This window comes from Falco cherrug, chromosome 6, assembly GCF_023634085.1.
Source record: "Falco cherrug isolate bFalChe1 chromosome 6, bFalChe1.pri, whole genome shotgun sequence".
In the NCBI taxonomy this organism is placed as follows: domain Eukaryota; kingdom Metazoa; phylum Chordata; class Aves; order Falconiformes; family Falconidae; genus Falco; species Falco cherrug.
Genome location: NC_073702.1, coordinates 130970 through 202160, shown reverse-complemented (window position 1 = coordinate 202160; position 71191 = coordinate 130970). Strand labels below are relative to the sequence as shown.

Sequence of the window (71191 nt, the reverse complement as noted above, 5' to 3'; positions counted from 1 at the left end):
TACCATTCCCAGCAGCGCTCTAATCACTAGGATGCAGAGCTGTACACACTCTGCCCCCACCGCTCACAGGCTGCCCTCCTTACTGTTGCTAAGTCCAGCCTCAACACAAAGAGGTGAGAATGCCCTCACTCAGCCTAGATAATAGCACAGTAATTATGGCATTCTGCTGAAAATGTAAATGTTAGACCTTCATGGACATCATTCTAAAATTGGAGTGGGAAAAAAAACAAGGCAGCATAATGTGTATTTCATAGTACAAAATTCACAATATTATTCATCAGTAAAAAGTAAACTGAGGCAACAGTATTTAAAAAAAAAAGGGTAAACCACAAAAAAACCCACCACCTACCATTAATTCTAAGAGATAGAATTCACATTCTAGTATCTGCAAAGAAGTAAAATCACAGTTAAAAAGCAGCATGTTTCAGACAGTAGAAACAATTAACTGGCATTCAGTTTAACATCATGAATGCACAGGAATTCTCAACACATTTCCAACAGTGATAAATGCATTTCATCTGAAACTACAAGACCAAAGAAAAATCAAACTATTATTAGCCATTGCCTTACCACGATTATAACTTAACTCTAGTCATAGTAACAATGCATTTAAACATTTTGGATCAAGTTTACTATGAAAGACTACTTCACAGACAGTACTTCTCTGATTTATTTCAACACCTGGCAGCAGCAAATCGTTCCTAGTGTATAAACATTTAACATCAATAGAGAAGTTCTTTTGTAGCATTAGAGCCTCTTTATCAGGCCAAATGGCCTTTTGAAATATTTTCAGATTTAATTTCATATGAAATATTCTGTTCAATTGTAACAACTAAATCAGCTCTCATTTTCCATAGAGCTAGTGATGTACTAGTGATATCAAGGAAAAGACAGGACCGCTTTGGCTACAGGAAAGCAGTACTCTGAAATATATTTCCATTTGCCTTTATCTATAAAATAGCAGCAGCCCAGTTTTATTGCAAGGTCTTAAGATATTTTATATTCTGATGTATCATTTGGCTTTCTAGATTGGGTGAAAAGCAAATCAACAAAAAAGTAGTATTTGTCACAGTCAATCTAAAAATAATGAGATCTGTTTAACTTTCAAACACTACAGCACAGGTCAAAACTGGTTTCAAGAAAAATTACATTTCTCAGCATTGTGACTGAGAATGCCTTGCAAACCACTGGTAAATCTAAATTTTAAATAACAAATAAAAATTATTTTTAAAAGGCCATTACATTTTACAGGCAAAATAAAACTGCTCATGTGTGCAAGGGCTATTTACCTTCCCTGGAGCAATGTATTTGTAAACAAGAAGATTCAAAAAAAGCTAAATCTCTTTTTCTATCATACCATATAAAAATTATTATTTCAGTCACCCAGTCACGTCACTTCTCTTTATAGCATTCCTGTCAATGATTTAAGGAAAGGAGATTATGTAAGATTTATTACTTTAAAACTAACTTTCCCAATAATCTATCCAAACTAATTATCAGCAACCTGACATATGAGTATGAAAAATATTTTTTATCTTAATTTCCCGCTAACAATTACTTGTCTTTTAATTTCTTTGATCAAGTTGTATTTCAAACGGCATACTTACATGGTTCATCCTATAAGGAAACTCCTTCGGAAAGGCATATGAAAACCTAGTTTTCACTACAGTAAAGAGAAATCAGTATGTTAAAAATTATGTAATTAATACTTTTTACTTCTTTCCATTTCTATTAATTCATCTGTATATAGCTCTTAAAATCCACTTCGTTGCACAACCGCTTGCAGTACAAAAGGTTTGTATTTGAAAAAGAAAAGTTATAAAATTCAAGATCCTGAAAGGAAAATACACCTGAAATCCAGATTTGCACAGATACTCTGCCAGAGTCATCTGTCTGCTGCTTTGGGCACTATTAAATCTTCTGGTTAACAAGCAACTAGCTTATGGGTACCTAACTTCCCACAAGTTATCATTCACAGAGCTATCAAGCTACTGATGTCACCCCAAATGTGGTGATCTCTTCAGGATCTCAGTTCCAATGCTAAATCTAACTGGATTTTTCAAGTGGGATTTTTTACATATGCTTGATCCTTCAATATGCAAGAGTTTAAACCACTAATGCAGTCTTCAAAAAGCAAGATCAATGGCAGGGTGAGGGAGCTCAGCCAAGAGATCTTGCATGTCCACCATGTAAAGATTTTGGATATGCAAAAAACAGGCTCAAATGCAAAGCAAGAAGTCAGCTCACCACAGTGCAGATCAATAATGTCCTAGGCACTGGTTATCAGACATTTCAAGGGTGTTTCTCTCTTTGAGACAGCTAAGCATATCATACGATTCAAGACACTTGCCTCCAAAAGAATGTTAAATACATCCTCTGTTTTCTAGCTTGTGATGATCACTGATTTAGATACCTAGTTATCTTCATCCATTTTACACAGAAAACAGGTACCAATAGCGCACTGATAAGAATTACATTAAATTGCAAAAATCAGAATGATCTCATACTAGAATGCTGAGCAAAGAAAAACTTAAGTACACTTGAGATACAAATTTGAGATTTGTACAAATGAAACTTTTAAAAAATCTATTTTAAGTCCTTTTCCCCCAAGGAAAACAGGTAATATTTAACACCCTGGAAGTCGACAATATTCCTTGTATTAATGACAGAAAGCATACTATGAACTGATACTACCTCCAGAAAGTCAGCCGTTTGCTTTGATGAAAAGATAGCATCGGCCCTCTGGACTAAAGACTTCAACAGTTAGACCTATGGTGGACTTTGCTAGAAAATTTCCTGTAGGACAGTAAGACTAGGCAATTGGCTGTAAAATTTAATTATTTCAAGAAAGAGAAGAATGAGTAAAACAGGTTTCCTAAGAAGCACACAAACTGAAAAGATACACAGTAAAAAAATAAACCACTTTGAGGGGGAAGATATGGAAACAAAATATTTTTCCCACAAAACAAGCTGCAGACACAACCATATGGAGCTGTCCTTTTAGTAAGCTGTGGAAACAGAGCAAAAAGCTTTTGAAGAGGTTGCCAGAAACCAATCTGAGATTATTTTCCTTACAAAAGAAGCATGTGTTACTAATTTCATGTTTCTACCTAACAAAAAGCAAACAAATCTTTTCAACTGGCCACTATTTTGCTATTACCCCTTTTGTTAGCTTTCTTTTACTTGCCTTGCCTCTTTTTTTTTTTTTCCTTTTGTATGAAGACCTCCAGAAAAACCTGCTGTGTGCTACTGTAACAACCCTGGTAAAGTAAAGCCAAGTAGAATAAAAGACCCAAAAGCTACAAAAAAGCCTGTTGTCTTTTTGTCCCCACTTCCATGAAATCCAGGGTACTTATCAGGTTAAGCAGGGCTTCTAGGTCTGAAGGAAGAATTGTGCAGGAAATCTTCTGTGGGATTCCAAGATTCATGATTTTCAGAAACAGCACAGCTCAGGACTAGAAGCCCAAGTAAAATCAGCTACTGCATATTTACCAAAATCCATCTAACTTTTTCATTGAGGCATCAAAACTGCCACATTTATCTGTGCTTTGAGATGCTACTGATGTAAAAATAGCAACTGTTATTGTTAAATCCAGTACTGGTATTGGTCATGCTGGCACTGAATATGTGTTTCAGTTCCTGGTGGTGGAACTGTCATACAGCCAGCCCATGGACTGATACACTTACTGCATGTGGAGGCTACAGATGCAGCCAGTCACCTGTCCCCTCAACGGCTAAGAGGGATTTTGAAAGCGCTGACCTATATTTTGAAAAGCACAGCCAGGAATTGCTTATTGAGAGCAGCTGGACCTTCTGGGTCAAATTATAGCATTCAGTTAAGGAAGCTATCACTTTAAGACCATGATGGGTGAGATGCAAGTTACAGGAACTGGGAAATGTAAGGCAAGTGGGATTGAGAATAAAGTAACTACAGTGTGATTTTATTGCATTTATTTGTGAACAATATATAGGTTATTAAATGTATTTTTAGAAATAAGTACCATGTGCAAAGACTGATTTTATGATGGCAGAAAAAAGGATTAAAAAAATAAGAAGTTATATAGCCTAGCAAAAATTCTGAGAACATGTACTTCCATGGAGCCATACCTTTTATAAAACAGACAAATAAACCCCTAAGTTTCCAGTTCCACCTTTGAGTAGTTCAGAATTCAATTTACTACTAGAGACTGTTTATAAACCTCAGTAGTTTAATTCTATTACTTTGTTTTTATTTATGCTTGGCCTAAGTTCCAACCAGGATAAACCAATACTAATACAGAAAGGACCCTTCTGTTTCAGTATTTAGAAAGGGAAGTTACTTATTCTAGATGGCTTTAACTGGCCCCTAGCAGTCAACATGCAAACCTCCCCATGACTTGATAAAAAGCTACCTTCTAAGAACAAGCAAATAAAAAAACTCACAAAGAAAATGTCTGATCTCCTTATAGAGATACCTAACTAAGTATAGTGAAAATCACTGATACTTACATACAGAAGTAGCAGCAGAAATCAACCTTGTATTTGAAACAACACCAAATTCCTGAAGAAAAAGAATGGTAAATAAGGTGAACCACCTGAAATACCATATATTCGCACTGTTATCCCATTAAAATAATGGCTTCTTACTAACTGGGCTTATTTATGCAGCATTTCTTTTCTTTTTTCCCCCACCCCTTTTTCTTTCCTTTTTTTTTTTTTCGTTAAATAGGGTAAACTCTTCAGTAAATAGTTTTTCATTGATTAGTTACTTTGTTGTTTGAGTTGTGAGGAATAGTTAACACTTATGAGAGCTACTAAAGCCACAAAAGCTCAGTTAGCTAACAAGCTACATATAAAATAGACAAGAGGGCTTCAAGAAGGCATGTTGTTACTACTTTACCCACTTGGAGAGAAAACTGCCTTTAGAAATCTGTCATTAACTACCTTTTTTTATTAGTTTCCATGAAGCCTTAGCTCCTTTGCTGAGACAGTCAGCAAGCTGAAAACTTCCTGTATAGTGTTCTTTTAGAGAAGTGCATACCTGAATCATTATTGCTATATCTGCCCTCTAAAGTTGCAGGAGCTTTAGCATAAGGAAGGCTGCACAGACTTGTATTTGTTCTAAAATACAAGGTGCATCTGTATATATACACTCCATGTCTGTACTTTCTTAAAGGCATAATTAATAGGCTGATTAAAAAAACGACTTTCTCCAATATTCTGCATCTTTCTCCTTTCCTTCATCTCTTCCAAACACTGAAAGGTATCACAGTATTTGTACAGACAACAGCATCACATGTAGACACTGGTTTAGCAGGACTGCTTCTACCATCTACTAGGTATTTGAGTTCCTCCTGTAAAATTCATTAGTGCTGACATATCATAAATTGGCCAATTTGATTTTTTTCCATTATGCAGACACTTCTCAAACAGCTGAAAAACTTCTTGCATTACAGAGGATTAAAAGCAGCACCCAGCTGATGCTAACCCTTGTCCACAGTCAAAGTGGACTTCTAATAGTGGAGGAGTGGAGCCTTCTCACCACTATCCCTCATGGGTCAGTTCCTTCTTATAATTTCTCAAAGACAGTGTATAAGCTACAACATACTTTTAATTCAAGTAATGAAAGTGTGGTAAACTCTGAGGATCCCTCACTATATGAAAGGGAAAAGGATAATAAGGAAAAAATTTGAAATTATGTTTTAAAGTTTGAGTAAACATAGATAAGGAAAAACACACCAGAAAGGAGACACTACACAATGTAAGATATAGTGTATGTAAATATGTAAACACTATCACAGTGAAACAGCTATTTAAAATACCCTTTTCAATTTTCAGACACCCCTCAGGGTTAGCAATTCAGACAAAGTAATGAAAGATCAAATACTAAATAACATGTTTGAAGGCCTTCTCCATGTCCTTTTCTTAAATGCTATAGAAATCTATACAAAAAAAAGAGAAGGTTTCAACCCCCAAACCATGAAGAATGACAAAAAATTTAAAAGTCCTAAACGTTTTCTCTCTCTCTCATACATCACATAATTTTACATTAAAAAATTGTAATACTTCATACCTCTACTTTGGATGCCAAAAACACACACGTAGGAGCCATTAATACTGGATCTATACTTTTTAGGGAATATCTGAAATGTTATAACAAAATTATAATATGTTGTTTCATACATGTAGAACGATTAATCTATTAAGAGCACCACACTTCCTTTTGAAAACGCAAAGCTTAAGTTAACTTTATTAGCATAAAAGCTTTACACCATCCAGAAAACAAAAGTGGCACTGTTTTTAAGACAGAACTGCATTTTAAAAGGGCTACCAAAATGTGCCTAGCAAATGTTTTATTCTTGTACCGTCATAGTAAACAGTCCTACCTGGCATAGAATCTCTTGAAGTAGACTGTAGCAGTGGCAATAACTTGTTGTCTTAATTTAAGATGTTCACCTAAAGCCTGGATAACTTAAAAAAAAAAATTAACAAAAGCTTGAGTTGAGTTTTTACAACAATCTGACACCAAAAAGCAAAGGACCTCAAAGCATGACTAGTGCTGGAGATTCTAAGGAGCAGCAGCACAGTCTTCTCCCTGACTTCAGGTACATTGTTCTGGTGAGGCAACATGTTGCTGCAAACCTACAGACCTGCAAGTGAAGCAGCAGCACTGCATCCTGAAGCTCGTGGACACCTTCAAAAAGGGAAAGATAACTTGACTTCACTGTGTACGAAGTGAGTATGACCTTTAAGAAGATGACAACACAAATCTCAGAAGGGTAAAGCTTGGGTATTCCATTTTTGAGCAAAACAAATTAAACACTTAAAATATAAGCCCATGGCTTTTCAGTGCCATGCAGATCGGATGGGGGTTTTTTCAAGCAACTAAAGCTGCCAACACAAACATGGTCAGTAAATTTGGCAGAGACAGCAGGTGTTAAAAAAATGACATATTTAGTCTAGGGAGAGGGGGTGGGAGACCAGAGGATGCAGTCAGCTGCTCCATCACAGTGGTCCTCTGCCAGCTGGCCAAGAAACAACCCTGGTGTCATCTGTGCAGGTAGCTCTTGTTTGGCCTCCCAGGCAAAGGAAAGGTGCCAAGCAAATTAGATGCATCAAGCTGGGATTAAGAGCAAGGGTTGGATACAGAGAACGGCACAGTGAAACATAAGGTTGTTACTTGTTATTTTTCCCATACTTCTTCATGGCCATTACTCTGAGCAAGGCTCAGCTGTGTGAAGACTCCCTCTTCTTTTTCACATCCCTCACCAGAAATGTCCAAAGCAATAATTTAAAATACACTTAAGTATATATTTAAAATACACACAGCAAGATCAAGACAACAACCACCAATGGGAAAAGCAAACAATTCTGTTATCAAGCATCGCTAAATTCCTACTCTCTACTTAAGCAAGCAAGTCCAGATTTTTTTCCTTGTACTCTTATCCCATATCCCTTGGGAACAGTCAGGGTACACCCTACTCTCACTTTTCATTAACATCACAGCATTTTAAAACACACAAATATCAAGGACATTGTTGGCTAGGAAAGGGCTGAACACAGGAGGAGAAAACCACCCTGAACAGCACTGGTGATTGGTAACTTTTTTGTTTCCCACAGGAAAAAATAACTAATCTGTCACCCACTATGATTACCCAAAGCCACATTTAGTCCCTGTCCATGTCATACCACTCTTTTCCTGAAGAGAAGAATGGCAAACTGAGACTAGTTTGCCAGTGACAGTAGCACAAGCAATACTGCCAGAAAGGAGGTTAAGCCTGGTATGCAATGTCTGTACAAATGTTAAAACATTTATCAACATACCTTGAGAGGTTTGAAAGGATTTTTCCCTTTGATTTGACTATGGGGCTACAAAGCTGTCCTACTACTAGGGCATCAGAAAAATTCAAATATTAAGCTAAACAGAATTCTCCAAATATGTTTCTTACTCCCATGGGATTTTCAGAACAGTTAGGCCATCTGCTGTCAGAGAAAAATCAAGTGCAGTTTAGGGAAAAAAAATGGACAAGAGCCTAGAGAGACTTAATGAAATGGAAGCTTGTATATGCTGGGACAAAGTCCAATACTTGCAATTAATTTTTAAATATTTTATAATTATTAAATACAATTAAATTTATAATTATATAAATAATAAACTATATAAATATTAATAAATATAAAATATAAATATAAATAATTGCTATATAAAATATACATTTATAAATAAATATAATTAGTTATTAAAATATAACTATTGCATTATTTATTTCCTTGTGTTTACAAAAAAAAGTGGTTTCAGTGGCTTTTTTTTAAATCAAAATTGTTTCAAATCTGGTATCTTGAGTAGCCTGTAACACAAACATTACAGCTTCTGCCCTAAACTACAAAGGGAAATCAATTAATGCACTTTTTAATCAAAAACTCTATTAAGACTCGGTGATCCAAAGAGAGAAATGAACATCAATTTCCTTTTTTTGAACTATTTTAGAAGATGATAGTTTTCCTTCTCTACAGTATTCTAAGTAGTTGCACGTGGCCATACAGCCAGTTGGTGATCTACTGCACTTGTTTTCCAATGAGGAGGCAGCAGGAAACGGCCTCTCTCCAGGCAATTTTTGGGTTGCTTTAAGGAACAACCATCTCCTGGGCAGACACATGCTAAATGTGACAAGCTGTGGCTGAGACTTGTATTCCTACCCAGGTAATGCACAAGGTAGGAGCAAAGAAAGGGAGGCTCTATAAACTCAAAGCAGGGTCCCTCTTCAGAGGCAGGTGATGATACAACATGTACCAAGGGTTTGAACATGGCAAGCTCTGCCCAAGCTCCCACCAGTACAGTACACAGTCCCACCTGACTGTCCTCCCCCCATGAAGATGCCTCTCTTTGCTACAGAAGGGCTGAACGCCCAGCAGCACTCTCTCCTCCAGGGTAGGCCACGTCCTTACACACACAAGGGTGATACTGGCAGAGCTGTTCTCCAGCTGCCACATGTCACACACTGTACCTTCAGGGGAGACAAGGAGTGCCAAGGAAAAGAAGCCTGAGAACCACAAACTGAAACCACCCTGTCTACTTTATAAATCCTTATTTACTCAAGAAAAATACTGAAGTGGAACATTTATTAAAAAAGCCTATTTCATAATTCAAATTAACACTAGCGAAAATTAGCATACAAATACAGATTTAGAAATATCAGAATCCCATCTTCTCTTTTTGCATTATGAACTATGACACTTTGTTTTAAACTCAAGGAATTTCAGGAATTGATCAAATAGGTAAATCATTGCTAGCTTGATTTCCTGGTGCCAAATAAGCAATAACACAGGTGTATCCACAGCAATCACATGTGTAGCATATCCAGTTATTACAAAAACAGCTAAGCTAAGGGAGACGCTGGGATAAAGATCTTCCACAGATATCATTCCAGCACTGACATAAATTCTTCCAGGGACCTTGGGAAAGTCATTTAACTTCTCTGTCTGGCCAGACAGCTGAAAAAATAAGCATTCTGTACTTTAAAGGACTGCTGTGAAAACTGTTTAAAGAGCTGCCTGCAAACAAATTACTACTCTAACAATACTTTTTGCTTAGGGAGATTTTTTTAAAATGCTGAACAATTACACAGAAAAGAGTTTAAGTGCCTGCGTAAACTGATACTCTCCAATGCAACTATTCATATGGTTAAATGCTTTGCAGGATCAAGTAAGTCTTGGATAACTTCACAGACAAGCCCCAAACTCTTTGGGAGAACAGGCTGCCTGCCAACAGCTATTAAAAACTTGTAGACAATCTGAGAGCCACCCGGTGCTGAGGAATCAGTCACGAGGCAAGACACAGGCTGTGGCGCAGGTCTTAAAGAATGTAACTGAACACAGATAAGTTTCCAAGCTTTGCAGTTTAATGGGCCTGCACAGGTCAGCTCCAATACTTACCACAGCCTAAGAGCCCACCTAGTCTGAGTATCAGTGCTTGACACTGAGCCTTTAATATGCTAGCTTAGCAGTTTCTGCTCACTTCTCCTCCTTTTGGTAAGAACTTCTTGAAGATAAGAAAATGTACTACGTTTTGTTCCATCACAGGTTAAAACGTTGTATCTACTGCTAACGTGTCTGTAAGTTCTCCTGAAATTGCGTTAACACAACTAATAGATGACAATGTTATTGATATTGCAGCTCATTGTTAAAACAGGTTGTGAAAGTATATGTAATACCATCGTGAAAACATTACATTCTCTAAGCAATTCAACCTTGCATTTAAACATGGCAGATACTGTACAGATTCTGTGGCAGAAATAAAAATAAAACAGTTTTACCATTAGTAAAAAATATCTGTAGTTTCCAATATTCTTCTTCAGTCAGAAATTTCAAGTCTTTCTGGCGTTCCTTCAATAGATCTTGTTTATCCAAAATCCACTGTAAACTGAAGGGAAAAAAATTTCAACAGCTTTGCCAACATGAGACAAAGTCGCCTGTACAAACAGGCCACCGACTAAGGCTGGGGGCTAAAGGGCTAATGACCGTTAACCAAGCCACATAACAAGCTTCACAAGCAGCGCTCACTAGGGCTTTCGAAGTTAAGACATCTGAAAAACCAGCACCCGGCAGAGGCTGCGGCCGGCCTGTGCTGGCAGGAACCGCGGCAGCTGCGCAGGCCCGCGGCACCGCCGCACGCCAGCAGGGCCTCCGCTGCACCGAGCCCGCCGCCGGCACCCCCGTGCGCCTCGACGCCCTCAGCACCAAGGCTCTTAACGCAGCACAGCCTCGGCTGCCACCGCTGGGGATAGGCACAGCACAGCCCTGGGACCGCCACTGCCCGCACCCGGCCGCCTGAGCCCACCGGCCCGCTCCCGGCGCGCTCGAGCACTTCCGAAGCCACGGCGGGGCGAGGCCGGCGGGCACGGCGGCAGCGGGAGAACGGCGCGGCTCCGGCTGCTCTCGCCCTCCAGCCCGGCTCCCGCCGGGGCCCCGCGGTGGGCAGGCCCCGCCGCCGCGGCGAGACGCGGCCCAGCACCGCGCCGCTGCCCTCGCCCCCGCCGGGCCTCCCACCGGAGCCTTGGCCCGCTCCCCCGGCCCGGCCCCGCCGCCCGCCCCTGCAATGAATGGACAAAGCGCGGCGGCGGCCCGTTGCCCCCTGGCCCCCCACCCCGCGGCCGCGGCACCCACTAGTGCGAGCTCTGCCAGAAGTTCCCGGCCATGGGGAGGAGAGGAGAGAGGAGGAGGCGCCCGGGCCCGCGATGCCCCGGCCCCGCCGCGCCAGCGCTGCCGCCCCCGCGCCGGCAGCAGGAAGGAGGCGGCCGCCGCCGCCCCGCGCCCGCCGCTGCCGCCGGCCGGCAACATGCGGCACTGGGAACCGTTCCCCTGCGCGCGGGTTCCGCCGGCCCTGCCAGGCCCCGCAGGTCCGGCTGGGGGCAGCTGACAGCGGCCCGGTGCCGTGGCCTAGCTGCCGCGTTCTGACGGCCCCCACAGGGGCTGCCGGAGCCCCGCCGCCGCGGGCCGTGGGAGCCGCTTGGGGTCCCGCCGCCTGAGAAGGGCGCCCTGCGCCCCGCTGCCCTCAGAGGCACGGGGCGGCCTGGGCCATGAGGGACCGCCGGAGACCGTCCAGGCCAACCGAAGGGGCACCTGCCACCAGACCAGGGACCAGACTGCTCAAAGGCACGTCCACCCTGATGGGACATCCACAGCTTCTCTGGGCAACCTCCTGCACTGTCTCACCACCCTCATCATAAACAATTTCTTGCTTATGTCCAGTCTAAACCAGCCCTCTTTCAGCGTAAAAACGCTGCTGTCTAAATTTGGTACCAGTCTGCTCACAATAAGGCCCCAATTGGCACCACTGGCTGGTGGTCCCAAAAAGACCACTTATTTGTCTCACGCTGTCTCCACCTCACCTTAAATTTATGTTACCATTCCCAAGGTGTCAGGGCTCAGCTTGCTCTGGGCTGGAATGTTCCACATTGGAGACAGCCTCTGGAGGTAATTTTTGAAGTTTCACAGTAAGAACCTGAGTCTAAATCTTTTGGAGCTTTCTATTCATGCTTTTCCCTGCAGTGGCATACAAAATGCTCACAACTCTCAGCTTCTGAGTGGGATCTGAGACGTATTAACTCGCGTACTGCTGGAAAGGGTACGTCAAGGCAGGAGCCGTGGGTCCCCGTGCCTGCCCTGCTGCTGGGATGCAGCGCTCCTGTCAGTGTGCACAAGGAGGGAGGGAGGGGGGGATGGTGCCTTCATTTCCTCAAGCAGCACTGTCACTAGGGGAAGTATGCCTGAGTTTTGCAGCGAGATCAGTAAAAAAGGATGTATTTAAAAAGTCTGAAGGGGTCTGACTGACACTAGCTGTCGCCTCCCAGGTGAGCAAACCTGCCTGGCTTTTGGCAGGGCTGGGAGTGTACGGCCACCAACAAGGGACCCTGAGCAAGGCTGCTGGAACTGAAGCAGTTAGGGGCCAAGTATCCACATTCCTATCACACTCTAGCTAAAATCCCACTCTGCATTTTGGGAGAGGGCTCATTAATGCCATTTAGCAGCATGTAGCAGTGCCCGACAGCCCTTGGGGCTGAGATGGGTCCTGGGCTGTGGGCAGGGTGAGGAGAGCCGCAGGGGGTGGGCAGGGACAGCCAGGGCTGTGGGTGCCCTCGGGACCCTGGCACATTGTGATGGTGTATGGTGCACCAGGACAGATGCACTAAAAGGGACCTCTTTGTTCCATGAGATTTAATATTTCACCCAACCATGTTTGCATTAAAGCTGCTGTCTAAATCAAGCTTTTGCCCTTTATTGCCTTTGCTTTCCTAAACAGTTTCCTAGTTTGCTAATGAACTAAAAATGTTAAAGAGATGAAACTCATGGGGTCTTGAAAGCAAGCTCTGCCTATGTTCAGTGGTGCCAGAAGTTACATTCATCTCTTCCCCTCCCCTGTCCTCCACATAGACCATACACAAAATTGTGGATTGAGTAAGTCAGTCCTGAGTGCGTTGCCCATTTCCACACCTACTCCAAAATCTACAGTCTGACTTGGTTACCTCTAATGAGGACTCTTCTGTGACAGAACCTAGATCAAGGGGTTATTTCCTTCCCCACCCAGAGACATACATGTGTTCTTACACCTGAATGTGTGTGTGTACTCATCCCTCCTGCAAGCCCAGTTTTCAGGCCTGAATGTAGGCAGGAAGGGGAAGGCTGCCTGGACACAAGACGGACAGCAGCTGGCAGCAGCAGTGGGAAAACTGCAGCTCTCATCCCTTGCCCATTCCATCATGAACCCAGGCTGGGGTTCAGACCCATCCCTGCACCCACAAAAGTCAGAAGAGTGTCCATCAGCAGTCACGGTGGAAGCAAGAAGCACTCCCACAGGGCGGATCCTCAGTGAGTTGAAGTAACTCCTGGTTTATCTTACTGGGAAGGTTGTGCTTGGTGCAAATGGTTGGCAAGACCTGTGAGCAGGAGGGCTATTTTTTGTATGGTCTGGAAAAAACTAGTTGTTCTAAAATTTAAGGATGCCTGTCCATCTGCATGCAGCATACTGTTCAAAGAGCAGCCTGCTGGCTCCCTAGGGGTTCTCCTCACAATGGGCAAATTCTCTACATCTCTGCCCACCACTTCAAACACCTCCCTCAGCTTCATCAGCCTGAGCTGAGAGGCTGTCTGCAGAGCAAGAAGTAAATATCCTGCAAGGCAGCCCACACCACCATCACCAAAAAGCAAGGAAATGACCCCATTCAGCAAAACTTAACATAGGAACTTTCTACATATTCAGTGAGCAAATTATTGAGAATCTAATTAATGTAATTCTGGGTCTCTTTTGGGATATTCTTATATTCATACATCTATATGAATATATTTGGCATTGTGTTAGGCAAAGATGAGCCTAGAGGTACAGCAGGTGTGTATACATACACATACATATTTGTGTAGAGGAACTTGAATGCTATCTTGATTTTGTCATGACAAAATCTGTAAATGTCCCTCCCTCTCCCTCCAGCATACGAGGTGTTTTATTTGGGCTTTGCTTTGAAACTGGCAGGGGCTAGGGACTGGAAACAGTAAACCAAGAATTTCTGGGTGGCAGGAGCAGTGAAAAACACCCAATGGTTGTCCTTAGACTGACCAAGTACACTTGAAAGGCATTTCAGACCCAGTCCCACAGGACTCTGCAGTGGTCTGTTGCTGATGGTGTAGCCAAGATGCTGGAGATGTTTGAGGAACTATAAAGTGGAGAGGGAAGATACACAGGAAAAGATGGTGGTTTTAAACGGTTTTGCTGGCAGAGTGAGACACCTTTCTTCGACGTGTCAGAGTCTAACACTGCTTATAAGTAGAAATTTGAGGGTGGGGATGAGGTAGGGGAGAAACAATTTGCATACCCTGGCTGTGTTTCCTTCACTTCTTCCTTCTCAGTGCAAGGAGACATGATGGAGACCACAGGTTGAGTTTCTGTGGGATTTATATGGAGGCACACTGACCTTTCTCCAAAAAGCCATCCAGACCTTGCAGAACTTGCTGAGCATGTGCCAACTCAAAGAAGAAAGCCCTTATTCCACTATTTCAATGTCAAAGCTACAAAGAGGGGAACCAGGTTGCCAGCACATGCCTTTGGACTGCAGCCACCCACAATTGCATCACACCTAGCACAGCACCCAGGAGCCAGCAGAGAGAGAAGCTGCTGTACAACCAAGAAGCCTGTCGTTCCCTCACTGAACATACTACAGCAACCAAAATAGCAGCAGGCCTCGTGTTCCTGCTTATCACATCAAGCAGGAGTCTCTTTGTTTCATCATCCTTCTCTACCTGCCCTCTTGCCTTTTTCTTCCTCTGCTTTGGTACCTGTGTTTTGTTACCTCACGTTGGCAATTTGGGCTTCTGCATGCTGCAGCGTGGCAGGAAACAATTAGTAGGGACTGGGCAGGAGGCTGCCATAGCTATGATAAATACTGCTGCTCTGCTGCACACTGGGCACAGGGGACAGCTCCGCTTGCCCTGCACGTGGCACCAAAGGGGCTGTCTAACGCTGCTGGAATGGGAGCACTTGGCACTGCAGGGTCCTGCCAGCCCCACTCCCAGACTGGCCTTTTCCCAGCAGGATAGGCCTCCTATTGCATGACCCATTTCACAGCACTGTAGCAGACCACACCAGTACTAGAGCTATGGAGGATGAATCCCTCCCTGCCCCACAGACCCAGGGACAGACAGAAGCAAAGACCCCCCTGGGACACACATTGCTCTGCTCAGCCACCCTCCTGGTGCCCTACAAAGGGACATCCTGTCATGCTGGAGATCCTTCCAGCAGCATGGCACCCAGGGGTCTCCCAGGGCCTTGGAGGGTCCTTCCCAGCACTGCAGTATCCCTGGAGCAAAGGGGCAGAGGATTCTCTTGACTGGGGCATGCTGGGGATTCCCATTGGTAGGCCAGGAGTCCTGTGGCTGGTGTGGAGCCATGGGGCAATGTTACACAGTGCAGGGGGGACTGATGGCAATGTGTGGTTTCCCACATTCCTTGGAGGATGTGGATGCACTGTGGCTCCATCTCCCTGGAGGCCCAGCTGGGAGGTGCTTTCCTGGGCAAGGGCATGGCAAGGGGCAGACAGGACAGATCTTTTTCTCCTTGACATTGCTTTGCAGGCTTTCCTTTCCAGGAGCTGTGTGGAGGATGGCTTTATTTACCATGTCCTCTCTGTGTGTTTCTGTCAAACAGGCAAACAAAGATTTCATGAAACAGATGTGCAGTGCTGCTGTGTGTGCAAATGTCTCATGCTCAGCCTCGGACCTGGCTGCTGCTCTGAGGGACATCCAGATATAGGATGAAAAAATTGCAGCCAAGAACCTGCAGGTAAAATTATCCTTTGTCATATTTGTGAGACAAAATTATCTGTCAGCTCTCACTGATCTCTTCCCCCTCTGCCCCCCTAATAAAACCCGTCACAAACATATTGAGTATACTTAGTAGTCCATCGCTACATATAAATATACACAGGATAGTTGAATAGATTCTTTTTTTCTTTTTTTTTTCAAAATAAATGCTTCTTCCAATCCATGTGTTATGAACAACATGTAAAATGATGGAAGAACAATGAACATTCAGGTTTTTGTACATGGGTTCTCCTCCACAATTCCAAATACAACATTTTCCTTTAGCCCTTTCCCTTATTTGCACACAAAAAATAGTCTCTACTAAGAATCTCAGGGTTTTCACCTGTTTACATATTCATCTAATAATTGAAAACAGTATGTATCTTCTCACAGATCTGATGATAAGCATTCCTGTTTGGCCTCTTCTGTATAATATCCCCTCAGGAAATGAATGAGTGGTACAAAACCAGATTTCCTGACTTTAATCAAGCTTCCACAAAACACGCCAAGAATGTGAGACGTTTCAGGGAAGGAACAAGGAAAAGAAGTGTAAGTGGAATTGAAAACCCCTTCTAGCTTATGTTATGTCACTTCTAATGGAAGCCTTTTTTATGATTTCACTAAGTTAGGTAATGTGACAGTTGTCTGATATTTTTCCCAGTAATGGTGGTCTTTTAGGCTATATTTTGCAATGAGGTAGGTGGATGGAATGAGTGGTGACTCTGGACATGACCCCATGTCAAACCAGTAGGAAGTATCCACAAATAATGTTTATACATACAAAATAAAAATTCAGCTGCTCAGTTATGCACGTAAGGATCCTGATGTTCTTGATTGACAATTTCAGGGGCAAAGGATTTGTATTGGAGAATTTTTTATTTGAAGCACCATTAGCCCCCTCCCAACACACACACAAAAAAAAAAACTCTTGCAAAGGCAACCATTTACATTTTACGTAGAAGACATTCAGGATAATTGCATTAGATGAGGGAAAGACTTTAAAATAATGATGATCCAGTTTACAACATGAGGATTAATAATAAGAGATGGGGGTGTTTAATAAAAGCATCAGCTCTGTTGTGAGAACTCCTTGGTGATGGTAGCTGGTTCAGAAAGATGAGCCATCTCCCTACCAACCTGCACTTAAAATAATTCTTAAAAATCGCCAGCACTCCCACACAGTAGCCTGCTATTTCAAAGGGTTTTTCTTTCTGGGTCACAGACACTCTGGCATTTAACCCCACCTCCTCTCAGTAAAACACACAGCAAGAACGGACACAGGACAGAGTATCAAATCAGTGTTCTGTTGGTTTGATTCTTTTTTTCCCTCTGGTCAGCTGGAAATGCTCAGGGTTTCCGTGCAGCGTGTGGCCGTGGCCCCGGAGTGTGGGGCCGGATCCCGAGCAGCACACGCGGTCCAGGCTGAGCCGGGGGTCAAACTGTCCTTCAGGCCCTGGGAGCCACCTGCAGTCCAGACACCGGGTGGCCCCTCGCTCACATGGGGCATATGTCCCATCAGGAAGGGCTTTACCTCCTGGAAAGACCAAGTTCCCACGGTGAAATGCAACCCCCCTGAAAGGGTGTTTTGCGCATTGCCCCTCCTCTGCCCCCTCAGATCCAGTGCCTGGGCAGAGTCACGGCTTCTCCTGTCCCTGTGTTGGTGCTGCAGTAGGACGGTGGCTCCGCTGGGGACCTCCGCCGGGACACGAGGAGGGGGCTGAAGGTTTCTGAGATAGCCTGCACCTGGCGGGGAGAGTTTGCCTCTCTTACTTCGCAAACGTTCAGTTAAACATTAAGCTGTTGTGGGCGATGAAAGGCGTCCTGAGAAGCCAGGAGGCCGCCTAAGGCTACCGCCCAGCTCAGGGCAAGAGCCCTCTCTACCTGCCTCCGCACCCCTGGGTGGCCCGGGGGACCCCCCCGCACCCTAAACGCCTTCTGAAGAAAGCGAACCTGCCCCGAGCTGTCGGGTTTTGTGCTGAGCTCTTGGCCCCTCCGGAGGAAAGGATGCTGCCGTACCATGGAAACGGCTCGCGGGCCCCAGCAGGGCATCGGGGATGCTCTGGTGCCACCCCAGGCTTGCACAGGGGCTTTCCCCACCGCCCCAGGACCTCTCCTTCCTTCCTCCTTATTCCTCCACGTTTTCACTCAAAAACCTGCGTCTGCCCCCTCAGGAGCAGCTCCTCCGCCTTCAGCCCGAGCCTCCGGCGTTTGCAGACCTGTTGTGTCGCCTTTATTAACTCGGATGAGGTTAGGAACACGTATTTTCCTGCTTGACTCGGTCCCCTGGGACCTCGGGAGCTGGGTTTTCTGCACGACTTCGCGAAGGTATTGGGTAACCTTGAGGCAACCCGGCCGGCGGGAGGGGGCTGCGGCTCCCCGGTGCGCACGGCGGAGCCTGGCCCGAGGAGAACCGCCCCCCTTCCTCGACAAGCCCCTGACATTACCGGAGAGAAATGAGCGGAAAACAGAGAAGCGAGTTAATTAGTTGCATCTTCGCCGGATCACGCTTGAGAGACGCTTTTCCGAGGGGAGGCTTTGCTGCCTCGCTCTATCTGGTAGCAAACGGTTTTTCTCCGACCCAGAAGCTCGGAGGGGGGTTCTGAAACTATGTAGGTGATGAAAATCTATATAGCCGAGGAGACAAAATATATCACAGCCGCATTATGCATTTCTGTGTCTATATTCCCCTGGACATGTTTCGTATGCGTGCATACACATGCACATCTGTACGCTCATCTTTCCCAGCCGGGTTTGCGGGCTCCCAAAGGGAGTTTGACAAACTGCCGACTTCTCGCCCCAGGTTTCAACCGCCTCCAACACAACCCGCCCCTGGGACCGGCTCGGCGGGGCAGCGGGACGGGGGTGCCGCAGCCTGCCCGCCCCCCCACCAGTCCTCAGCCGCTCCGCGCAAGCCTGCGCGGCCGCGCTGCAAGCCCCGCGGGTCCAAGCCCGCTTCTCCCTCCGGCGGGCAGGCTGCAGGGGGGCGCCGATAAGGCTGATATTCATCGGAACTGAGGGACCACAGAGAGCGGGGTTCGCTGTGACCACTGGCACAACGGAGAGGGGTGACAGCTTCAGGTGTGCCATGATGAAAACCCAGATATTTTCCCTCCTGGGAAATCATCCCAGGGGACAAGCATATTTTTCTCTCTCAGAATTAAAAGAAAAGTCGTTGGGGTATTTTTTTGTTTGTTTGGGTTGGGGTGTGTGTGTGTGGTTGTTTTTTTGTGGGTTTTGGTTTGGGTTTTTTTCCCTTTGCAAGATACAGCACTAGTGGAAAATCTCAGCACACCGGCTACGGGATGCCCAGGCTGTAGGACGGGACAGCTCTTTCTCAAATAAAAGCTGCCTAGGGTTGCAGGGGCTTTCTGTGGAGCGGGCAGGGCAGCAGCGCTCAGTCCGCAAGCCGGGGCGGGGCAGCGGGTGCGGACAGCTTGGTGCGGCTTTGGGAGCTTAGTGCCGAGGGGTGCGGGCACCTCGGGGGCTGGCCTGGGTCTCAAATTCCCGAGGAAAAGCTGCCTGGAAGGCTCATAAGGGATGTCTGAGAGTCGGTAATTCCCTCCACATGAGACTGCGTTTGTTGCGAGTCCAATTCCGCACCCATCCGAGAGCAGTTTCCGTACCCGGGGGCGAGCCCTGAAGCCCGGGGGACTGCTCTGGCTAACACGGGCTGTTGAAAACCTCTTCTCAGCGGTAGCTGAGTGTGCACACTCGGTTTTTTCTTCAAATACCTCGAGAGACGGGTTTAAACACAATGATGGCAAGTCACCATTCTCAGGCAGAAAGACCTATACGGTGGGCATCATGATTTAGCTTTAAAACCCGTGACTCAGAAGCAGGAGTCAGCTTGACTCTAATATTTTGAGCGCAGCTTAATTCAAACCCGATTTTAAGAAAGATTAATTCCACAAATAATTTAAGGAGGTCGGCTTATTAAAAAGACTCCCCGACAAATACCAAGTCGTGATATAAATATTCAAAGATAAATAGGGGGTTTCCTCCTCGTTTCGGACGAGCTAACCCTTTTGTATGTGTGCGTCCGAAGTGTGTCCTAATTTTTCTGTGTGAGAGACATAGAGTGAGACAGAAACTTTGAGGTTAATCTGTCTTCTTCTTCTAAACGCATATTTGAATATTTAGACTGAAAGATGATGACACTGGCGAAGCTGAGGGCAGCAGTCCATAGGCGATTGGGCAAAAATACTGAAAAAAAAATTTAGATTTTATTTTAATAACAGAAACAATGAATACAAAGAACAACATTAAATCTACAAGCTGTAACGGAAAATGGTTTCCGACAAATGACACCTACAAGTTTCTTTGGTTTCATAAATACAAAGCTGTCAAAACCGATGCATATGTCAGCATCAGAATATGCAACGCCGAAATAAAGAGAAGGGAAAGGGCTGTACTTCGTGGTGTACTTTAAGATAAGTCCTACATAATATGGATTTAACCTCCGTTATTCTGCATATCTAAATCACATATTTTCATGTTTCGAATATTTACACTGGGTTTAAAAATAAAAAGAAAAAATAAGCCAGCTCACAGGAACCAGAAGAAGAACTTTCAGTTTGTCAAATTCATTAATTAGAGAGCTTCACATACTAGAAGAACACGCGTTTTCTTGCCCTTCCTTCCGCCCCCACCAACAATTTCACCATGAGGGAATGTTTACCAGAGTGTAACGAACAGTTTCTGATGGCTGCATTTTTGCTCAAGTTCTTTTTTGTTGTTTGTTTTTGTTTTTGTTCTGGCTGATAGTCGTATCTTTAAAAGCATAAAATGCTGAAACCCTTTACAACATTATATGCGCTTATTAGGAAGTCAGCTCTCTTATAGCCCTTTCTCCTACTTGCTGGCAAAACCTATCTCTCCATTTACACTGTTACCAGCCAGCCAGCAAACTCTGCCCTGCTCTCTGGTGCCACTGCAGAGAGAGACCTTCCTTCCAGCAGCTACTACTTTTTCATCCCTTTCTCTCTTCCGTGCCAATGATTTTTTTCCCGGCCTCTTCTCAGACCAAGTGCCGGATTCAGAAAACCACCGCTTACACCCTCGACCCCTCACCGAGGGCAGCCGCGGCGGGAGTGGGCCGGTGCCTTCCCGCCGCCGTGCCCCCGGCTCCCCGCTCCCACCCCGGCACCGACGGCACTGGCTTCTCCCGAGGACATTGGCATCTACCTGTGAACCGCCCCCCGTCAGCCCCAGCTGTGTCCTTGCGGTTACTGTACTGTAACGCTGCCCCTCGGGGAGAAGATTCGCAGAAGATAAGTGTCCCGGTTTACAGCTGCAGCTCTTCTGTAAACACAGGGCTGATTTTAAAAGAGACGAGACCCCCTGTGAGCTCTTGAGGAAAACCGCAACAAATTTACTCTGTGTATAAAGAATTTTTTCTCCTTGAGCCGAGCTCAGCGCGGCAGAGGGGTCTGAGGAGGAGGAGGGAGCTCCGCGGGATGCGCGCTCTGCCGGCGTGCCTTGGCTTCCTCTGCCGCCGCACAATTTCATCCCTGGAAGAGATTCGGAGTCGGGCTCGGATCTATCAAGCTGTCAGGATGGATAGACATAGTCTGGGGAAATGCTCAGAGAAGGGGACTCCCACTGTATTTAAAACCCCAAACAATTAAAGCCCAGGCTGGAATAAAAAGTCAGCGCTAGCCTGCCTGCCTGCCTAGAGGTGGAAGGACCATGTGATTTAAGCGATACAGCCGCTGTCTTTACAAAGCCCGACTCAAAGGGAGCTCAGATCAGAACAGAGCTCTATGAATTGGATTCCCGGGGATATTTTTGACGCTGGGGGACAGGGAGGGAGGGGAGCACGCTCTGCTCCTCTCCAGAGCACAGGGACAGGTCCATTCCCCGGCGCCACGCAGACCTTTGTAGATGCTTCCTAGCGCATCGGTCAGTACGTGTACGGTAACTGCTGGCTCTGCACGCAGAGCACGCTTTTCCAAAAGTTATAGCCCTGTCTCTCAGGTGCGGCCAGCATGGAGAGGAAAGGCCTTCCTCCTGAGCTCCTGTCACGAAACCCATGGGAAAAACAGGACTGTACTGACTCCAGCATAGTAGCTTATAAATAAATTTCTACGTGTGTGCGTACCCGGGTGCATATGTACGGACACATAGGCAAAATCATCGCTCTTGCTTCTGAGGTGCCTGTGGGTATACGCGTGATACGTATAGATGAGATGCTATAGCTGTAGGAAGCTGCGCGCAGCTCTGCCTTTAACCCGAGGAGCAGCCTCCGGGCAGCGGGGCAGCCCGGGTATCCCTTCCCGGGGGACGGGGGCGGCAAACGCGGGTCGCCCCCCTGCTGGGCTCAGGCTGCGCGGGCAAACCTGCCGCTTCCCCCCGCCCCCGGGAGCGCTGGGGCAGCGCTGCTGGCTGGCGCGGGGATGCTCCTTCCATTTATATTGAAGTACTGCAGCCCTCTGGGCGGCGGAGGCACGGCAGCGCTGTGCGCTTCCCCCGGCCCGTAACCAACGCGGTTGTGGCGAAATTGAGTCAGGGACTGGGCTTACGCCGGGCTCAGCGGCGGCCACTCGGCGCGACCATTATGCCCCGACCCACGCACACGGGCACGTACGACCGTGCCCACCGCTCCTCCCGCCGTCTCTCCCTCCCGGGCTTCGTCTTGCAGAGATGGGAACGTCGGGTGCCTGGCGATGCGGGGCCAGGCGCGGGGGGCTCCGCTTCGCCCGGCCCGGCCCGGCCCGGCCCGCTAAACCAGACCTTCCGCTTACCAGGGACGGGCTGCAGGGGCAAACTCACACCAGAGAATGGACCTCAGTCCTTGATCTGGTACTTCAGCAACGTTTGCTGGTAACAGTCACGCTGCTTCTCTCCAGGCCAGCCGGACTTCTCATGTCGTATCCAAGCCCAGTTCAGCGCTGGAAATAGGGCACCATGCCAGGGACACCGGGCACGCTTCGGTTTGGGTCAGCCTCTCCCCAGCTTGGACCACGCTTGGGTCCTCTCCCCACCCGGCCAGACCCACGGGACACGGCAAGGTGCCCGCGTAAGTGAGTGGCGTTATCGCCTAGTCATGGGGTGTGGGCATGACCCTTCCCACCGCTACGGACCAGCCTGCAGGCAGTGCCAACGTGTTCCCGTGCCGGGGGGACACACAGCTCTGTATCCAGGATGTGTCCGTGTCACCCCGCCGTGCTGAGCCCTCCCGGAGCCCGCGGGGACGGCAGCGGGGCGCGAACCTGCCAGGACGCGGGCTGTGCCCCCAGCGGCACGCGGGCTTGCGGGGGACATGGCACAAAACCGCCCCATCGGGGCGATGGGTACTTTGCAGAAGAGCGTCGGGAGGCCGAGAGCAGCGGACGGTCACCAGCTCTCGGTCGCCTGGCTGGCACAAAGTAGCCTCTGCAAACAAAGGCCCTAAGAGCGGCACAGGCTCGTGGTTTTTAGCACCAGGTTTTGGGTTGCCGCATCCAGACGACCTCATCACACCCGGATTAGTCACAGTGTGAGGGCCAGGCCTGGGCTTTGAACGTCGCCTCTCGCTACGGCTCCACAAGTGCAGAGCCTTCAGCTTCACCCTGCCAGGGTCACCCGTGCACAGCTGGCACCCAGATGGACAGGCAGAGAGGGCGGTGGCTGGGTATGGACGTGGAGCAACTTTGGGTTAAAAACATAGACTCACGGAGTGGTTTGGGTCGAAAGGGACCTCCAACGCCCTGGCCGTGGGCGTCTCCCACGAGATCAGGCAGGCCCGGCGCAGGGCGCGCAGCCCCCCGGCCAGCCCCTGCTGCAGCAGGGCCACATTCCCAAAAACCCCCATTGTCTTGATACCGGTGCTGGGCTTGGGCAGGGAGCGGCCCCTGCCTGTGGCTCGCATCTCCCCTCCCTCCCTCCCTGCCTACCTCCTCCTCTGGGAGCCTGTCCCCTAGGCTAGAAACACCCGGGAAAGTTTCCCCGTGGGGTTTTTCATCCCTATCCCATAAAGCCCCCAGCGTTTCTCAGACCGAATACGAGCCGGGTGTGAGAGCGCTGGGGCTCGCTCCCTCCACTTCCCTCCGCCGGGAAACCCTGCTCCAGCTCCGCTCCCGGCCGCGCCTGGCCCCGGCCCCGCCGCCCCGCTGCCCCGCCTCTGCCTGTCGTTGTCGCCGGCAGTCGCCACGCTGGCAGCCCCGCAGAGGGACATTAGCCCGGTCATTTTCTGCGTCTCCTTTATTTCCTCAGTTTCTCCCCCAAATCTTTCTAAATCCCCTTTTTCCAGGGGGAGTGTCCAGGCGGGTGGAAGTCTGAGCACAATGAAACCTGAGAATTTCTGTCACTCTCTGCATATGGTCCGAAGTGCTTTAATCCCAATTAGGGGCGGCTGACACACGGTCCTATTCATCCCAATCAGCTCTTGAATACATTTGCCTAGAAATGAACTTCACAAATAGACTCTCTCCTAAATGTGCCCAACAGCAAGGAAAATCGAATTGAGGCAGGGGCTCATTCTGAGGCGATCGAGGGAGAAAAGGTATGAATTTATAAAGGTACACCGAAACATTGCAATTCAGCAACAAGTTTACTGACTTTTATTTGCACCATGTCAACCGAAAGAACCAAGAGATACGGTGGGGGCTGCGAGAGGGGGAGAATCCGGTTAAAAGGCAACTTTAGACAGACTTTGAATACTTCATGCGGCAAGTTTCGCCTCCAATTGAAGCTGGGCTAAAAGAGAAAAAAAAAATCTCAGCCCCTACGCTGGAATTTTTAACAAGCACAAAACGTGTTTGGATCCGATCTGGGCTGACGGTCGCGATTAACAATACGAATACCAAATCGAGCTCCTGTCATCTGCCCGGGTTCCCATAGAACCTGCATTACTATTCAAAAGCTGCTTTAATATCCCACCCGCATCTCGTCTGCACCGCACAGCTGGTTGGGGGCCGCCGGCCCCGGCCGCAGCCGCCCGGCCCCGCCGATCGGCCCCGCCCGCCCGCAGCACCAGGCACCGGCAGCGCCGCGGCGGGACGGCTGCGGCTGCGGCTGCTGCTGCGGCGTCACGGGGGAGGAATGGATGTGGTGAGAAGGAACAGAGAGGAGGAAAGGGTGGGAAAGGGAAGGAGGTTTGAGAAAGAGTGGCTGAAAGAGCGAAAGTGAGCGGAATCGAGGAAGAGATACACAGAAATTGCAGAAGAGAGAAGGGGCAAGGCAGGGAAGGAGGGAAGGGAGGGAAAGGGAATGGAAGAAGTGGGAATGGAAGCGAAGAGAAAATAAAATAAAATAAAATAAAATAAAATAAAATAAAAGAAAAGAAAAGAAAAGAAAAGAAAAGAAAAGAAAAGAAAAGAAAAGAAAAGAAAAGAAAAGAAAAGAAAAGAAAAGAAAAGAAAAGAAAAGAAAAGAAAAGAAAAGAAAAGAAAAGAAAAGAAAAGAAAAGGAAGAAAACAGGAAAGAAAAAAGGAAAGGAAAGGAAAATAAAAAGGAAAGGAAAGGAAAGGAAAAAGGAAAGGAAAGGAAAGGAAAAAGGAAAGGAAAGCGAAAAGACGTTCAGACCGTATTGGTCTCTGGGTTGAAAGGGGATTCCGTGTCGCAGGGTCTCAGCAAGCCTCCCCCCTGCCCTCCGCCCGGTTCCTTGCATCCCCAGCCCCTTGCGGCGGCGCCCCCGGGCCGACTCGGGCAGGGCGGGGAGCCCCGGGCCGGCCCATCCCGCATCCCGGGGAGGGGTCGTCTCGGCGGGGCAAAGCCATTTGGGAGAAAGGTCACCCCAGGAGCCGCCGGCTGGGCCGTCCCGCCAGAGTATGGCCTGCTGAATGAACTTGCAGCATTTTATTCGAGCCTCCGCTGCGGTGCTCTGCGGCACAATGAGCTGGGCCCTGTATACAGGCATTCATGCTGGTCTGAATGTGGTGTTGAACCTTCTCTGTGCCGGAGCGGTTTGATGGTTTGAATGGAGCTCCCTGGTGGGACATTGCTCTCCGCAACTGTGCCTCTTTGGATGACTGTTGTTCCTTAACATTCATGCCTCATTATGGGGCAACCTGTTAAATCAGGGAGAACAGTGTGCCAAAGTGTTACTCAGGGGCACCGGCAGTTCAGCGGTGGGCATAAATAAGGGCCGCCGAGGAAAATAACTTTCGTCGCATCTCTGGGCAAAAGTGATCTCGCTGTAATGGTGCCTCTAGTAGCCCGGTTTAAGTATATAAAGAGCGATAGTGGAATGTTTTGATTGAGTCTAAACATTGTCTTTGAATAAAGCTGAAACCATGTAATTAATGTGTCTTTTTAATAAGGGACAATACGGTCGTTCAAGCTATTTAATTTCATTTAATTTTCCATCCCATTTGCTCCAAAGGCTGCTTTTACTTTTAACACCCGGCCTTTCATGCTGCATTTTGCTCCAGTGGGCACATTAGATCGGTTTCACCCTTCCTTTTTAGGGAAGGAAAAATAAAAGAAAATGTGGTTCCTTTCCTCTTTTGTGGACAATTTATTTCACTTGGGGAACTTCAACTTTGAGCCACAGGACAGAATAAAAATTGGAGAACTGGTGTGAATGCTTCCAGAGCAAGGGCTTTTATTTTCTGAGTGGATGGGAACCAGCCACAATCGGCTATATTAATAAATAACTTTCCTCACAGTCGGCCTTTACATGGTCCTATTGATAAAATTGTTCGCGTGTCGTTCACGCTTTTTGACTCATTAAGGCCTGGGAGGGAGTGGATCCCGAGCCGGAGCAGTAGGATACCTTGGTCGCCTTAAAAGCCCTCTCTCTACCTCTGCGGCTCCCGGAATTTCAGCCCAGGCTCATCCTTAAGTGGCCAGGCCAGAGGTTACAGGGACATGTTCATGGCTTAAATTTATTGCCCTCAACTTCTTGTTTATCCTTTTTTCCCCATTCAGGCCGCTGATCAAAGGGGTCATCTTCAGTTCCCCACATCCTCTCCCCGCCCCCCCCCCCCCCCCCCTCCGCCTTCCCGTCCCTGCCGAAGTGAAAAAGAACACCACCACCACCCCACCACCCCCGCCCCCGCTCCCGGGACTGTCCCTGCCATTGCACCCCGGAGAGATGCGATCGATGATCGTTGATGCCGCGGGGGGCAGGCGCGACATTTATCTCCTGTGCGCGCCAGTATGTGTCGTTACTAAAAACACTTTCACAGCCCACGCGGACCCCGTGCGGGCCGGCAGCCCCCGGTGCAGGCGGCGGCAGCGCCCCGGCCCCGGCCCCGGCCCCGGCCCCGGCCCCGGCCCCGGCCCCGGCCCCGGCCCGTCGCGGTGCCGTCGCGGTCCCCCCGGCCGGGGCAGCCCCCGCGCTCCCCGTCTAGCGCCCGCGGCCAGCGCCGGGGGCGGAACGGGCCGTGCAGGCCGCCCTCCGCCGCCCTCCGGTCTGAACAGGGGCTGGCACCTCGGGGCTCGCCCCGGCGGTGCCTGGCGGAGGGCAGCCGGCTGGCACGGGGCGGGCGGGCAGCGCGGTCGCGGCGGGGCCGGAGCCACTGCCACTGGCGTGGGCAAACGTCATGGCAGCGGTGGCGGTAACTTGCCAGGCTGAGCTTTAATTGCTTTCCCGGTGCGGTGCCGGCCAGGGAGAGGGGAAAGGGCATCTTTGCAACCGCCAGCTCGTGAGACTTGCCGGTTCAAAGTCCCTCTCCCCCCGCTGCGCATCCCTGAGGCCCTCGCTTCCACGGTGCCACTCGTGACGGCGGCAAACAAATCCAGAGCAAAGCCCACACTAACGATCACATCGAAAGCGACGTACCAAGGTTTATCTTGCAGGAAGCCGGGTTACTTGAGAAGAGTCCCCTCAGTTACCTGGCACCCATCGGCAGACACACCTCTAAGCGTAGCTTTTGGGTTTTTCTTTTTAAATTTATTAGGTCTGACTGTTAGAAGAACGCCGGGGGGAGGGAAGCTCCATATCTGCAATTTTTTTCTGAATGCAATGCATAAAATCTGCATGTGCAACTTCTCCGTAGGAGAAAGGGTCAGAAATCTTCTTTTTGGAGACTTAGGAGGTGTGGAGAGGAGAAAACCTGCTAGTGGGAATTAGACAGGACTATAAAAGCGAAAGTGGAAAATTGAATTTGTTACTGTACTATTTGGTCTGGCAGGCACATCTGGACTGTTGCATGCGTGTAAGAAAAATGTCGCACACCTTTCCTTTTCAGATTCTGGAGATTTCTTGGGATACCCAGCCTGAATTATAAAATGACTTAATCCTAGCGCCTCGTTGTGTCTTAATTACAATATTTATGCGAGGAGGAAGGACATAGACACACCGTTCGAATCACTTCGTTCTGGCTTTATTTACAATCGCTTTTTGCCTGTTCCACCTCCGAAAGCAGGCTCGGTGCAAGCTATTTTGCGTGCGTGAGAGGAACCTGTGGATGTATTTAAACAAGGAATCCAGCTGCACGCTGTTTGTTAGACATCTGTGTTATCTGCTGGCCGTGCCTCTCTGTTTCCTGGTGGCTGTATGTCTCTATTTCCTCCCGTCTCTATTTCTTAATCGCACGAACTAGGAGACACAGTTTCCGCAGTGCTCGCAGATGCAGCGGTGTGTTTTACAAGGGCTACGACGGCTCATATTTTGTGCTATTCATCCTCCTTAAGGATCAAAGCTCTTCTGAACAGATTACTGGCCTGAAACCAACCCACTGAAATGGTAATATGGTCGTTCTTTAAAAAAAAAAAAAAAAAAAAAGAGAGAGGAAAAAAAAAGTGTAGGTATTTTCTGGTGTTTTCCCATCAAGTACCTGCCCAATTTCTGTATGGCACACGCCGGGAATCAATAGAAGTTAACAAGTCCTCAAAACATTCCCCATCTCTTTGTTTAATCTCCTTTACAATAAAGCCAAGGGAAGAGAATTAAAAATCTTTGAAGTATATTAAACCTCAAAAGGCTCAGCCAAGTAGACTTAAAATAGTCACTTATTTTCCAAAACTGGTTTGTCGAGGAACAATAAAAGGAAGTAAAATTTATGGAGAAATTATACAGTGGATTTGTCACTTAAAATATCGTAACTGTCTCGGGGACAATACCCCATGCTGAGGATTAATGGTCCCTCCAGACCTTTGATTCACCAACGCCTTTTCTTTGCCCTTGACAAATTGGATTTTTAGGAATGGGAAGGTCGCCTGGCCCATTGTCTGCCAGCCATTCACTCCGCCTGATTATGCAGGAGGGTTAGGGAAAGGCTCCATGTGACCCTCTTGGATGGGACTCCGCAGCTGCTCGAGAAGCCAAACTCTCTCACCAAACTCTGCGCCCCAGAGCATCCCCCTGCCAAGGGGTACCCCTCCTGCTCCCGTTGAAAAGCCGGCGCCCGCACACCGCCGCGTCACTCTGCGGGCGGAGATACGCCTGTGCTCATCCTCCCGCCGCCTGCCGCTGTCACGCCGGCCCCCTTAAGTACTTTGGGTTCCCGAACGCTCGCACCCAGAGGCAGCGATGCAAACCAGCAGGGCTCCGGCCATCAGCGTGAGCGCGGAGAGCTGCATCCCGGCTGGGCTGCGGCTGGGTCCTGTGCCGGGCACCTTCAAACTGGGCAAGTACCTGTCAGACCGCAGGGAGCCAGGACCCAAAAAAAAGGTATTTTCCTACGGTCTCTCCTGCACCGCTGGACCTTGCTTTTTCGTTGACTCGGGGGAAGCCGGCTTGGGAGAAGAGGCTGCTCTTCCTCCCTCTCTCTTCGATCCTCCCTTCTTAGAGCGAGCCAGGAAAGGAAAGGGAAGAGTTTCCAGAGCGTCCCGAGATGTCTTCTCGTGGCTTTGCCAGGAAAGCCGGCCCACCCGTACCCTCTCCTCCTCCTCCCCAGCGCCGGGGCCCTGCTAGCCCCGCCGGCCTCCGTGTCGAGGCCAGAGACCTCGGGGGCTCTGCCGGAGCAGCGGACGCGCCCCCGCCTTGGACGCAGACACGCTGAACGCGCCACCACCGCAGTCCGGTACCCGGTTCCCGGTGCCGGAGGGCGCTGGTGCCGCCGCTCAGCCCCCACCCCGCGGGGCTCCGCTCGCTCGGGCATTGCCCCTTCCCTGATCTGGAGCCCCGGCCAGGCGGGGACACGCGGCTTTCACAGCCCCCAGGTTTTGTCCAGGGAAGGGGCAGGGGGAGAGGCAGGTGCACCGATTTATTTCTGCGTTCGGCTCGGGTTTGTGCCCCGCACAGTCCCTCTCTTTGGCTGCGAACCCTCTGGCTGGGACCGGAAGGGAGCGCGGGGCAAGCGGGCCGGGCCCCCCCGGCGGCGGCGGCGGCGGCGGGGTGCGAGTCGCAGGTGCCGGGTCAGCCCGGCGCAGCTCGGCCTCCCCGCAGAGCCAGAGCCTGGGTCCCGCTCCTACACCCGGAGCCGCTAATTGCCCGCACAGCCGGAGCGGGAGGGGGTGACGGCCGCTGGGCTGCCGGCTCCGGGGTCAGTCGACGCCCGAGCTGAGGAGCGAGGAGCAGACGGCGGAGGGTACGCGCCCCGTCCATCAGGTTCGTCAGGGGGCTGCGGGTGAGAGCCCTCCGTCCACCCCCAGGGCAGCCGCGGCTCACGCGTTCCGCTCGGATTTTTAATGCCCTTTAATTGTTTTTAAACGCTCTGCCAGCCCACTCAAATTTATTTCTCATCTGGCTCCCTTCGTTTCTCGCTTTAGACTGCTTTGTTCCGATGACTTTTATTGCACGGTCATTCAGGGAACGGGCACTTCATTTTCTCTTTGTATGGGCAAGCAGATTATGAAGCACGGAGCTACAGGGACTTCGTAGCTAAGCAGAACCCTCCCCTTGCCCCCTCCCCGTCTCCTGACAAGTCGTGTATGTCGCAATTGTTTTGCACAAACCGTTCCAAAAAAACCCAAAACCAAAACCAAACCACCTTACCTGTTCATTTAATATAGCGTTAAGCTAAATGTAGCAGCTGAGACTGAACAAGGTGCGTTTGGACCAGTGCGACCCACGGGAAAAATCCCGTTTCCCCTGGCAAAGCTGCAGGTGCCCACCGGGCCCGGGCTCTTCCACCTTTACCCCGGAGAGCAGCAACCCCCTCCGGGCAGCCGCAGCTCTCCAGGGCACCCGCGGGTCGGGGAAGGTGCTGGCCAAAGGCGGGCGAGGAGGGAAGAATCAAAGCGGCGGCGGAACGACATGCTCTCGCTGCTGCCGCCGAGCCGCGATGCCCAGGCGCCCGCCCGGCGTGGGGAAGCCGGTTAGCCGTGCAGGGCGCAGCAGGCAGGCAGGCAGGGGACGGGTAAGCTTTTTGCTTTCTTTTCTGCTTCGTCTCGCGTGTAAGTGACAGCGGTGCCGCCTGTCTTCCAGGTGCGGATGGTGAGAGGGGAATTAGTGGATGAAGCCGGGAGCTCAGCTCTGGAGTGGATAGGGTTAATCCGGGCTGCCCGAAACTCCCAAGAGCAGACACTGGAGGCTGTTGCGGATCTGCCAGGAGGACAGGTACCCCACTCGCGGCTCCGGGCCGGCCTGGCACCGCTCTCCGCCACCTGCCTCCCCTCTCAAGCCTCCTGAAGAAGTTTCCTTTCTCTCCCTCCCAGATTTTCTACCGGGCGCTGCGAGATGTCCAGCCGGGAGAGGAGCTCACCGTCTGGTACTCCAACCCCCTGGCGCAGTGGTTTGACATCCCCGTCACCGCCACCCCCACGCACGACGAGAAAGGTACAGATGCGGGTATTCGTTTCAGAGCAACCGAATCAAACGAAACAAAACAAGCCCTCTTTAAAATTGACATCTTTGACGGGAGCTCAAACTGCGGTAGGCATACGCGGGGCCCTTCAAATCTGCGCCCTCAGGAAAATTAATGCCAGCACAGCTGCAGCGACTTCTAACCTGCTACCCTTTAAGCTAAGACTCCATCTGCTTATATTTAAAGGGTGATCTGTTAACTCGGTAGCGTATGGGAAGGCCCCCGTGCCTCGAGTCGTTCCGTCATCGGCACAATTTAATGATCTTTTGATAGGCAAGTAGGATTTCAATGAAACAACGCTAGTGTTCTTTTCCGAGACGGCAATTTAGCTTGGTAGTTTCTAAAAACATCGCGTTCACCTTCTGTGCTCCTCTGACAGAGCTTCAGAGCCCCTTTTCAGGTTACCTTGTGGGGTAGATTCACATAGTCACGTCAAAACGGCTACTGGGCGGTCCCTGTCAATTAGGATGCGTTAGGTAAAAAATTAAGTCGGCGTCAAATCACATGAGGATATCGGGAAAGGGAAGCCACCCGCCTGGGACGGCTTGTTTCCATCTGCAGGCTGGTTCTTAGGTGGAGTTGCACCAATGGTTAACAAAAATGGCAGCACAGTAAACTTGGAGGAAAGACGACAAAACCGCTCAGCCTTCACCTGCCGTGCCGCGACGGCGGCGGGCACAGCCTCCCGCTGATCCCTGCGGCCCCCGGGACGGCGGCGGCGGTTCGGCGCGACCCGTGGGCACTCTCCCGCCTCGGGCTGAGCCCGCTCAGGGAGCGGCGAGGGGCCCCCGCCTGCTGCTGCCCTGCGCGGAAGATGCTTCAGCTGGGCTGTGGCCCTGGGAAGGGCACGATCCGGGGAGGGGCTGCGCCCTCCCCTCCGCTCAAGGCTGGCTGCTCCGCAGGGTGACCGGAACGCGGCCCGGAGGGGTGGGTGACTGCCGAAACGCCGGGCGCCGGCTGCTCACGTCCCATCCGACTCGTGCAATGCGCAAGAGCCCAGATCCCTCCTTGCACTAAAACTATACCTGGAAAAGAAACTTTTGGTCACCTCTCTGCCCCCCTCCCCCCGCCCCGCAGCGTCAGTGAGGCCACGGGTCTGCCGAGGGTCACCCCCTCGAAAAGCCCGGGCTCTGACGAAACTTCGGCTGCAGGAAGGAGGACACGGCGCTGGGTCCTATCCCCGCTCTCCCACCCTTCCAGCAGCTCCTGCCTGCGGATGGGTACCAGCGCTGCCCGGAGGAAAATAAAGGCAGGAAATCTCTGGTCTACGAGAAGCACCCAGCGTGTGGCACCTTCCTCGTCCCGTCGAAGTGAGGCTCAGCTGCAGACTGACCCTGCGGATCTGCTGCGACTCCAGCCCCACAGTTTCCAGACCAAATAATGCGGACTCAGAATTGTCTCAAAATGCTAAAGCGCTCTTCCTGTAAGGATAGTACGCCGAAATAAGAAACAGAAAACAAAACAGGGCGGAAGAAATCCAGAGAGCTTTTTTTTTAAAAAAAACCAAATCAAAACAAAACTTTGGAGATCTTGTGTTTGACCCCATTTATATGGGTTTACCGTGATGAGAAAAGGGTGCTTTTCGTTTTTGTTTTTGGGGGTTTTTTTTGCATTTTTTTTTCTCCGAGCGATAGTTGCTGAACTGGAGCTGAACCGGGGAAAGCGCCGGGCCGGGCTCGGCGGCCCTAGCAGGCAGCCCGTCCCGCCGGTCCCGCCAAGCTTTTGCCGAGGACAAGTGGGGCCAAACCGCATCGCTGTAGAGACTCGCAAAGGCAAACGCAGGCAGTGGGAGGCAGCCCGCAGAGGTCTGAGGCCGCACGCCTTTCGGCCCGTTCCACTTCTTTACCCGCTTTCCCGTGCACGGCGGTGGGATTGCGGCCGTGGTTCCATCTCCCGCCGCCGCTGCCCCACCCGGGCCGGGGCAGTCGCGCTGCCGCCTCCCTCCCTCCCCGACGGGGCGGAAGGCCACGTCCGACGACTTCACAGAGCTGCACGGCCAGGGACTGCTGCTCCACGGCCAGCGAGGAAGGGCCGCTCACGACGGCAAGGACACGGGCGGCCAGACACGGGCAACAGCGCTGGATCCTCCCACGCGAGTTCGCCCTCGAGTTTCCCGTGGAGAGCGAAGACTTCGTGATTCACCCGAGGCGGCCGCCGGCTGATCCCTGGCCCGAATGCTGCGTTAAGAGCCCTCTCGGGAGGCTGGTGGCAGCCAGCGCGTGCTCCACAGTGACCCGCCACCCCGCGGGTGCCCCGGCTGCCGCGGAACGCAGCGCAGGGCCGAAGCACGCCCATCCTCGTCCCTTGTGCTCCATCGCACCCCCATCGCCCCCCAAGGGACCCCCCCAAAACGCGAGGAGCTGGGCCCAGGCTCGGAGCGGCCTCTCGGTTCCGTGTGGCACTTGGCCTCCGCTTTGGCGTTTCGGAGCATTAACTGAGCAATGAGGGCAGCTGGGGCGGTGCAGGGCGGGCAGCGGCTGGGGGGGCCCGCGGGTTCCGAAACGTCCCATCGGTGCCTCGTAGTGACTGGGAGAAACGAGAGAGAGGAAGATGGATACATATAGACAGAAAAAGAGATAGAAGAAAGGGGAGGAGAGGGAAGGGAGAGGGGCAGGGGGGGGATAATGCGTTAGAACGAAAGAAAAGGAAGAGAAAGAAAAGAAAAGGAAGGAAAAGAGGAAGGAAAGAAGAGAAAGGAAAGAAGAGGAAGGAAGGATGAAAGAGAAAGAGAGAGGCAAAGAAAGAAAGAGAAAGAGGAAGAGAAAGAAGGAAAGAGCGAGAGAGAAAGAAAGAGAAAAACCGAAAGAATAAAGATACCCAGACAGACAGGTTGCCTGCAGAGGCAGCCGAGGTTGTCCTTGGAAGGACGCTTTTGGCAAAGCAGGGCCAGCGAAGACTGTGCCTCTGCGGTGCCGGGCAGCCAGCACAGCCGCGGCCACCGAGGTCTGTTCCGCTCGAGAGAAGCCGAAATGTTTAGGGGACGGGGCACAAAGGGCATTGTCCTCTGAAAAGGAATGATTACATATGGCCCATACATATCGGATATTGTCTCGCCGCGTAATGAAGGGCTCACGATCATTAGATTGGCCTTTGTTCGGTGCAGCCGACTCCTTGACATACGCTACCTCCTCCTCTGCAAACGCCAACAGATGGGGCCCCCCGACAGACGACTCGCGGCAGCAGCTGCTCCCCACGGCCCCACGACGCCCCGTCCGCGGAAGCGCGGCCCGCACCGCACAGCGCCCGCACCGCACCGCGACATCGGGGCGGGGGTGGGGGGGGAGGGGGGAGCCGGGGCGGCGGGGGCGCGGGGAGGCTCGGGGATGCGCGGCGGCCGCTGACGGGCCCCTCCGCTTGCCTCCGCAGGGGAGGAGCGGTACATCTGCTGGTACTGCTGGAGGACCTTCAAGTACCCCAACAGCCTCAAGGCCCACGTCCACTTCCACTGCGCGCTGAGCCACGGCCGGCCCTTCCTCCACCACGACCACGGCCGGCCCGCCGCCGCCGCCTTCGGCCTCCCCCCCAAGGAGCCGCCGGCCGCCGCGCTGCGCGGCCACCCGCCGCCCGGCTGCGGCCCGCGGGAGGCCGTCAAGCGCGAAGCCGCCACCGCCTCCCCGCCGCTCGCTAAGCCGGGGCTGCCCAAGCGGGCGGCGGGCAAGGAGGAGCAGGAGCGCGCCCTGGACATGAGCGTGGGGGCCGCCCGCGGGCCGGGGCTGCTGCTGGGGCCGGCGGGCGGCAACGGGCTGGCGCTCTGCCCCGGGGCGCGCTCGGCCTTCCGCCCTGCCGGGCCGCTGCGGGAGGAGGCGCGGGGCGCCACCGCCCTCGGCTTCTCCAAGCTGCTGGGGGGGCTGAAGGCGGGACGCGCCGCCGCCGAGGCGCCGCCCAAGTGCGGGGCGCTGCCGGGCGAGGCCGCCCCCCCAGCGGCGACGGCGGCGGCGGGGCTGGCGTGCGGCGGCGGGCTGCGCGCCTTCCCGCTGCTCTCGCCGCTGGAGGAGGCCTCGGCCTTCCGGCAGGTGGAGCGGGGGCTGCCCGCCGCCGCGCTGCCTCCCGCCCGCTACCCGCCGCTGCCCGGCGGCGCGCTGGAGCGCTTCGCGCTGCCGCCCTTCGAGGGGCTGAAGGCGTACGCGGGGGAGTGCGGGCTGCCTGTGATGCCGCTCACCGTCTACAACGGGGAGCTGCTCTACGGCGCCGCGCCTTACTACCCGCTGAAGCTGCACCTCGGTGGCCTCCTCAAGTACCCCGAGTCGGTGTCGTACTTCGGGGGGCCGGCGGCGGGGCTGCATGCTGCCGAGCTGGGCTCGCTGGCCAGCATCGACCGGGAGATCGCCATGCACACGCAGCAGCTCTCCGAGCTGGCGGCCGAGAAGGGCCGCGGGCGGCTGGAGGCGCTGCCGGCAGGGGCGGCGGGGGCGGCCGGCGGGAAGCCCAAGACCGGGCACCTGTGCCTCTACTGCGGGAAGCTGTACTCCCGCAAGTACGGGCTGAAGATCCACATGCGGACTCACACCGGCTACAAGCCACTCAAGTGCAAGGTCTGCCTGCGGCCCTTCGGGGACCCCAGCAACCTCAACAAGCACATCCGCCTGCACGCCGAGGGCAACACGCCCTACCGCTGCGAGCACTGCGGCAAGGTGCTGGTGCGGCGCCGCGACCTGGAGCGGCACGTCAAGTCCCGGCACCCGGGGCAGAGCCTCGGCAAGGCGGCCGAGGACAAGAATGACTCTGGCTATGCGCACCCCGAGCAGGAGCAAAAGACTGACAACGAGAGCGACGTCGACGTCTGCTTCACCGACGACCAGAGCGACCCGGAGAGCGGCAGCAGGCACCGCGAGCAGTGATGCAGGAGGCGGCCGGGGCGGGGCGGGGCGGGGGCGCGCTGCAGCCCCCCCTACCCCTTACTCTGAGCTCCCGGCCTCCCAGGGTGGTCCCACGGGAGGCAGTGCCGCGGGGGACTGCGCGGCTGGCGGCGGGGCAGCCGGGAGTGCACTCTCGCCGCGGGCGTCCCGGGGCTCCCGCCGCTGCGTCCCCCCGCCGCTGCAGCCGCGGTGCGGGGAGATAGGCCAGGAGAGGGTGGGGGGCGAAGCCCTGGCGGGCCCGGGATCCCACCGGACAGGCACCGCATCCCCATAGGCGCCCGTATCTCAGTGGCCATATATTTTTATTGTACCTTTGTGTCGAGGAAATTGTGCCTTTTGGAAACGATTTTTTTCTATGTGCTCTCCCGTCACTTGTTCCAGCGCTCTGAGCCGTGGAGCTCAGCAGCAGACCCGGGTCTGCAAGCGCCTCTGGCATCTGTACACTTTATTTGACACCTCAGATGTGCTTTCTCGGGTCCTAATAAAGCAATACCAACAGCTTTTTGGAAAGAAAGAAAGAAAAAAAGAAAAGAAAGAAAGCAAGAAAGAGGCAACAAAAAGCTACAGTTGCAGCACTGAAGAGGTTCGCGTATAACAGGTGCACCATTTGATCAAGTTGCAATTATTTATAACAGATAATATTTGAGTAACAAATGTAAAATAAATATTGAAAAGCATGAATTTAAAAGCACGCACTATATAATTTTAAAGGAAATACACTCTCTGTTTGGTAGAATACAAATGTGGTGTATGTTTGTTTTCTAATGACTGATGTACAGTGGATACAGTATTTTGGTCTTGGTTCCAGTTTGTCATGCGATTTTTTAAGAAAAAAATAAAGTTACTGACAAACTACTGTTTGTCTAATTGTTCACTGATGTGTGGTCGTTAGCAAGATCTCGTGTTTCTCTGTAACGCTCCTGATGATTGGGAGGCTCGGCCCAGATCTCGTCGTATTCATCGTCTTTGGGTCAAGTTCTAAAGAATTTGCCTCGAGTATTTCGTCTGAGTATTTTCCTCCTCTCATGCAGCAGAAGAAACCAGAAAAACCCAAGCAAAATCCAATCCGTTCTTCCCTATGCCTACGACTTCTGGAAAAGCTTTTTGGTTTTGTTGCTTTTAGGTTCTTTTTAGCAGAGATGTTAAAGGCTGAACGTTATTAGTCTGCTTTATCTGTTTGTGTTCTGTCAAACGTGCCCCTTTTGCAAACACTCTTCTTTAGAATCGTTGGTACTTTTATCTGAGAGGAAAATCTCCTTATGCCGGTGGTATGACAAACCTGAAACGCGTTTAACTTAAAGAAGACTGTCAGAAAAATGACTGTTTCCCCTGGCAAGTCCTCCAGGTCCCCACGCGAAGCAGTGCCGCGGTGCCGGCAGTGAGCCCAGCTCCGCGGGTCTCCGCGCTCAGCTCCGAGCTGGTGCTCTCGGTGGGAGCTTGCACCCGGGCAGGCAGAGGGGACAGGAGGGGGCCCCGCTTCTTGATTTCGCGTAGTCAACAACTCTGGAGCAGATATTAAATCTCTTGGTGGATGCGGATAGTTAGAAAGCGCTGAGTTTCCAGGATCGGGCCTTATTTCAGTCCAGGGTGTAGGTGACACAATGGTAAATACAAACTACTACCAGCATCTGAAAGAGTCTCAGATATAAAATTGATCCTGCGTTTGCTCACTTAAGGCTAAACGTTCTCGATAGTAGTAGGAAATCGGAATTCAAATGCCAGGCTTGGATTTCCTTTAAAGGTTTGATTTGCATTCAAAAGCTGTAGGATTTACGATTTTTTAAAAATTATTTTTTTTTGTCTGGGCTAGCTCACTAAATACCCACTTAGTCGATTCGCTTTTATCCCAGGACAAAGTGGTGTTTCTGTCATGAAAGTAAATGGGAAAAACTCTCTCCTTTTGCTCATCTGTCGCTGGATTCGAAAATTCTGTTGTCATTTATAGCACCGGCAGCGGGACCAACAGTTTAGCCGGCCAGTTCTTTATTTCAATATTTGTCTGTTGCTTTCCCAAAGGCAGGCATCCATCATGGAGCTGCTGCTGGGGAGAGAGGCGTCATGTACGCTATGAGGTTGTGGAAAGGGAAGAATAATAAAGGTATGGTCCGGGAATTATTTTACACGTCAGTGGAGTTTGTGTGTTTTAATAGAAGTGTCCTGTCAATCGTAATACTTGGGCTACCTTTACAAAAAAAGTAAATTTGTGTGAATTCACGGTCTGTATATCTAAACATTAATATAGTCTTTGAGATAAGAAACAACATTCAAACCGAACTAAATATAACCAACTGTAACAACCAAAGTCGAGAACAAAACAAAACAAGAAAAAATGTGTTTTGCTTTTTTTTTTTTTTTTTTTTGTAACTGCTATGCAGCGGCTAAATCGAAGTGCAGAACTCAAGGGGAGACGCAGGGAGAAACTCAGCCCCGTGTCGTTTCTATGGGGCACCGAGCGCGCCGGGTCCGTGCGCGGGGGGGGCAGGGGCCGAGCCCCGGTGCCCCGGTCCCCGCCCGGGACCCGCAGGGGCGCGGCAAGACCCCGGCAGAGCTCTGCCGCCGGCCCCGCTGGGCCCGGGCTGCGGCTGCGCTGCCCGCCGCCACGGGCAGCTCCGGAGGCCTCTGCGGCTGCGGCTTCCGCTCTGCCAGCCGTGCGGTGCGCTGCCGCAGCCTTCTCGGGAGGAGAGCTGGTTGATCGTTACTGTTTCTAAATTTTCTTGCGTTTCAAAATTTTATTTTGTTCAATTTTATTCAGTTTTGTTTTATTGCCCCGTTCCCAGGGGCGAGGCGACAATGTTCTCCCGATACCTCAGTGATGCGGGCAGCGTCGGGAGCCCGGGCTGCCGCCAGGGCCAGGGGAAGAAGCATCTCGGGGGAGAAGCGGGGCGCGGATCAGCAGCCGCGGGGCTCCGGCAGGGCCCTGGCACCCTGCCGCCGGGCGCAGCTCAGGACCGGCGGCCGCTGGCCCCGGGTGGGCGGCGAGCCCCAGGCGGCGGGTCCCGGGTGCCGCTGGCCGCCCCCGCGCCCTCCCGCAGCACGGGCCCAGGCCGCCGGCGCGGACGCTGATTGGCTGAATTCTCCCGCGGCCCACGCTCCTATTGGCCAGGTCGCGCGGGGCGCCACCGCCCCGAGGTGGCGGCGGGGCCGGGGCAGCGCGGGGGGCACCGGCGGCCGGGCGCGGGGCGGGCCTGGGAGCATCCTCCCGTGGGCGCGGCCGGTTTGCCTCCGGCCCGGTGGGATGCAGCCCGTGGGGTCATTAAGCCATATGCCAGTCACGGCGGTTCCTGCGCCCTTCGGTTTCCTCGGAGGCAAATTTGGGTCTGAATGGAGATGGAAAACCTGCGGGTTGCAGGTTATGTGCAGAGCTGACCGCAGACCCTGCCTTGGTGCAATATGCTCTGGATTTTGCGTGCTTAGCGTCTCCAGGTCCATCATTGCTGCTGGCTGGCTGCCATAGTGACTGACATTTGCAATTAGGAAAAAAAAAAGAACAAATGGTTTTAGTTTCTGGATTTGCATTTATGGGTAGCTGCAGTAAAGCAAGTATGTCCTCTACATTTTATAATGTGGGGAAAATAATTAATCACATTCACAGGGAAAAAGCTTTCTAGATGTGAATAAACATGCTGTTTTGATCCATGTAAAGTTGGAAAGCATAGGCGGGAAGAATGGTGGTGAGGCTGAAGAAAAATTATCACCTTTAAGTATTGCTCATTGAGAGGTTTGTTTGCTCAAGGGCTGTAGAGGTTAAATGACAAGATTTCCCTACTTTATTTTCTCTGGAAGAACTGAGGTTTTCTGAGTGCATTTTGTGAGTGAAGAACAGAACATTATTTGCTTGCTGCACGTCAGGAGCAAAGAATACACACACTAGAGTGGCTTTTGGACATTATTAGAGACTAGCCTAAACATTTTGGAAACTGGTCTTTCAGCTTCTAAAAATTCATGCTCAGCCCCAGCTATTCTTGTAGAAACTTGATTTGATTAACATTTTTTTAAATTTGAGAAACAGTTTTGGAGATTTTTGACTTGCCCTATATTATTCTGTTAGAAACAGCATCAAGAAGCCTGGGTGCATCTGGCAGGAGATGCAAAGCACTGCCAAGAAGCAGACTGTAAAGATCTTGGGGGTAATTTTGCTTTCCAACCGATCTTCGTTGCTGTATGATACTCTGCCATGTATCTTACTAGTTAATGCTGTAAATTACTATTGTGTCCATAGTCCAAGGATGCACATGGGAGTTTAATAGCACTGTGAATGATGAAGCTGTAGGGCAGGGTCTTACAGACCAGGGATCTAGGTCTTACTCCTCTGAACTTGCTGAATGGGTTTAAACACACCTTGCTGAATGGGTTTAAACACAAAAGACTTGAGTTTACAGCTTTAAACAACCCATCAAATCACCTGATTTTGCAAAGGTGTTAAATACCTACTCTTCCCAGTGAAGCTAGTGGGACTGGTTTAAAACTTGCCAAGTTCTTTGACATATAGATGAGATAGATGTAGTCTGCTGCAATGCAAATGAGTTTAGGTTTTAGACTGCTTGCTAGTGCAATACTTAGGGAGGACTTGGTCACTTCTGAGCATGGGAATGGCTCTATATAAATCAAGGGTTATAGTTTCAAAGCTTTTTGCATTAAGGTCATCTTTTAGATTCATACATGCACAGATGTGATCTGATCAGAAAGCTCTGCTACAGGTATGAAAACGTGCGTGTTCTTAAGCGTCTCTTTCGATGGCTGCAACTCTGATGTGGCAAAGAAATTATTTATTGATTCAGAAAAGCCTATGAATTCATTTGGGTGCATTCATGCTGAAAATATTTTTAGGGAACTGTTTTTCTGTCTTCACTGGAAGTTATGTGCTTGGAAGTACATTTTGTAATAGTTGCTGTATTAGTAAGCTGTATTTTCAATCAAAAAAAAGAATCCCCAGACCTGCACTTGGTGAAATGAGCAGCAAGCCTTGGATTCAAAAGTCTTATGTGATGGGGAGACATGAGGATGGGAGAGAATCTAACTGCACTTGGCTTCAGATCAGGGAATGGTGAAGGTCAAGAATTGCTTTTGATCATTTTGTTTTCCTCAAAACCATCTGAAAAGAATGATTTTAAACTTGACTGTGAGCAGTTACTTTCTGAATTATCACCTGAAGATAAAGAGCAACATGTCAAGGTTGAGGTCAAGCTCACTGAAGTTCATTGGACCATAGTAGATAAAATCTAGGAGCAACAAAATGCTTTCAGGTATATTCAAAGTAAGTCCAATGAGGAATGATTCCCTACAGCACATGGGATGTTAATAAACTTGTATTTTATAAGAAACAGGAGAAAGAAATTTCTTAGCAACTGAAAAAACATAGCTGAAGAAATATATAACTAGATCTGAGGTATATATTCAGCTATGTTTAGATCTGATATTCTGAAATATTATAGAAAACTATGAGCAAAGTTCACAAGGTTTTTCTGTAGATTTGCAGCCAGGTGTGGTTTTTTGATGCTTAATGTTTCATAATTTTTTATCTGTTTTGCTTTGGAATGCATTATCCTGTTTCAAGGGTAATGGAAGGGCTTGTGTTTGTGTTCTTGTTTAGGAATCGTAGACTGCTTGCTCCTGAGGAGAGTGATTTGGTACCAGGTAATTTGAAGTCCTGATCTGAAATGGAGAAAATGTGATTTAGAAAGACAGCATCAATAAGCTCAGGTTCAGAGGGCTAAGGAATAACTCATAGCTTTTTTGCTGTTTGCATCACTTCAGCCTCCTTGCAGTTGCGTGGGGAAAACATTAGGAAGAATGAGCAGAGGTGAAGCCTTTATGCTCCTTAGTTGTTTGTAAAACCTGCTGATGAGTCAGAGCACCTGGAGCTTGTCTTTAACTTTGGAGCATATGACAGGTTCTTACAGCATGAGCAATTTTTTTAGCTCAATTCAGAAGAGTACTAAAAATACATTTCAGCTCTGAGTCCTATTTATTTGTGTAGAACTTCCACTTTTCCCTTTCCTAGTACTGTAAACTGTATAGTAGCTCACCAAAAGAAGTGATCAAAACCCTAGAAAGTGTACTTTTTTAGTATATTTATTGAAAAATCAAAGAGGCTGGATACCTGGGTTTTCAGAGGTGCTTCACAAAAAATCCTGCTAGTCACAACACAGGACTAAAGCATCCTGTTGAGAAAGCACAAGAAGGAGAGTTAAATTTCTGAATGAGTTAATTTTACTGTCATGCGGAGCAACAAAGTTGCTTAAGCTTAATTTTTTGAGGCAGCCTGTATGAATTTTAAAATATATCTCTATGCTTTGCCACTATCTTCCAAAAACTTTAAAAAGAGATAGAGACACTTAAAATTTCAGGGGAAAAAAATATACACACACACATATAAAAACATATACAAATATATTTAAATATATAAATAATAATAAATAGGAAAGAAATTTATAACTTTTGTTCCTGAGTGAAATTTGTTGGAATAATATCCCCTGCTTTTGATATAGCTAATGAAAAAAAAAAAAAAAAGACCTCTTGTAAGGGTATATATAAAACAGCTGAAAAATAAAATTACCAAATTAAAACACTATACGATGATGCAGAGAATTATTTATGTCCATTATTAAATCCAATGTTTATCTTAAATTAGAAGAATTTATATGTAAAACATAACCCTTAACTCTGATTGTATGCATTTCTTCCTCACAGGTCTGATTCACCACACTTCAAATAAGACCTTCCTGCTTCTTGCTCTCAGCTTAGCGTTTTGGAGAGAAATGAATTTTAATGCAGTGCAGAAAGTAATAGTGAATGAGAATCCATAGTCAGAAGGGTTTCCTCAAATGGTTCTTTTCAAATACTTGTTATATTTAAAGTCAAGCTACACATTTGTAAAAACAGGAATACGTTTCACTGATTAAGATGTATTGTGCAAGAAAAGGAACAGATCCTTTTTTTGCTTTTAAAATGCCTTCCTCTTTTATGCAGCAGATGGTGCTAGATTGTGAATATATGTCAATTTGATTTATTTATAGTCTGAAGAATATACAGTGAAAGACATGGCATGTACGATGTTCAAATAGACTACATAGCAAAGTGATCTTTATAAACTCATTTGTTTTGGCACAGTCTTCTGTGGTGTGCATGCTTTTCCTGATGTCTCCTCTGCACCCTTCCAAGACTTTCAGAATTGCTTCTATCGTGCTTATGAAGGGTGCCAAAGCTAACAAGGGACAGAGTGACAGAATTACAGTCAGTTCTAAAAGGTGCATTTTATCTAAAGAATATGTATCGCAGATATATAATACTTAAAGAGGTAACAGGAGTTTACACAAACTTCATTTATCTTTTGCACTAGAGCCTCTGTCCACAGCATCCCAAAAGTGTGGCACTTTTCCTCGTCCAAGTCAGTGTGTCAACACTGCTGGACTTGGCTTTGGCAGGTACAGCCATGCCACTATAAAGCCAAGCTGGACTCCAGCTGCTTACAAATCCTGTCTGCCCTTTCGGCATGTGACAGGGCCCTTCTTGGGGTGGGCTCTGGAGTGAATTTGTCTGCCATGTGCTGGCTGTATGATGCGTTTCCATGAAAAAGTGGTATTTGGGGCATGCTCAGAAGGGTGCCTGTTTAGACCTGCGCTCAGACTGCCCCTCAGTAGGTTTTTGGGCTCACCTGAAGTGCCTATTTGCAGCCTGGCACCTAAAGCTGCTAGAGGTAAAAGAGCTGCAAAAGTGACCATACACAACCATCAAAGCATAGGATGCCACATGGCTTCTAACGTCTTCCTGCCCTTGTGCTCTCCTGCCCACAGCCAGCATGAGACATTGTCAGAGTACAGTCAGCTCCAGTCACATCACCTGTGTGTCAGCATAATTGAATTTGTTGGCTGAAGGAGCTTGGTGTCTGACTCTTGAGGAATTGCAATGGACATTTGGTGCATAACTTTTCAGGGCTCTTTTGAAAATTCCAAATGCAGTAGTTTGCAAAATAAGCTGATTTGTGCCTTGACAGTAAGAACCTTTGTTACAATTTGTTAGCTTAGATCCTGAAGAGACATTTCTGCTTTTAGGAAAGGCATAGATCAAGAGACATGCAAAGCTACAGCTCATTTACCTTATACGAAACCTAGAGGATGAAAGAGGCAGTGTCACCACAGCCCTCCCAGAGGCCTTTTCTGGAATGGAGAAATACCCTCTCGGGATCCTTCATCAGGTGCTGATTAGATATTCAATGGAGAAAAAAGCCTGTTCAAACACTGAGGAGAACTAGGATATATTTGCAAAGACATTCTCAAATATCACCCCAGAAGGCATGTCCTGCGATCAGTGCTGTTTTATGGTGGTCAGTGCGTTAGTAAGTATGAAGAATTATTACTAATAAATCAGTGGACTAGTGAAGTAGAGACTAGTGGTGTTTTCAAAAAAGTAACAAATTGTTTAATCCTATCAAAGAACGGGTTACTAAAGCAACTGCAGAAAGTTTAATCACTGAACCACAGTTAATGTCAGTATATCCAGGTGTTGCTGAAATTCCTCAGAAATGAGGCCTCAATCACAATAATGGCATGAGTATTTAGTGACTCTGCAGATGGGGAAAACAACACGAAGAACAGTCTTGAGTCTTGGATCACTTGAGTCATTCTCTCAGAAAGGCAATTAAAGCATTACCCAAATTTCTATCTTATTAAAGCTTTTAAATATCATTCCCTCAGTGTGAATGTTTACGGAGAAATCTCTTGTGTTTTAGCTTTCAGACTCCTTGTTCTTTCCTTCAAGGTCCTGTGCAAATTATCTCCCATTGTCTTTCTTTTTCTATCTCCTAGCTCATTTCTTGCCTGCCTTGCCTGGCTCAAACTGCCCCCTTTTCCTCCTACTCACCTCCAATTTTTCTGGCAATCATTTTTTTTTTTTTTCTAAATTTTGCAAGTTGCTAGTTAAAAGCCTTCTGGGACCACAAGTGTTTTGTTTTCCCTAGTGGAGAATGTTAAAGTGTAAAAAGAAAGAAATCATACAAGAAATAAGTGCCAGTTCTGTGTGCTCTTGTATGGACCTTGCCCAAGTACTGAGAATGAACTACATGTAAGGAGCAACTCTCTGCTTGGTAAAACAAAAAATACTCAACAGTGCAACACACTCATGTTGGACCACACTGTATTGTTAATAATGGAAATGCATCTTATGCCCTGCTAGACCAAGTCCTTGTTAGAGGCTTGGCCTCTGGGGACAGAGAAGGTGTCAGAGAAAACGAATCAAGCAGAAGAAAACAAAAGTTATGAGAAAAATGGTAAGCAGTAATGATGTTGAGCTAAAGCTGGTTGGTTTTTTGATTAAACCCTGGATGTCATATGTGAAAGATTTCTTAAATCTTAAATAGAAATCACTGATTGTTTACTTCAGTGCTCTTCAGCAGAATTAGCTCTTTTGAGTTCTCAATGTGTAGTAGCTCTTTAGTAGAGTTGAGTTTTAGCTCTTCAGTAGAGTTAGCTCTAGCTCTTTTGAAGAAGCCAAGACAGTTTGTAGTCCTCACTTGAGTTACTGGGTCAAGTTTTAAGCCATGAGGAGCAGGATATATTAATTTGGAGCTTTGTATTGTTAATACACAGATAGACCTTCTTAACTAGTCAGCTTGCACTTGCCCCCTTTTGTCTATTTCCAAACCACTTTTTAAACCATCTTTTTCATGACAGATACCTCTGTCTACATTTTATATTGCAAAACAATCCAGAATGATGACATCAGCATTGAGCATTTTGCTCTGGCCTTGGGTAGGATCAAGTAGGGATCCATACTGGACTCTCCAGCTTTTCTAAATATTGTTTAAACAATTTTAACATTGCTTGTACAGAATTGCTATATATCCACAAGGATTCCACTGCAAGCGTGACTGCAATAACCACTTTTTTGTCATAATTCTAGTTTTCTCAGATGCCTTCAAAATTAGCCTGCTCAGGAAGATGTCTCAGGTGTGCACAATAATGAAGATTTTTACGCTTGAATGATTAATTTTCAGTTCTGCCCTTCTGCAGCTCCAAACTTTGCTTTACACCCATTCCTGCTTGTCCTAATAAGGGGTGCCCATTCTCCTTTGTAAACTCAGTTAGAAAAAGCAGTTAAAAGATCTTAGGAAAAATTTGAGGGAAATTATTTTTTCAGGGTTTTTGTGTAAGAGGGCGGCTTGACTGAGGTTGTTGTAACAGTTTTTTTTTCCTGGCTGCCTAGGCAATTAGTTCTCAGTTTTAATGGCTCAGAAGGAGAGATCTGGGTTTTGTGGGATGTTTCCTTTGAGTGACATCTCTGGACTTTGCTGTTTTTCCTTAGGTCTCCTGCCCCCAGCTCGGTGGATTGAGCCTGACTCTGTGAGTGGCAGACTTCAGGGTGTCTGAAACTGAGAGGCAGATCACTCTGTGAATTGAGTTAGATAATCACGAGTGGGGTGTTAAAAGGCCCTGCTCTGCCTGAGATCTCTTTGGGTAGAAATTATGGTCTCAGACTGCAGTAGAGGTTTCTGGCAGAAATAAAATACAACTTATTTGTTGACATGTATCTTGTCTTCTGAATCAGTGCCCTGGGGAAGGACCTTAGCTTCAGGGTTCAGCTGAACATACACTAATCAAAGAAGGCCCCTGATTCCCCACCAGCCTTGGCCATGTCCCTGGGTAACAGCGAGTGCTGCTGATGCTGAGCCAGGCTCATGGGCTCCCTCCGAGGCGAGGGAGCCCAGGCTTGAGGACACATGCTGGGGAGATGACAAATGAACACCATGAGATGTGACAGTGTGCCACATCCCTGCAGGAGCCCCCTGCACTGGGATGAGCCGGTCCTATGAGCAGATATTCACTGCTTTGTGTAGCTTGTCAATAATTCAAAGCATGGGAAGAGCAAAGAAAAGGCCTACAACCCACTGAAAAGTCCTGTTTCCAATGGCCCTCTTTCTTAGTTCTGGTTTATAACAAAAAGTAATGACATGTCTGTTAAAAGGCTGTGAAGGACACACATGGTACAGCAATGACTGTGGACACCCCAGGAGAAAGAGGTTTGCCAGGTATGCAGTAAGACCTAACAGGACAGTGAGACATATTTGGGGCAGCATGAATGTGACTAGGAGCCTCTAAAAGTGCCGTGTGTTGTGGATGGAGAAGGATGATTTAGTCCTGGATGTTCTCACAGGGACAGCTCAAATTAACAACCTCACAATAATGTTAAAGTGACCAACAGGATGTAACATCTGGTGTACTTTCAACCTGCTAGTGCATGCTTAATTTCCCCAAATTCTTACGAATTTTATCTTTTTGAGATTTTATTTTATCTTACCGCGAGCAGCGGGGAATAGCACACAGCCGACTCAATATGAGTGATAAAGCATGATTCCGTTTATTAGCCCGAATAGCTCTTATTTATACAGTGTATCTAATTATGCATACTCAGCAGTCTATGATTGGCTAGAATCACTACCTAGTAATTTACAAGGTCCTCCTACTTGCGGTTAGCTAGCTTACATAACTTCTTTATCTCTACTGCACATACCTCCTCAGAGTTGTTTGTGAAGCCTGTTAAGGCCGTGGTGTCCCTGCAATTCCGCAGCCATCAGCACAGCTGCCAACCTCAGCTGAGGCCTAGTCTTGATAGCACACCAGTTAGATTCGGCTCTGCTTATATAAAAGCTCTAATGATCTGTGACCCTTCTCATCCAGCCATTCTCCAACATCTTACCACATTAAAGAGTGATTTCTTGACTTCTCCGTTACCTCAGTTTTATCTGCCTGTGTTCAACATAACTTCGTCAAGTTTACACAGACTTCCACCTTAATGTCAGACACTGTTAGCCAGATACCTAGTTTTGCAATTTATGACCTCCTCAGGGTAACGTTTTCTCTGCCTTTGCCTTTCAATTCCCTGTACCATTATTTATGTTCCCTTTAAAGCTTACAGTCTGGTTCTGCAACCTTTAGAAATCTAGATGAGAATCACCTAACTGTTACTTTTTCAATTTTGTGTTTCTGATCCTTGTTATAAGCAGATTTTGGGTTAATGTAGCTACAGACATTACAATACAGTCTCAGGTGTACTCAACAGTCTCAGGTGTACTAAATGATAAAAAGAAATCACCAGTCTGAGATTTAAAAAAAAAAAAATCTTGTCTTTTAGAAGTATCTTTTTTCTATGATCTCATATTCTTTGAGTTTCTTTAGCACAATCTAATAACTGCATTCCTTCCCCACTGCACTGTAGGCTATTGAAAGTCTATCATCTCTGAGCAAACAATAGATAATATTAGAAAAAATCCAACCTTTTGCACACTGGTAAGTCTGCATGGTCAGATGTTCTTTTCTTGTTGTTCACCATGTTCTGCTGTTTTTCTTCTAGATTTAATCCTCTGGCTTTACCTTCACTCCTGCAGCCAGGAGATGTTCTTTGGCAGTCAGAAAGGAGCGCTGTAAGCCAGAGCTCTTTATGACCAGATGGGCTCGCCCAGAGCAGCAGCCTGCTGAGGCTGGAGTGAGGGGCTCCCACAGCTGGTGTGGTGGGTGCTGGGCTGTGGGTAGCTGGGCTGGTGCAGTAGCTCAGTGCTGAATGTGGGAAATGACCTTTCCAGCAGCAGCATTTTCTGCCTTCATCTCTCTTGTCCTCCTTCTGCCCAACAGGACAAGCAAGCTTGATCCTTCATGGCAGTTCCATGGCTCGCCCATCCCAGTTCCTTTCTGTAGCAGGAAGAGCCTAGCCCTGGGTCCTGGTCTTGGGGGAGAGCAATTCAGCTGGTTTTGCTATAACAAATCATGGGCTCATTCAGGAGGCCATCCAGCTCAATCTCGTGCTCACAGCAGGGTTGGTGCAGGGTTGTTCAGGCCAGGTTTTTCAGGGCTTGGGAGACTTGGTAAATGCAGTGGAGCTGTGGCTGATCATAGTTAAAAGAATGAGAATGTCTTGCATAGTTGTTTACCTTGATATTAGCAAGGCATCTGACACCATCTCCTACAACACTTTCACTGACAAACTGATGAAGAATGAACTAGATAAATGGAAAACTTTCCAAACTGATGATCTCAAAAGGTTGTGATCAGCAACTTCAAGTCCAGCTGGAGGCCAGTCAGTAGAAGTGTGTCCTAGGGGTCAGTACTGGGGCCAATAATTTTCATCAATAACGTTTTCATTAATGACCTGGACAATGGGGTAGGGTGCACCCTCAGCAAGTTTGCAGATGATGCAAAACTGGGAGGAGTAATTATAGACCAGATAGTTGTGCTGCAGTTCAAAAGGACCTTGGCAGGTTTGAGAAATGGTTTGAGAGGAGTCTTGTAAGTTCAACAAAATGAAATGCAGGTCCTGCCACTGGGAAGGAATAACTCCGTACACCACTACATCTTGGGACCAATGGTCTGGAAAGAAGCTTTATAGAAAATTACTTGGGAGCCCTGGTGGACAACAAATTGAATATGATCCAGCAGTGTGCCCTCACAGCAAAGGTGGCCAGCATTCTCCTGGGCTGGATAAGGCAGAGCATCACCAGCAGGGAGGTGATCCTTCCTCTTTACTCAGCCCTGGTGAGACACATCTGGTGTGCTGGGTCCAGGTGTGGACTTCTCAGTGCAAGAGAGACAAGGACTTACTGGAGTGAGTCCGGTGAAGGGCTATGGAAATGATTAAGGAACTGGAGCATCTGGCATATGAGTAGAGACTAAAAGAGCTGGGGTTGTTCAGCCTGGAGAAGAAAAGGCTCAGGAGGATCTGATCAATGTGTACATATGCCTGATGGGAGTGACTAAAGAAGGCAAAGCCAGGCACTTCACAGTGGTACCCAGTGACAGGACAAGAGGCAATGGGTACAAACTGAAACAGAAAATGGAGTGACCATGCAAAGGTGCACTCAAACCTGCATTGGGAAACTGCAGTCTGGCAGTTGGGCTCGAGCAAGAAGAAGCATTTTTCAAAGACAGCCATAACCCCATGCTTCATATGCACATACACATTATTTTATTATTTGCCACCTTTAATTTTTTCCTGTGACTTATTTATTGTATCCAGGCTCCACTTTCATAAAACTCCCTGCCCCCAGCTGTACTCGCTGATAAGTGTCTTGTGTAAAATAGCAAGTACCAGGTAGTGTTTGTACCAGCTAAAGAAGACTGGTAAATACTTCAGTGCAAAACCAGACATGTAAATAAGGTACATTTTGTGATCAAACAAAGCAAAAGACACTAATTTGTAAATTAATGTTGTGTTTGATATGAATCCAGTAAAAGGATCTTACTGAAGAATGCATGAGGTCCGTACAAGCCTGTGACTACTTTTTCAGGTACTCACGTATTTCTCATATTTAGTATGTGTATCACATAACTTGATCAATAAGTTGTGATTTTTTTCCTGCTAACAGATTGAAAATTCATAACTGACTTCTATGCAGGTCCTGACACTGGGAAGGAATAACTCCTTATACCACTACATGTTGTAGCAGCAAATACTGGAGAGGTAGTCACAGGCAAATTTAGGATGCTACTATGAATTTTAAAATCTGAGATTAAAACTATTTTAAAACTATGTTTAAAACTATTTTAAAACTATATTAAAATTAAGTCTCAAAATATAAGATTAAAACTAAGATGTATGTAATTTTACTCCAAGATTTTTGGTGCCATTACAAATAAGGAATAGTATCACAAAAGATACTAAAACTCTACACATAATCACAAGAGAAAGAGCAAGGCAACAAAACTATGCTAAACCAGGATGATTAACAATTAGCTGGGAAGAAGCCACTTCAGTAGTCTGAGTCAGCAATGGACAGAGCATCTTCCTATCATTAGTGGAGTAAGTGGGAGGTATGAAATTTTCAAGGAGTCAGGTGAATTATAATGTGTCAAAAAAGTTATTTGCTATAATTACCCCCCCCCCCCCGCATTCTTTTAAAAAAGTAATAAATAACTTTTCTTGAAAATTAGGTATCTTGCTCACCCCTTCATCCCAGTAGTGAAACCTTAATTTCTTACCATCAGTTCAGGTCTAACCTGTCGCTTCCTACTCAAAGAAAAACAGTTTCCAGCCCTGGGAGGGAGGCCTCAGTAGGCAGAAGCATCTGGTGGCCCAGTGCATGGCCTGAGGGAAAGGAGACACGAGTTTGATGGACTGCCATTGAGTCCATGCAATAGATTTCTGTCTGCTTTCCCACATTTTGGGTTATGTTATTTTTTTTGTTTGGAACCTGCTGCTGCTGTTGTGGCCCAGGGTAGCTCAGGACAGCAGGAATACGCTGGAAATGCTGACACCAGAGCCCCAAGGCTCTTGGGGAGATGTGAGTTGTTTCACCTTCTACCAACAGAAAATGTCCTGGAGGACTGGATATTTGCTTCTGCATTTCTTGTGCTTCTGACTGTTTTTATCTGTTTACAGAAACACTACCAGATACATGAAGTTACTGGTGGGCTGGGTGATGACATGACGATATTCATGCATGTGAGTCCAATCCTCCTTCTCCCTTGAAATACAGACAAGTCTTCCTCTCCTCTTCGTTGTCTGTATCACTCCTTTTATTCCCCTATATTAGTAATATTTAGTATGGATTTTCATCCTCCAAGATACCTGAAATTGCTTACTGTGGTGAAGTGTATCATCTAACTTAGTTGTCTAAAAGCTATCTAGGCTGTAGTTCATGGAGATATAAGTATCTCCTAGAAGATGGTTATTGTTTATTTTTATATTCTTTCCCTAACACATTGCTTACTGTTGCTTAGACTCAAACATTTCAAACTTGCACATGTGAATGAGTGCTTGACTAAGTGTCATGAATAACATTTATTTCATAGTGGACTGACATTTTCTGGAAGAGTAGTGACAACAGGGAATTTTCCTGTTCTTTTAGGAATTTTTTTGATCTTTCTACATCTTATTTTAGGCTTGCTGCTGGAGGTCAGTAGTTGATAGACATTTTCTGAACAAATGAGAAACTGAGAAAAATGGACAGCTTGAAATAATGTGTTAGAGATAATAGGGATAATTTATTTCTTGATAGTAGAAAGATAGAAATTGATCCTTTTTCAACACTGGAAAAAGTTCAGTTGTGGTTTGCAAGAAAAGATTATTTTCCTGCCACTTGCTTCATGCTGAACAACCAGTTCTAATAAGGAACTTTCAGTATTTGCGTCTTTATGATTCTTTCAGAAACGCTAGCTCATTTGTTCTTAATAATGTTACTGAAAAATACCAGTAATTATATAATGGCTGTAGAAATCACATTTTAGGTAAATGAAGAGAGAAATGATTTTTTTTTTTATTATAAGTCTCCAATTTATATGTAATTACCAGCTATAAAAGAACCTTCCTGGTATGCATAATGACCACCTTTTGTCCTTGCATGAAAAGTCGAGGTGTTTTCATTCAAGGTTTTGTTCTCTTCAGCTTATTCCTGGCTGGTTGGGGAGACAGAGGCAGCTGTTTTTATGACAAGTCACACAGCCCTTCCCCAGACTATTGAAAGTGTTGGTTTGAAAACCAGCTGGGTGTATTCTTAGTCTGTCAAGCCCAGGCCATAGAAACAAGAATCCTGGGCAAGCTAGTTGAAATGTGCCATTGTTAAAAAGGAGCTGTTCTTGATGGTTTTTAAAAATGTTAATAGAAACTAGCAATTACTAATTACCTGTAACTGCTATGATTTAAGAGTAATACAATAGAAAACATGCAGGTAACATAAAGCGGTATATGTTGTTTTTCCAGTTGCTATGGGGTCCACTGGAGATTTGATGCTCTACCATCTCTTGTGTAAGTATATATAAAATTTTAAAAGAAAAAGATGCAGGACTACTCTTGCTGTCCAGTTGTTACGATTATTTATTGTAAGTCACAGTAGAATTTGTAATCATAATGAAATGTATTTTTGTTTTTCAGACAGAAGGACAAACTTTATGTCTGTGTAACACCACGGTCACCTTTCTGATTTGCTAGAGATGGTAAGTGTAGAAAAAAGGTGGTTGCTGTAGATGATACAGTCATGTACTGCACCAAGACTTTAATTACTGGGACAGAAGGAACATGCTGGGTCTAAGTCTTGCAGAGACAGGAGACCTAGTGCTTGACAGCAGTCTGGATATGCAGCCTCAAGGTGGAAGACTCTCAGTTGATTAGGCCTGAACGACAGGTAGGAGAGTTCCTGAATAGCAGTCTTCATAGCCTACAGCAATTTTATATACTTGACCCCTACAATGTGAGAATGCTCAGAAACAGCAGTCTCTTTATCATCACTTTTGTGGTGGCATGATATTATAGGTACAGTAAATGACTGGTACAAAGAAGACACCTGCATCTGCCAGCCTGCCATGAATCTAATGGCAACTGAGATGAAGTGGCTGCAGAGTTTAATACATGTAAAGCTGCAAGAGACATCACTGTCAAGAATGCCCCAAATTCTCCTTCAAAAATAGGGATCTGGACAGATGTTTTTCATGCTTCAGGGTTTATCACAGGTTTGATTCTGTTTTGGCAGAAATACCCCCAAGAAGGTGGCCAAGAGGGAAAAAAGGTGTTACCGCAGTGTTATTTTTTCCAAATTTTAAATAACTCATGTTTTTAATTGGTAGCATGGGTGAGTGAATAATTCTGAAACTTGACCTGGCCCTTCTGCTGTTCTAATGAAAATTTCCCCAGAACTGGGATCTGAAAATTGCCCTTTGAGTTACCCAATCTTTGCTTTGTGCAGTGTGCTTTTTTGAACAGTAGGAAGTCTGGAGAGTGATGGCTCTGTGCTTCATTAGTGCAGGCTTCTTGGGTGATGACTGGCCAGACAAGTGAAACAAGTAGGTGCAAGAATGTGGAATTTCAGTTGCATAAGCAGCCATACATTCTGAATGTTTTGATATTGAACACCTGATTTTGGCTATGAACTGTCTTCATACAGGTATGGTTTTATAGATTTTGAACTTCTGTTTCAAGGCATTTTTCCAAAATATTAGATCAAGTCCCAGATCTGAAACACTGTGGTTTGAAAGGTGGAATGAAACATTTTCTCAGCAGCACAGCGGGTAAGAGTTTGGTTCCTCATGGTTTTGTATGCTCTTCCTTTTGCTGAACATCCCCATGCTCTCAATTCCCCTGCAATATTTTTACTTTTTACTTTCACTCTTATTCTTTACAACACCTTCTGCATATGCTCCCATCATCTCCCTTTGCACTGAAGCCTTTCTTTCAGCAGAGGCAAGCTGCCCATGCAGAGGTGTCTGTCCCAGGGGAGCCGAGTCACCCTCTGGTCCCCCCTGACAGTCTTGCCTAAACCTTTGCTGATGGCAGTGAAAGCCAGGGCGAAAGGGCATACCCATATGCAGATATCTCCTGCATGCCTCTTCAGTTTTTCGCTGAGCCTTTCCAGCAGTTAATGAGCTAACATTAAAGGGAAAGTTAAGCCAGAACCATGTGAGTGGAACGGTGGTTCCTCGTAATCATGGGTCTGTGTTTACATTTTGCTGCAAAAGCAATCCCTGCTTCAGACAGCTCCTTGTAGCTCTGAAGCGCATTCAGTGAGGAAACACAAGTTAATACAAGGGTCTGTCATGTACTTGGCAAAGGCATTTTATGTGGAATCAAATTTGTAAGGTATGGAAGTACATCAGCTGATGGTACTGGGTTGCTCGTTCTGCTGCTAATGAAATCGCCTTTGTTCAGGTTAGAGCTAAAACCCTATTCATCAAAATGTAAGGGCAAATGGGTCTGTCATATTAGATATTATAATAAGAATCACTAAATCTTTAACAATCCTACTTCATATCTAATTACAAATCTCTGTTGTTTTCAGCAATCCACGTATTTTATTCAGTTATTGCTTAAGAAAGCAGGCTATGTAATGATCAGCGGATACACAAGATGTAATTGATTCCTAATGATAATGTATATTTATCTAGCAAGTAGCAGAATTTTCTCCTTTCAAATTAACTACATTTATCATCGTGATAAATATGTAAAGATAATATTTGAGGCAACAATGCTTTGCTATGACTGAACTTGTGACAGCAAAAATGCCAGTCAACTTTGACTGGAAAAAGTCTCAACATTTTCATTTACTTAGTTTCAAAATTCAGTGTAAACCAAATTGCCTCTACCCATTCTTGAAAAGATCTGGCAATATTTTGGAAGCTTTTGAGGCGATCACATTGTAATGGTTCAAACTTTAAAGGTATTTATGCCAAGATTAGTCACATTTTTTACTTTCTTTTGAGACAAGCTGACAGCTTCTTCATTGAGTACTGCCAGATGTGTTGTGCTATGGTGATCTTCTAACTCTGTGAACAAAGGCTTTTATGTGTTCAAGGGAAATCATACTGTATTTCACCTCATTTTTTCCCGCCCACTTTAGATAAGACTGGTTCCAGCTTATGCCACAGAAACATGCATCAATTTCTGTAAGTCTTTTTAAAATTATTATTATTATCTATAGGAAGATTTATAGTATATTGCAGTATGTGGAACAAACTTTTCCATACCTGCTGTGATCATGTGTTGCTAGGAGAACATCAAGAAATTTGACTGGCAAAGTTACCTGGGTAAAAATGGGGGCACGAAAATCAGTCTGGGTGAATCTGATGCTGCTATGACATCTCTATGTTTATTACAGAGCACCTTATCTATTCAGTGACTCCTTAAGCATAGAAAAATGTGACTCTGTTGCTTTCTTTTAGCCTCTCTCCAGTCTCTTTGCAGAAAAATGTGTGTGCCTTAAAGGACTTGTGGCCATTTTGGTTAAGAAGAATATGTGTGTGTATTTTTGTGAAGAACCTTAACGAAAGAAATCTAATGAAGAAAGCCAAAGAAACTTAAAAACTATTCTTGTATTTTCAGTGCTGAGTTCTAGGAACTCCTTCTCTTGCATTACAAGCTTCACGCTTTTAATTGAAAGTTTCACTATATAGAAAATACAGAGAAAATGTATTTTTGTGACAGAAGCAGCTATATGTGTGAGGCTAGGTTTGGTCTTATGGTGTGTCTTAGATAGCATGAGGAAGATTTTCTTTCCTAAAAGTGTGCAATGGGCAGTCTGGGGGGCGATGGCTGAGTGGATCACAGTTTGGCTTTTCATAGCCTTGAGGAGTCCAAAATCCCAACAGTTTCCTAGTGGTTGCATCACACTGTTGTGATAGATGGTCCAGACAAGAAAGGTTCTCCATAGTGCTTTTTGTTCTTGGCACCACTGGCTCCATCTTGCTTGTATTTATATCCTTTGCTTTTCATTTACCTGCAAGGTATTGAGAAAGCTGCAGAATGGTGTTATTAACACACAATATAAAAGTGATAATGTGTAAATGCATGTGCTGTCTGCCTACTGTAACAGATGTTGTCTCACCATCTCCCTCAAAGGCTTCTCACTGACAATGGTGCATATGAAAGAGTGAGCCCTGTCCCAAAGGAACCCAGAGGTGTTGCCACCGCAGCCTGTGATGACCCTCTGTGCCGCATGTGAGCATGAAACATGGCAACTTCTTTATTCCACCCTGAAGTCTTTGGAGATGGGACAGAAATACTTGTTTATCACCAAACACCAAAAACATCATAACATAACACATCTAAAAAGGGTTAAAATAATACTTTTTTTTTGTCCCACAGAGACATTTGCATTATTGACCATCAATAGCAAGTGAATGGTGAATTTAATACATGGTAACTCCTGCTAAAGCCTACAGGTAAATGACTGTCTTATTTGCAATAAATGGCTTTCTATTTAATATACTGGAGTTGTTCCAAGGACATCTTTTCATAGAGGAAGCAGATGTAGCTGAAGTTTTGCACAATTTAGGCTGTATTTTTTTAATAAAACATTTAATTAGCAGGCATGAACACAGCCAGACACTTGAAATGGCACTAAAACAATTGTTTGATGTTAAACAGCACACACATTCAACTTGTGAATGCAGTTATACTGAAAAGCTTGAAAATATCAACAAATTGTGGTGCGTTTAAAAAAAGAAGTTTTAATTTTCTTCCAAGGTTTTTTCTTACAGAAGTTGAAAGCTGAGGAAAAAAAAGTTCAAATAAGCACAAAAAATAAAAGAAAAGGAAAGAAAAAGATTGTTTCTCCAAATGCCAAGAGCTTATTAATGCTTCTTTCACAGATCAGAAAAAGAATTGTGACCCATATTCTAAATGCCATATTGAACTGCTGTGCTTTTACCTGGAAAAGTTTGCTCACATCATTGTGGGAGAGTAGGACTCTGGATCATCTTGCTAAAAATGAGAATACAACAGAGCCTAAATATTATTTAAAGTGAGAGGGTGGTAAAATGAACAAGGAAACTCTCAGCTTTACAGTCATTTTTGCAAGTGGTTGGGTGCTTAGGGGCAGTTCCAATTGAGGACTGCAAAAGCAATTGCTAGTTTTTCTGAACTGTACTATTGATTACATTGAGAGCACCTGAATGACTAAGACATGAGCATGTCCCAAAGAGTCTTGATGCTTTTGATGTAAAGATGACCCTTGAAGACACTTGTTAGTGCTCTGAGATGTAGCATTCTGGATGAATCAGGCGTGTATAATTCAGAAGAAAACCTTGTTTACATCACCTAAAAATATTGACTTCACAGTTTTCTACCATCAGTTAGTCATCGTTTCATCAGTCTTTGGCTGGAGTACTCTTATATCCACATACCCTTTAGAGAGATAATCCATCATCAAGAAAATGATGACATACAGATGACTACATAAAAAATATCACAAACCTACTCCCACAGAATCAAAGTTTTCCAAAACATGCTGAAAATTTTGTAATTTGCCGCTGAGATCTCAGGTGACACTGTGAGGGCCTTAGATTTGCTCTGGAAAAGCTTTTTGTCTTACCAAACTAAAGAGCACCAGTCACCTTTAAAGAATACCTCTGGGTAAATAAGTTGGGTATCTAACTGTGTCACCTCTTTACAATACCAAATGCACCTTTTCCTTAAGTCATATATTCCTAGTAATCATGTACCATCATACACAGGATTTCTATAGAGAGTCTTTTACACAATTATAGCCTGTACTATGGGACAACCATGTCCTGGAAAGTATTTTCCTAATACCTCCTTTCTCATTTCTGGCATGTCTTCTGATCTCACCAAACTCATAATCAAGAACAAACTTCTTGCAAATCAAAAAGTACTGAATGAATCTGTCCATGGAAGAACCACGTGATCCAAAACAAGAAATACGTGTGCACCAGATTTCTGTAACTACTGTGGCAAATATCTCTCACAAGGGAGTCACCAGAATCTGAGAATGTAGTGCTCATATAACATTCCCATCCAATAGGTCAAATACATTTACAGAAATTAATCATAACAAACAGGAATTAATACAGAGAGCTGAGAAACTACCATTTACTAAGAGAACACTTTCAAGAGACAGTAATTGCATCTTTGACATTTTAGTCCTGATTTTCAAGGAAGACCTATACAATTCCTTCAAAACACAACTCTGGGAAAAAAATATTTTTTTCTGCTGTATTCTGGACATCACAGACATGATAAACCCAAGAATCATAGGATAACTTAATATTGCAACTTACAGAGTTGGAAAGAATGGAAAAGCTAGAAAGAATGATGATTGTTGGTGTGCATGTAATTCTGGAAACACAGAGAGCAAAGACTGCTTGAGAACAATTTGTCTGAGTTTAATATAATCCTTTTAACCAGTTAGGCAAGCATACAGGCAATGGGAGTTATTACCTGTGGAGGAGGGTGGGGATGTTATCCAGAGGAGGGGCAATGAACTTGATAACCTCTGTGTGACAGTCTTATGGACATGGAAGTAGATAGTTACTTGCTGCTTGTAAAAGAGTGGTGTTACACAGCTTATGGGTAAGATTACAAATCCTCTATAAAAACATGACTCTTTCCTGGTATCTTTTTAAATAACCATACAACAGAAAGAGGAAACAGACAAAAAAGAATCCCATATACCCTATCTAATAGCTGAACTATGTTCTAGACCAAGTGAATAATATAATTAGTATTTTAGGTAGCAGAGATGAAAAGTTGAGATAAAAACAAATAAGGAAAGCAGGACCTTCAATTTCAATGACATGTTTTTACAAAGTGCTAGTGAACTGTGCTTTCCAGGTTCTGCTTTTATAATGTGCACATATACAACCACAGACTTGTCGTGGCCATGCATGGATGGTGCAGTGGGAGGCACCAGCCCCAATCACAGTACAGAGAGCACAACAGAGCCTGTGTGAAACCACACAGCATCGGATTTTCAAAACAAAGCACTCATGTGGCAAAATAAAGGATTTAGAAGAGAACAGTTCATGCACATATTACAGTGAGAAATTAGCATATGTAGTGCCATTTTTGCACTCAACTCATGGGTTTTAGAAAGAGCCAATTACTGCCAGCACCTGCTTTGGATAGCAGTTTTGTTTCAGCTGGCCAAGAGGTCATGTGAATGAGTCAGAAAACTTACGATTCCCTTTTTTGCACCCTGGCCCAATGAGATGGTGGTTGCCTGCTGGCTAAGGTGAGGTATGAAGCAGAAGAGTTTTGGAGAAGCCATTGGGGGTGCTTGGGACTACCTTGTGTAGGGGAATGAAGAAGCATTGGTTTGATCTGCTGAGCCTGGACAAGACAGCTCTGGCCATGGTGAGGGTTCTGTGTTCACTTTTAGGTGGAAGGAGCAATTCCCCACTCAGTCCCCAGATGACGATTCTTCTTCTACACCTCTTACTTGCTAATTTGGAATATACTTGTACTGGGGTGTTATGCAGCTTAGTTCTGTGCACTGTCAGAGCACTACTACATCAGCCTGATCTTTGCTTTTACCCACCCCAATCTCACTTAAGCTGCCGGCTCACATTTAGGCTGTTCATTTCTTACAGAGCAGTAGGTTGGTATTGTGTAGAAGCTGTTCCTGGAAAGGTGCCTGCTGCTGACTTCACCAAGAGTGGGGCTGCTTATCAAAAGTGACCTTTGTGTGTGGCCTTGTTTTCACTTTCACAGCATCTGAACTCTGCATAAACCTTAGTCATGATCACTTGAGTAAGAATGATTCAGCACAGAAGATTCAGCTAGTGTTACTCAAGACATCTTTTTTGCTCTTGGCCATATTTTTCCTATTGCAGGATCTGAGATTGCAAGTTTCCAGCAGGAAAAAAAAAGGTAATTGGTGTAGACCTCCTGCTCCTCAAAAGAAAGACTACAAATGGGCAATGAGGGAATAACACCCCCCCAACATCCTGGTTATCGGAGAAATGTCTTTTGAAATGATGAAGTGGAAAAAATTGGTTGTGTCTGCACCAGTAAATCACAGGACCAGAGTACATGGCCAGCTGCTGTGTTGCAACTATCTGTACAGCATTTTTGCTGTGGCCTGTGGCATAGCTGGTCTTTTGTTCCAGAAACCCGTAGAGGGGCAAAGAAGTGAGCTGAGCAGCCTGCTGTGAATAGCCTGGGAAGCCTTGCTTGGTCTGAGCTGACCACGACAGCCATTGCCACACAGGGCTCATGTGGAGATGGAGGGAAGCCCAGGAACCATTACATATGGGAGAGTTCCTCTACATGCCAGGGAGAAGGAGGCAATACATACAAGGTGTTGCCTGAAGGCTGGCACACCCTATAAAGCCACAACATATATTTGTTCACTTTCAAATACATACCAGCTCACTAGTTACCTTGAATATTTCCTGTGTATTGTAGCTAAGTTTTGGACAAATATTGCCATTTTAAAGTTGCCATGCCGCTTAGCCCCCTTCACTACCTAACCTTGCTCTGTTCTACCTGAGGTCAAGAACTCCATATTGCACAGGAAAGTTGATTTGTCAAATAATTTAATTATCTCTTAGTATAATGATGGAGTAAAATTGGCAGAGGAAGCTTGTTATCAATCTGGGGTACTGGTAAGCAGTTATTACGTGTAATGAGGCTTTTGTTTTGCAGCATTCTGAAGATCATCTTGAACTCCGCCTTGTGCTTCAGCAAAGGGACTGTCATGTTGAATTTTCCTTTAACATTTCCCCCACTCCCTGAAAAGAAATTATAGGTTGTTACATGGAAGCTCATTTGAAGCCTCAATTTTCTTGAGTATCCTGTTCTTGTGGGGAGTACCAGGTGTGCGCAGAGACCGTGGCCTTCAGGTTCAAACTCAGCTGGCATTCTACAAGTCTTTGATTTTTTTTCCCTTCTGCTGAAGAGGCAGTGGTTGTCTTGACAGCAGGAACAAAGCTTCATCCTTTGATGTGTAGCAAGGTTAAAATAAAACCAAAATAGGCTTTCGAGAAACTGAGTATTTTTTAAGACAAAGGTTGTAGTAAAGGTTCTTGTGCTGATACTATGTATTAAAAATTGTTGCCTGCATTCAGAGCATTTTATTACACTGCTCACTGTAGCATATGAAGATGCCACCCATAATAATGTATGCTCTGCAAGGTGATTTATGAGGTGTAACATACCCTGAACTCCAACTGATGCTGTGCTCTCAGAATCATATCCCAAAGTAGAAAAGTGCTCAACAAATTAGTTTTGCTGAAGAGGTATAAATATTGAAAAATAACATGATTGTATTAAAACCACTAAAAGGAGTCCTGGAGTGCCGAAGAGAGAAAACAAGCTATTGAAAGAGAAAATGAACATGTTGCCTTTCACTGTTTCTTAGAAATTCCTACATCAATGATTTCTATAATGTTGGACAGATTTGCAGGGACTCATGTTCAGCTATTCTGTATTGATAAGAAGGACCAGCCACCATGGGTGTCCCTTGCAGGAGTGCACTGACCTCCCACAGTCATCTCAAATGGAGGGACCATCAATTTCAGCAGCTTGACACTACTACAGATAATTGCTATTTTCAGCTTGGAACAAAGCTTCTACCTGTGTCTTACCTCATCTGCTTACAGACCTGTGAAACAAATTGGTTTTCTCTAACATTTAGTTACTAATCTCTGCCAATATTCCAGCAACTGTCAGTATTTGTGACTCCATTATATCATTCTTGCTATTTTAATAGGAGTTACTATTACATGCAATTTGTTGCACTAGAAATTAATGTTAATAATCTTTCTTGTAAAGCACATGTCTTTTTGCAGATCACATACAGGTCATAGAAATTGAAACTGATGTAATATAAAGATGATCAGGATCATATTTCTAAGATATTACTCGGTACAGTCTCTGTATATATAATAGAACTAAATAAATAATATAGAAGCTATTCCTTGAGTACAAACCTCCTCTCAGTGACGGTGAGGCATCGGTGTTTGCCAAAGCAGTGAATGGTGGGAGGGGTGGCCCTGGTGAGAGCAGCCAGTGATGATGAAACGAAGGAGGACCAACTAATGCTGCCCTGAACGATGTCCAGCTGCATATATCAACACATAGCGTGACAGGGAGCTACGAAGCCCCAGATTAGTATTTCCACCTACTTACTTCCTATTGAAATAGAAGGATATTTTCTAACCTTTCTGATGACCAGGGAAATAGGGAAGCCCTATTGATTTCTGCCAGAAACATTGAACATAATGCCAGCAACTTGCCACACCTGTCTTTGGATTGCTCTTCTTATAATAGGGGAAACTGATACTGTTAGGCAAAAATGAATGTGTTCCATGGCTATGCCAGGGAGCCGCAGGTTTAAGAACACAACTCCAACCAAATTGCCTTCTTCGTAAGACCAATTGTCAAGATGTAGGTCCAAGATGCTACCTCTGTAAAACCACTGTAAAAGATTTCTTCATACCTTTTCACTGGAGTATTATGCTAGCAGATTAATTATGACAAAATATGAGAAAATGCTTCCTCAAAATGTGAGTTTATTAATCTAAGTGGAAGCTGGAGCTGAAAGGCACAATGCAATCAAAAGAAAGAATGATTTTTTAACGACTTGTAGAACAAGTAAAGAGGTTATGAGTTGCAAAGAAACATCTGACATTTCTGCGTAGATAATGTTAGAAAAGTTTTGGATAGGGAGGCAAAAAGTCTTGCAGGGAATTTAAATTCACAGATGATATTTATGGTTCACCTGTTTTAAGGTAAGATTTAACTAAATCCTAGTGTGGTCTTAATGGTCACAGGATGTGACTGAAAACTAACTGAGTCTGCTGCTCATGCAAAACATTGCCATCTCTACAGTTATATGAATAAAACTTGTAAGTAGTGTTGCTGATAGCACAGAGTTCTTTCTTGGAAATTTGGTGACCAGATACTGCAGATTTACATTCTTTTTGTGTAAGAAAAGATTTGCAACACATTATGTTGTGAAATGTAGCTCTACACAGACCTGCATGCAGCTCTGTTTTTGTGTAGGAAAGTTTGCCGTCACTGGCTGTTTTCTACTCTTTTGCAAATTGCTCAAAGAAGCTGGTGCTTGACTCAATGGGAGGAATGGTGAAATGAGCCCACCAAGCAACATTAGTTAGTTTCAGTTATAATTTCCTTTCTATACTTACTGAAAGGCTTGTCTCATGCTTACAAATGAATTTGAATAGCACATTTAAATGGAAAATGAAAATGAAAGACTTACAGTATTGTCTTGAGCCTCTGTAGAGCAAAATTTTCCCATGCATACCTCTGGACCAATGGGGGTCTGTTCTACCTTGCACGTTAGAAAACTTGCTGGCCAAATTCAGGGCCTTTCTTCATTTATTTGCTGCATGGGCCAAAGTAAAAGAACAAATAGGAGGGGTGATTCTTTAGATCCCTTGCTAATCTTCTATTAAGATAAAATGAGCATGCAGGCAAATGCAAAATTTAACCTGTATTTAGAAATTAGCATACTGGATGTGCAATAATTTAGAAAGAAGATTGTGTCTTAGAATCCCATCCATTTGTCACCTGCTGAAACAACTACAACTGCTTAGTAGATTATTGTCTATTGAATGGAATTTCAGTTAATAACTGCAGCTTAATCAGTGCAGAATTATTTTCATTAGGTTTTATCAGTCTCGTGGGAGACAAGGGTTTAAGGAAATTTAGAAGTTGTAGGATCAGCCATCAATTTTTTTTCTGTGTTTTTAGACTTGTAATTTATAATATTACAAGCAGTTTCTCTTTATGTGCCTTTTTTGTAACTGCATATAATTATTTTAAAGAACATTAAGAGGAAATATCAGAAATCAGAACATATTGTGAGTCTCTTGCATAGTCTAGAGGGAACTGGGTCACAATGCTATAGCAGAGTCTTGTACATGGCCTTGTATATTTTTCATGTAAGTATTTGAAACCCCACAAATAATATATTAGTAACCAAAAGCTAATTTGTTTTACACTAATATATCATTAATATCTAAAGATCAAGACCAGGTAAACTGCTTAAGAGACGTACAATTACATAAAAAAAATTAATATACATAAGAACATGTCTGTGGATACTCTCCATCCAGTAACAAAATGTACATTCAGATGTAATGCCAGCAGCAGCCAGAATCTGGAATTACTCTCATATGTTTAATCAAAGTAGTAAAATGGTGCAGGTATTCATGCTAGATTTATAACTCAGATTTTTGTTTCCTCTGAAGAAGAACTCACTAAAGCAAAAAGCATACTGCCTGTTTCTGCAAAAGATGTTTTTGTATTTCTTGGCATCTTCGAAAGATGCCAGCCATGGGACACTGAGCTGCGGGGGACTTACCAGCTCTGATGCTTACCCAAATGGTTATCTTGGTGGGAGGGCAGTGGGTGCAGCTCACAGAGCTCAGTGGGAGCCTCCCGCTTGGCTGGATGGTGGCGGTCACCAGCCAGCTGTGCTGGGTGGGGCTGGGCTGGGAGGCCAGCTGTGCCTGTGCTCTAGGACAGCGGGTGGCTGAAACCACAAGTCTTTCCCTCTCAGCCTCATAGGCTGCCTGTCGCTGTGATGTGGGGATGAGGGCTGTTTTTAACTCAACTTTTACGGAATTCCTCTCATTCCCATCTGGGGTCAGACCCTTGAAGGTGATATTTTCACTCCTTCCACCTGGCCTTCTTGTTCGGGCATTGCCTGCTGTTAAGTACCCAGCATTACCTTACTTCCCTCCTTCTTTAACATTCTGGAGCTGCAGGAGCTTAACTCCTGTGGTGGTAACTTCGTTAGTGTTGGCCAAGTTGTAGGGTGTCTTCTAAAGCCCTTGCCAGCAGCCAGACACCACGCTGAATGAGACTGCTGCCATCGCGCTGGCTAACAGCGTGTCAGAGCCTTAGCCCATCTCTCCATCTGCTCGTCGGACCTTTCCTCAGGCAAAAGCATGCCAAACGCAGCTCTTTCTGCAGCTCAGCAGTAGATGGCTCAGGCATTGCCATTACTTCCACCACTTGGCACTGAGCTACACCACAACTGCAGCACTCCCACGACAGGTTTGCTTTAATTGCTTCCAGTGCAATATAATAAACATGTATGTGAATAAATGAGCAGTTGCCTTTTGGCATCAATCTTTCGTTAACTGTTTTTCGGTCTGTATTCTCTTGTTAGACACCAGGACAGGCAGGCAGACATCTCTGCTCCTCAATGACTGCCACCGGAGGCTAGCTCGCCTGAGAAAGAGAGTTATTTTTATTAAAGCTCTGAGAAAGTGGTAATGGGTCAACTTCTCTCCTCTTGCCCACTCATATGAAGTGAAAATAACTCCATGGGAAACAAATTAATTATTGTGGCTGCAGGTAGATGTAAGAGGAGGGATGCTGAGGCTCTTCATCTGTCCATACAGGATCACTGATACCTGTTTGGTTTCTCCAAACAAAAAAGGAAAGACAAAATGAGGGGAAATGCTTTAATCTGATTGTGTTTTGGATGTATATTAGTGATATAGCATGAAACACAGGTTTTCCTTAGGAATGAATGTGCCTTCCATGCACACCTGGGGGCAAGCAGAACACACCCTGGGGGAACAAAGGACAAAGCTGTGTAGGATGCTATCCCAAGTACCCTACTGCAGACTGAATGCAGGGCATCTCTAGGAGAAAGAGAGAAAATAATTTCGAAGGTTGTCTACGTATACGCTTTTAACACATGTGCAAGGTGGTGTACAAGGCAGTCCATGTCAGTCCATAACGGCTTGGCAGGCTCAGTTCTGAACAACTGATGAAAAGATCCTTGTCAGGGGGTACCATGGAGGACTCCTGCTTTCCACCAGCAGACAGACAGGGTGTGCCAGGCCTTCCTGCTGGCAAGGAAGGGGAAGGTGCTTTTGTGCACAACCAAGAGGCTGGTTAAGTTTTGCAGGGAGTGGGTAGAAAGATTTGCCAGAGGTCATCTTACTTTGTGGCAGCATGTGGAGATCACCTGCCAGCTGAGACGTGCAGGGCTGCCCAGACAGTGGGGATACAGCAGTACCTGGAGGGGAATGTGGGAGCGACATCTATTCAGGTACCTGGTCCTGAGGTAGTTGCAATAGGCTCCCTTTGTAATTGATGGAGAGAAAAACAGGCACTCTTAACATACAATCCTCTGACCTATTGTCTATTTTAGGATGAGATGTAACTTAGAAGTGCCCATTCATTGCCATGGGTTATACAGTTTGGATGATTAACTGGGTTGCAGGTATTTAGAGATGTAGAGGTCTCAGGTTACAGAACATGAAACCATGCTAAGGTACCTAATTACATTCCTCAATTTTAAGCCCCTCTAGATTGAATTAATTTTTAGTCGCCCTGTAAATTCTAGCTTTCTGCTATGAGAGCTAAAGGGGACTTGCCTTCTATATTTTATCAGTGTTTTTGGGGAGCACCAGTTACATTGCAGCCTCTCTGAACCTATTTCTTAGCTGACAGCCCCCAGGTTCTTGAAGTGCTAGGGGACCACACGAGGAACAAACCAGCAAAACTACCCACCCTGGCCAACTTACAGTAGGGAAAACTCTGCTCATTCTCACCCATACCTCCCCCACCACCCCTAAAGGCTGTCAGCATGTGATGCCCATGGAAGATTATAACTCCAAGACTTTCTGCTATCAATCTCAGCAAATGGAACTGCTGATTCTGGCACAAGGAAAAGGCCCAGCTGGTAAGAAAAGGCTTATATACTATTCCCTATATCTGGAGGGGCTTTACCTGAGCTTCACTGAGCAGCCACAAGTATAGACATAGTCTCTTCCCGCTGCTTGTTTCTGTTCCCACCACCCTATAAGGTCACACGGGGAAAAAAAGGCAAGGGGGGCAGGGGGGAGTCTTTTCTGCAGAAGAACCTCCCCCCTGTTCTGCATATGAGGTCTCAGGCTGTGAATGTGACCAGCTTCATTTTCCTTTGTGCTGTTAAAGATTACTGCGTTGCTCAGAAATTGTGGTATGTAAAAATGAATGTGTTCATTGTGAACTACATTGCACACATATTCCTTTAATCATTACGTCTCCCATATCTGTATGAAAATCATTAATAGAAAAAGGCTTTGCAATTATGCAGCTACTTTCTCTGCGAGTGTTCTTGTGTTCTTCAAAAACTTTGCTAATTTCTCAGTGGTATATTCATAAGAAAGAGAATAGAACAGAAGACTTTTAGTTGGAGCCTATTATGTGCTTTTCCATCTGTTTGTGGTGAACCAGAAAGAACTATGTGTTAGGTCTTGCCTTATGGCAAATCCTGATCTGCAGTTGCTGTTTTCCCACACTTACTTAAGCTTCTCTGCACATCCCCGCACACAAAGCAGATGCCGGTGCCACAACAGGCCTGAGAGCCTCCTGAGCGCGAGAGGCTGTTACACAGCCAGGTCCTTAGGGCTAGCCTCCAGCAAAGCAACCAACCAAACAAAAAAAGCTGCTTACTGTTGACATCAGATGATCTGAAACTGGTTTATCGATTGAAAAGGCAAAAAAGGTGTGTGAGATCATCAACTGTCTGCTGCACCCCTTCTGGGCTCAGTAGTCTCTTTGGTGAAAGGTTTTGGGAAAGGAAAATAACTGCAGAAAGTACACAATATTTTTCCTATTCTTGAGTTCTTAGTTTTCAAGGATGTATCAAAAAGCATCAGAGCTGAGGAGATCTCACATGGAATAAATAATATTTTCTCTTTTAAAAAGGATGAGGGAAATAAAACAAGCAGTAAAGTGTATCTTTCCCTGCACTGATGGTGATTGTTCCCTCTCCCCAGGGTTGAAATCTTGCTGTATTAAAATAATTGGGAGTATGCCATTAATGTCAATAGGGCCAGGATTTCACTCCTTTTATTCAGACCTGGACTCTCTTGTTGGCAATTGGCCCCATCTCAAACTTTCCTCCAGGGAGCCATTCTCTTTGCATTACATCTCAGTCCCCATCCAGTGCTACAAACTGTCTATCAGAAAGAGACAGACCACTGCCAAGAAACAATGAAGTTGATAAATGTGTTTTTAAAAAGACTAAAATAATCTTGGACTTCCCTGCCCTCCCCCAGTATCTGAAGATTTTCTGTAGCCATTTGGCAGCTTTTGAGCGTGAGGTGGTTGAAATTATTTTCACATGCAACATCATGAAAATAAAACTCACAGTTTGTTTATGGAGTTACCTATAGAACAATTAACACTGAAGTTATTAATCAATAGTGCCTTTTGATAACAATAAAATAATCTACTGTACCAGATGAATTACTGTATTTTAATAACAGGTGTGACACTTGGTTTTCTTACATGTTGTAACTATGAAGTAAATTGCAGAACTTTATATTCATACCGACAGAACATTCACAAATACACATGCGTATAAAAAGTAATTGGATGTTTCTCATCTTTCCCACTTAGTTCCTTGGGTCAAATTCTGCTTCCATTGTCTCAGGAATTAAACTAAAACTAAGTTCTGCTTTTTTATCTATCTTTTGTAAAAATATGAACATCTATATTACTACACATTTTTTGGCATTTTATATCTCTGGTAAGCAAATCAATAGTTGCTAATAAGTGTTTAACCAAAACAAAATTAAGCTGTTTTATCTCTATCAATTAATCTACATAATGTACTCTTTAAAGACTGAATTTCAGCCCCAGTGTAATCTGTGGCAAAATCTGTATGTATTTACTTCATGGTGCAGGATCATGTATCGATATTTACATGCACTTTTGCTAGAGTCTACTAAAGGGCTTCACGGGCCAGTTTTCATTTCAAGTTGCTCTACTTATACTTGTGAATGGATGTTAACATAATCTGGCAATTTGTTGCTCTCTTTCCCTTTTTAGATGCCTACTCTTAGGCTTAGAGATCCACTGAGTCAAAAATACACAGCCCATATGATCATGTTTTTATATCTATAGGTACCTGAATATTTGTTTTTCAAATTTATTGATTGCTTGGCACTGTTGTTAAAGACAGTATAAAATCTTTCCAGTCTCTGCTTTAAAATAAAGCTATAAGGAGGAAACCATGACAAACATGTTGCCTCTGTGGCATTATTAAATGTCTAGCAGGGTTCTGGTCCTACAGCCCTGAGAATTTATTTTGTACCAAAAGCTCTCTGAATACATAATGAATACTCACAAATGAGAACCTATTCAGATGGTGTGCTATTGAGTCAAGTTCATCAAAGTTAAAGTAGCATATATTTTCTGAAAGCTGCAGATGATTACACACTGGTCTAACTTCAGTGAGTACTGATAATCATAATTTCCTGCAATAGAGTTAGTTAAATTATATTCTGCCTTGAGGTTCATTTTCTTATACCAGTACAATTGTAAAATATTACATTGCATCTCTGCCCAACAGATTCTACTGAAAAGAAACTGACCCAACGGCCATATTTGTTAGACAGAAATAAACTACTTCTGTTTTGTGTCTACCGATTCCTTTGATGCTTTCCTCCAAAACTGCACCTGCCAAAAAATGGTCACCAGCAGGCATCTCCTGACCTAAAAGGAGCAGGGCCAGACAGTGACTGGCAGCTGCCTGCCCTATCTCTTGGGGGAGCTGCTGGGGAGCCCCCTCCCCAGCCTGTGAGCCACGTTGCAGCAAAGGCCACCCAGGAGGCAAAACAGTGAGGGACACAGCCTTTGCTTCTACTGAGGCTGGGGGAAACCCATCCCTGCTGCCAGCGAAGGGCACGGGGCAGCACAGCAGTGCTGGTGAGCGCAAAGAGGCTCAGCACCTTGCTGAGATGCTGCCACTCTCTGGCGTTGTAAATGTCTGGGCTTAAACTGCCAGCTCAGGTTTAGTACCGAGACTGAGCTTATTCACTGCTTTTGCGTGGCAGTCTTTAAACTGTCCTCATGTCTGCAGCAAAGCTAGGAAACTCCTGTTGTTGAGGATTCAAAGTTCTCATTTATGAACAGTGCTGCAACCCACATTTTCATTGTTTGAGAGAAGAAGGCTTAGAAAAATGTTCTGTTTATCCTTATCCTCAGGTTAATAAAAAGAATTCTTAATCTAACTCATGTGGCCGGGAAAAGGCAGTACAGGGATTTAATGGAGAAATTGATTTCACAAGATTGCTATAACTGTATTTGATGTATTACTTGACAATTATGTAATCTCATTCTCCAAGCCTGGTGAAATATGGTGCTTTTTAGACTTTAATTAATGGGAACAATGCAAGAGAATCTCTGAGTCTGTGTTTGAAGTAATTTCCAATCTCACAGATCAGGAAAAAACTGAGCTCAAATTTTAGGTAAAAGCTTGCCATATATTTTGTCCCAGATTAATGTTATTGGGCCTGATTAATTTAAAAAAGTCCTGAAGACATTCTATAGCACCTTGTGGTTCTAAAACAAAATGTCAACCAGATGGGGAGACCAGATTCCCTCAAGTGCATTTGTCTTTAGGGTTTCTGTTATTACCAGAGCTTCAATGGAAATGATTTTAAAGTTACTTGCCTATAATTGTGTTACCTTTTTGTTACAATGATAAGGAACATGTACTGCTAGGGTTTTTTTAAATCAAAATCTGATTCTATCTCCTGTTTACATAGTTTTCAGGAAACAATTAACAAATTACATTAGTGTTTGCTGTGATAACAGAAAGTAATCCTTATGTTCCAGTGGGGGCTGAGACCTGTTTAGTTTTGAGGTAGCAATAATGACTGATCTTTTGTCAGTGGTGTGCTGCTTTTGAAACATACT

The 71191-nt window shown here is 46.2% G+C and overlaps 2 protein-coding genes across 3 annotated transcripts in view; one reads left to right on the top strand and one right to left on the bottom strand.

The window, feature by feature from the left end:
* The window catches only part of CCNC (cyclin C), an 18397-nt gene extending 7097 nt beyond the window's left edge, over positions 1 to 11300 (bottom strand). Inside the window, exons 1-7 of the mRNA XM_055714978.1 lie at positions 11143 to 11300; positions 10293 to 10399; positions 6366 to 6450; positions 6053 to 6122; positions 4489 to 4540; positions 1608 to 1663; positions 350 to 385 (exon numbers count right to left, since the gene is read on the bottom strand). Of these exons, the coding sequence (XP_055570953.1) occupies positions 350 to 385; positions 1608 to 1663; positions 4489 to 4540; positions 6053 to 6122; positions 6366 to 6450; positions 10293 to 10399; positions 11143 to 11174 (438 nt within the window). The 5' untranslated portion in view covers positions 11175 to 11300. The remainder of the gene's footprint in view (positions 1 to 349; positions 386 to 1607; positions 1664 to 4488; positions 4541 to 6052; positions 6123 to 6365; positions 6451 to 10292; positions 10400 to 11142) is intronic.
* Positions 11301 to 28626: 17326 nt separating this feature from the next.
* PRDM13 (PR/SET domain 13) lies at positions 28627 to 38178 on the top strand. Of its 2 annotated transcripts, none has more exons than XM_055714975.1 (4): positions 28627 to 29365; positions 31064 to 31195; positions 31270 to 31414; positions 34809 to 38178. In XM_055714975.1, the coding sequence occupies exons 1-4, from the start codon at positions 29225 to 29227 to the stop codon at positions 36278 to 36280; spliced, it is 1890 nt and encodes a 629-aa protein (XP_055570950.1). In that variant the 5' UTR covers positions 28627 to 29224; the 3' UTR covers positions 36281 to 38178. The 2 variants fall into 2 exon arrangements, with proteins under 2 accessions (XP_055570950.1, XP_055570951.1); XM_055714976.1 differs by having other exon boundaries at positions 28633 to 29365; positions 31294 to 31414.
* Positions 38179 to 71191: the final 33013 nt, after the last annotated feature.

Bases quoted from the DNA above. Each gene is read 5' to 3' on its own strand.
- PRDM13 (XM_055714975.1), top strand. From the start codon at position 29,225: ATGCAAACCAGCAGGGCTCCGGCCATCAGCGTGAGCGCGGAGAGCTGC. The intron at 31,196-31,269 runs GTACCCCACTCG...AGCCTCCTGAAG, and splicing joins CGGATCTGCCAGGAGGACAG to AAGTTTCCTTTCTCTCCCTC. The intron at 31,415-34,808 runs GTACAGATGCGG...TTGCCTCCGCAG, and splicing joins CCCCACGCACGACGAGAAAG to GGGAGGAGCGGTACATCTGC.